This window comes from Tyto alba, unplaced genomic scaffold, assembly GCF_018691265.1.
Source record: "Tyto alba isolate M040663 unplaced genomic scaffold, T.alba_DEE_v4.0 Super-Scaffold_14, whole genome shotgun sequence".
In the NCBI taxonomy this organism is placed as follows: domain Eukaryota; kingdom Metazoa; phylum Chordata; class Aves; order Strigiformes; family Tytonidae; genus Tyto; species Tyto alba.
The window spans coordinates 41688132-41760220 of NW_024881276.1; positions in this window are offsets into that span (position 1 = coordinate 41688132).

The window sequence follows — 72089 nt, forward strand, 5'->3', positions numbered from 1 at the left end:
TGTCATCAGATGCAATTTTTTTCTTTGTTGAGAACAAAACAGGAAGTGGCTTTGTCAAATTATTGTAGCATTGAACTCCATTTACCTAGATATTGCCAACAATTAGTGTCTATCAATTTCTCTGCTGTACACCAAAACCAGAAATAAAGAAGTTTCCTAAGAAGAAATTGTATTTTTTTTTTCTGGAATGATTTGCAAAATGGTTTCCATTTTTGCAAATTTATTTCTAATAAAAATATGCAATAAAAGAGAAAGAAAGGGAACAATTGGTAAATTGGAATAGCACAGTTGTTAATATTATTTTAATGAGCTGTTAACTATGAATATTTATTATGTTGGACTAAAAAAGGTGCCAGCTTCAAAGAAAGAGAAAAATAATAAGATGTTGTTGGACATATTCATTGATGAATCTGCTAACTTATTTTCTAATTTTAAGTGTTGTAATTTTTGTCTGCAAAGCTTGATATATTTTGAATAATTCTTCTCAAAAGGGAAGAAACCCAAATATATAAACAGTTTTGAAAATTTTTAGCTATAGTACCTGCAAATACTTGCATGCATTCTGTAAGAACACTAACAAGGTTAAATATATATTTCTGTTTCACCTATGGTATCTTGATATTTTCTGGTATCATTTTTTATGCATTAGCAGACAATATTCTCATGACAGTACAGGTAAAATTTTTTCCCTCCCTTTACATTAATTTGAAATATCAATGTTTTGATGTTGTCCTCCAGGCCTGAGAATCAATAAGGATAAAAATATTTTCAAGTGAGAGCACTTTGGATTATCTTTTTCTGTTGGATAGAAAGGGGTTTTTCCCCAATTTTTTCTACAGTTAATAAATAAATAAATAAATAAATAAAATGCTTGACCTGAAAGGAGCCATTTAATTTATTTTTTTAAAGGAGTTTTTTATTGCCAACATGGACAAATTGTAGGAAAAGTATAAAATTAACTCACAAATTCATTTTGTACAGAAGGACTCTCCTTATAATAAGAAAAATATTTCCATGTAAACAGGAATCTTTTATCCATGTAGCAATAGCTGAGATTTATACGTCAAAACAAAGGTATTTCATATCAGTGATGATTCTTATTCCTTCCACAGAAATCCAGCTATGAAATATGTGATATAGGATGTATGTATGATCTAGGGAAAGAGGTCATTTGTGTGTATATATAAATATAAAAATGCCAATACACATAAATATATATATAGTTATATAAATATAGTTACACACAGTAAAGGGGGAAGTATTCCTGAGTCTTCTATAAGTTCATTTTGTAGCCTGAAGCCTTGCCAATAACCTTAGTTACAACACAGTAGGATGCAATGGCATTCTATGTGATGAGAAAATCATTAAATTCATACAGGTTTTATGGAGATACATGTTAAATCATTGGTGTAGTAGATTCACAAGAAAAGCAAACAGTGGTGTAGCAGAACATCTTTGTTATAACCTTTTTTAATAAAAGTTTTCAAGATTTCTAGTTAATTGATCTCTGGAGAATACACAGTAAATTATTTTATACTTACTATATATTTCAACTTAATCTAGTTGAGCATAAATTGAGAGAAAATACTTTTCCTCTCATATTCTGTCATTTGGTCTCAAAGGGCCACCACCACATATAAATGATCTTTAAATCTCTCTAACAGTTCATTGTTCTCAGGGCATCATCAAAACCTGTTCATAGGAATCTAATTTGTCTCAATTAATTAATTAATTCAATCTGCAACATATACTGCTGTCATCTCCTGTACTTTGTGAAGTTCACTGTCTCAACAGAACTCCGTGTATTCTATATTAAAGGGTATACATCTCATATAGGTGTTTAATCCATCTTTTAAAATATTAGTAGGACAGCTATAAGCCCAATTGCTTGAACAACACTATTATTAATACTCACAAGGATCGAGTTGCCTGAAAGGCTTAAGGACATGTACTGTTTAATTTAGAAATATATGAAACTACAATTCAGTAAACTCTTCTTACACCCTATTAGTAGATATGATATTATTTATCAGGGTTAGGGATTTGAGATGACAATTATTTAAAAGGAGTCTGAAGGTGTCAGATACGTATTCCCCAGCAAAATCTACAAATTACTGAGAAACTGATCTCTCTTGAATTTTTTTAAAAACCCACTCTTTACACTTGGAACAGCTCTGTATATTAGTTCAAGTGCTTTCTAGAATACCTGGGAACTTCTTTTCCCTGAAGTGTGAGTGTAATGAAGCTGGTGGTGTCCAAGGAGGTGTCAGTACAGAATATAGAAAGTACAATTAATATTTTGGATGTAGCTCTCTCTACTGTCAGTTCTTCTTTATTTATCTGTGGTCCTACACAAGCAAATGCTTTTTTTTTTTTTTTAATTATAAGGTAAGGAGTCATTCAGGCTTTGTTTTATTCATATGCACGGGTGCTCTCCTGAATAATTTTTACACCTGAATCTCGGCTCATGATAAATTGTTGCCTTTCATAATGTAATTTCTGTGAGATTTAAAGACATTTTATGGGTACAGATCCCTCAATATTATTAATTTAATTTCTTTAGGTTGCTGACCTTTTTATGACTAAAGTCAAGAAATATTTTAAAAGGTGGAGCTGAATGTTGAATTAATTGCAATTTATTTTAGTTTCTTTCTGATGAAACTGTTGTTTAAACTGAAAAAAAAAAAAAAAAAAAGTATATTTTTCTCTTTCCAGGAATTTTCTGATACATTTTTTAGTGTTTGAAAGAATTCAGGTATCATAGATTCAGGAAAAAAATATTCAGGAAAAAAAATCCTGTTTAGTATAATCTAGTGCCTTATGTCATAATAGATGTATGTTTGAACTCTTTCCTTTGACTCCATTTTTTTTTTTGTTATTTTTTTTTTCTTTTGCTTTTCTTTTTCCCTCTCATTATTCCCTAGTACTTTCAGCTCAGAATATAACCCTCATAAAATTTCACTCTAGATTTTAAGTTGATGTCTGGACTAATTCATCTGTAAAGGAACCAAACTTTCACAACTTTCATGTTAAGCTTTATAAAGGCTTCTTATTGACAGCATTATTAGGTATTAGGAAATAAACTTTATGTAAAGTTTTCTTCAGTGACACTCCTTGAAAAAAATCTTACCAAAAGTTTATTTCTTTACTTGCTTCACAGAAACATTTCTTATCATTGGATTCTGATTCAGGACATGCACTGAGCCCATTTCTTTGTTGTGCTATACAACCTCAGCTTTTAGGATACCAAAAAATCTCATCACATGAAAGAAAGGGAAATAGCATAATATGTTTTTTTCTTTAAATCTATCTAACTTCCCATTAATTATATATCACTCCAGTTTATTTGTTGTTGATGTTTTTTTCAATTAAGTAATTTCTAGATTCTAGTTTTCCCTTGCTGTGTGGGGAACATAGTTGTTATAAATGTGGACCCATGCTAGCCGGGAAAGAAAATAAAAAGGAAAGGGGGGTGATAAATGAACCCTCTGATAATGTCCAGACTAAGACGAAATGCAACATTTCCCATTCACAGAAAAATAAAATTAAAAAAAAAAAAAAAAAAAGTTGATGATTCTTTGCAAACATTCCCAACCCCTACAGTTTTCAGTAAAAGTGATGTCTTTGTCAGATTCATTGTTAAGAACACTGTCTATTTGCTCAGCTGTAGAAATCTGGAGTAAAAGATTGTAGGTTCAGTGAAATGGCATTTTCTGATTAAACTGTGTTTTGCTGGAAGTTCCCCAAGCTGTATCAAACGCTATGGTTATACATCCTATGCAAACTAGAGATTTGCATCATTTCTACATGACAGATTTTTGAATGCATAAGACTTGGGGGAACAAAGATTTGCAAGGTGAACATTACAAAATGCCCAGTGCTTTTTCTTTCTCCCAGAGGCTTTCCTGCAGGCACGGATAATAGCGACATTAGTTATTAAACTGGCACTGGGTCTTTCGTTATTTCTCTATCATTTTCAAACAGGCTAATTAAAGCACATTTATATGCCAGCTAAATATAAGCTAACTTGAGTCAGACGAAAATTCAGCACCCATTTGCTAATAGATACTCTTGAACTTATAAATGTCTTTCAATCACTTCCAATAATTGTCTTTTGGAAGGTGCAAATATCTACATGTTGTTTGTTTTTTTTTTTTTTTTTTTTTTTAAAAACAAAGCAAATAAGTAATAAAAATATATCTTTTTTGGGGGGGTGAGGCTTAGTTTTCAAATATTCTGTCTTATGATTGTAAAAAAGAACAAAATAAGTTATTTTATACAGTTATCATCCACAGGGAATAAAAAGGGGTTAAAGAAAACATCCTCCTGAGATTAAGAAGAAAATAACTGCTTATCATGTAGTTGCTGGGCTCATGCATACAAAGGCATGAGTATTGGGCACCTCAATCTACTTTTAGCCCAAGATGCAGTTAAATAAATAAAGCGTTTCATCCTCAGCCTCTCATTTTCTTTTCAGACAGATGTTCACATAATTGCAAGTACATCTTCTATATCCAGTTCTGCCAATGACAGAAAGCCCCAGGTACCACTGGTATGCAAAAAAACTTATCAGCCACAAGTACACAAAACTTTGTCATATCATTTTGTGCTGCTCAGGACTTAAAACCAAATGTTAGGGCTCACCCATATGGTCAAGTTACATTGCTGTCTCGTTTGGGTATGCTCTTGACCAATAGCTAAACAAGACAATATAGATTGGCTGAATCTTCTTTCACAGTTTCATGCTTGTAGATAACGTTTTCATGTGAAGATGTATGTAACTATTTAAAAGCATCAAGAATAAGGGGTACACTTATATTCAGAAGAATATTTAATTCTACAGATCTGGTGTTATAGATTTTCTTAGATTTTTCTTTTCCCTTTAATCTGGTAAACTCCATGAAACTCTGTCACTGATAAACCATAAATATGGTGTTTCTGTGAAGGTAATACCCAGAACTGGTTTATTCTATTGTATCCCAAAAGACTTTCATAGAATATTCTAGCATAAAACAACTTGGATCATATGCTACCATTGATTTTTAGTCAGAGTTCTTCATTTATTTCAGCGGGTAGTTCTCATTAAGTATCTCTGGCATAAAATGATCACTTGTATTAGATATTTTAGAAAAAAAAAAAAAAAAACGCAGTTGGCAAAAATGAGCAAAATAAGCATCAAGAACTTTGCTCCATATTGTAAACAATTTTGATAAAACAGTTATCTACCCTGCACCACAGAATAATTGCAGCATAAAAAAACAACATTTATTTTTTTGTTTAATAAACATCACTCCTCAGGAGCTAGTAGTAGACAGATTAAACCATATGATCTGGAATTACTTTCTGCAGAACTGAAAAATAAAATCTTCAGAGCCTGATGTTTCTCACCGTAGGAGCCATCTTGTGGAGGGAAATTATTTTCCCTATGGTAGCTTTAAAAGCAGATTTGCTCTCCTTGAATTGGAAAAATATTCACAGGATGTAAAAAGCGCACAGCCCTAAGTCTATCTCCCTTTCACAGACTTAAGAAAAAAAAAATATAGACAGAGATGAGTCAATATAAAGTTTGGGGCTTTTTTTATACTCATTACTGGATGCTCATTCCCTAAAGATTTCCATGCGTGATCCTAGATCCAGTGGATGGAAAATTTTAAATTCTGAGGTCAAGAAACACATTTCTTTTTTAGGAAAAATCATGATGTGCATTCTTTAGAATTTGGATATGAATGTCCCTTATACTGTAGTACAAAAAAACCCATGCAGTATATTTTATCACTTTTATCACTGTCCTATTTTCTTTACAGTTTATAATACTTAAAGGACATACTTACCCACATGCAGCAAGTTATTATCTGTCCCCATTTCCTAGATAACAAGGAGGATTAAAGTAGGGTATACAAGAAATTTGTGAAAGAGGATGAAGTCAAATTTGAGAAGTTTTCCCACTTCTCGTGCCATGAGTTTAAGCACTGAGATGTGCTTTTTGCCCATTAATAAGTACAAGGTTTACATAATTCCTCATTCTGTTATTCCCTACTCTAATTCAACAACTTAGTAATGCACCTGATCCAGCTGGCAGTTCTGGCTGCAGGACTTTACGAGCTCCTTTTCTCTTTCAGCAAGGCTTAGCGATGTTTCTTTTCTTAGTCAGTCAAGCATCATTGATAGGCAAATCATGTCAGTTCTGGATGCCTCTGCTCCAGCATACATTTGATCTGAACATCTTTTCTCTTGATCCTTCACTTTTGCTACTAAGTGTTTTGCTTCTGCAGCAAGCTTGTTCTAGCTCTGGTTTCCATTAGTCGTGTTGAGATCTGAGGTTGTTATTCAGTCTTCGTACTCTGGAATCCACTCCCCCAAAAGCACTAGCCTCATTGTCTCACTTCTGTGCTGCAGAGTTCATTTCTTTAATGATCTGCCCATTGTTCGCTTTCATTTCTGCCTTTGCAAACTGAACTGGAGACTCACTGCTGGCTGTTTGAGAAGAGAAAGATGGGCCTGCTGCTTCTCAATGGAATTGGGTGAGGACAGCAACTCTGTTAGGAAAACAGGTTTCACTTCCTGAAAGATTATTCTTTAGTCCTTGCTTTTATCCTGAGTGCATTTATCCCAGCTTTCCCGCCTTGCAGAGAAATGTTTTTCATGGGAATTGTTGCAGAAGAATGAAGAGGCATTGCTTTTAGCTAATCAGCTGTCTTTGACACCATCTTTCTAGAACACTCAAAAAACTAAATTTAAAGTCCCTTTATCCTCAAATTTTCTTCAGTATTTTTTATAAACTTAAACATTTAAAACGTAACAAAAAATATCAACATTCTTAAAATCCACCTGACTTCCTGTGGGACAACTGTATGCAGCACAGAGGAATATGCCAGACTACCTCAATCTTGAAGATTAGCAGCGAAACGAATCACAAGAAAGTTTTAGAAAGCTGTAAAGCAATATGAAAGACAACTTAAGTAATATTCCAAGGAACCAATTTTGGGATTTTTCAAAGCTTTTTGGCAAGTGTTTTGTGCTTGGTTCAACTTCTATTTTGTTTTTTTACATTATACCATCAGAGCAAGTCAGTTCTGCAGTATCTACTTTACTCCTTTTGTCTGCCTCTGATATTCTTATGTAGGGTCAGCTCTAAGAACTCAGAGCTTTCCCTACGGATAAATTTTTAAATTTTGTTCTAGGTTTGCTGACCCAGAAAAATTCTGGAAGAGCAAGCAGGCATTTAGACCATAGAAAAAAGTACAAGTCCCAAGACAGAAATGCAATCAAGGACAGAGGCATTACTAAGGAATAAGGAGAAAGGGATCATTGGAAAAAAGAATGTCAAAAATAGTTGAGGCCCGCAGATAAATCAGGAAGTGGAGTTAGGGAAGGGATATCTTTGGAAATATTTCTTCCCTGCACCCCCACCCTGTGTTATTCTTTAATGCAGCAAAATTGAATATATAAATAAAATATATATTAATCTTTCATAAAAAATATCTGTGACCAAACAGAAAAGTCTTTCAATAAGGTTTATGTTCTTGAGATATAGATACAGTATTAAAAATCTCTTCCTAAAACCCATAATTTCTGCTTCAGTGATAAAAGTGACACTGATGTCTTCAGTTTTTCTGTTAACATATTCAGGTAGTTTCAGACAGCTTTCTGCCCATTTGACTTCTTTCAAGTTACTTTTGATTTTCTTTAAACAGGCAACAAACCCCACCATTTCTTACAGATTTAGTTACAGAATATATAATACTTCATCATCTTAAGCAGGCTACTCAGCCTGGTTAAAGAAGGTTGTTGATTTTTCAGTGTTTATGCAGCTACATTAGATCTGACCTAAAACTCATTTAAATGAAAGACATCTATTGAATCCATGGGCTTTGGGGCATAAACCAGTCAGCCTTTCACTGACTCACTGAAATGCTGTAGTCAGATATAAGATTCATGTTTCCTTCCAATGCCTTGGACTTGAATGTGGTTATTCAAGGAGTTAGTAATCACAGGGTCAGTATTTTATAAGATATAAATGTTATAAGAATGCAGATATATCAGCTCAGTACTGTTCCTTCTGAACATAATGATTTTTCAACAGTGCAATTCAGCTTCAAAATGGAAATTAAAGAAACGAAAATCAAAAAGACTACACAAAAGCTATGTTACAGTTGAGGTCCAAAACTGGAACCTACAAGTATAAGCATTCACAATCATTGATATTAGGAAAACAAGACAGGTAGATAAGGTGTTAGTCTGCAACCACAGATTACAAAAAAGTTAAAGGGATTTAAATAGAAAGGAAATCTATGAATCAGGGGTTTTATTACATTGATATCATTGACATTGCTATTAGGCTTCACTAGAATCACTAGCTAAAGTTGTACAATGTGGCAGCAGATTTAGCAAATGTGGGTGTAGATTATTTTTAATAAGGTATAAAAATAAGGATATGTAGGAAATAAAAACCATAAAACATCAGAATTAAAATCCCAACTATATAAAAACCTCTCATTAATTTCAAGAAAGGACAACTGGATAATTTATCTAGTTATTACTGTATGAGGACAAATGAAAAAACACAGACATCTACTTGCCGATTACTGATTTGTCACTTTCTCTACCTCCAGTTTACTAGAAAGTAGAAGAGAAAAAGACATTCATATTTTTTTTCTAGTTAGTTTTCATTAATAATCTTTCATGTATTCATTAACTAAATTTAGTAAATCATGCAAACCCTAGCATAATAAGAAATATTTCCTCCATTTAATTAAGGGCAATATATTTTAGAATATTAATACATTTTTCAGCCTGAATCAGTGCTTATCAGGCACCACCCATGACTACCATTATCACAAAGTAGTTATTTAAGTAAGTGTCATTCAAGAGTTTTCTGTTAAACCAAATCCTAATGCTGAAAATGTTAGTTGAGTCTTATAATGTATGTGATAACAATTACCCTGAGAATTATTACAGGACCCACAAAGGTCCTTCCTCTTCTCCCTAGTTTTGAAGAATTTATGTGGAGTCCCCTTAACTTTGTAGTGAGAAAAGAAAGTTGGGTTGCAGCAGCAGATAAGGAGGCCTTCAAGTTTCTAGACCAGATTTCATTCCTTCCTTGCTAGACAGTTAATGCGAAGAATGATTGTCATCTATAAAGCCTCTAATCTACCCTACCAGGATAAATAAAATGGGGAGCAATCAAAATTTTCAGGATACCCTAAACACTGTATCATCCATGGTCAAATTACCTCTTTTCACCAGATTAAACTACACTTTAGTACATTTCTGAAAGGATGTAATAGAAAAAAACTGTATAGCCAAGATGCTAGGGACTGGTATTTTAGGCTTATATAAAGCAAATCTTTAATCTGACATTTTTTCTTAATCAGAAGGAAACGATGAACCAAGAAATCTGGGCCTGCAGTATGTCAGAAGATGATCCCAAGGGAGAGATGTATTAGTAAACAAAGACTATTTGCCTTAGTTTCTTAGATATATACAGGTAGCATTGCTAGCGGACAATTTCATGCCCCTGTGAAGAAACCCGAGTGGAAAATTCATGTCACAATTAGCAACAGAAATTCTGTGAATTCCTTTGTAACCACTGATAAAGTGCAATTGCTTGAGTTGCAGCAAAGGGAACTACACTTTTGTGCATCATCCTTCCTTGGGAAAAAAAAAAAAAAAAGGGTTTTATCATTCTCCTTTCCTTGGAAATGTGGCAAACAATTTTTCTACCCCACCCTGACTTTTCTAGGTTGTGTAACAGGATCATTTCCAGATATCCTTTGTTTCAAAGCTACTAAGGGATGACTAGACCTCTTGTGTCACTGACATGCAGTTGACAATCATTCTTATTTCTTATTTTTTAAGGAAATATCACCACTGCAGATCAAATCTATTTTTAGTGATATGTGTGTGTCACTGCATTTCCCTCATTCCTAATCACTCAGGTGGGTACTATTGGATCTATGCCCTTAAGCCCTGTACAGTCTTTGTGCCCAAACTTCCTTCTAGGGAAGGAAGAGAGAGCAGGAAGAAAGGGCTGGTGCATTCCCATATTTCACTTCAAGGAGTCAGGGTGTAGCTAGGGTATGGACTTGAACCTGAAGGTTTAGAAACATAAAGGTGGCCAATTTAGATATAGTCACACAGTCTGAAGGATAGTGACCTAAGCATTGTAAATTATTTCATTCTTAAAAATGTGATGTATTCCTTGTCTACTATATTGAAGGACTATAAATGCCCTTTCTGTCAATTCTGTATGCTCAGTACAACTGGAAATTACAAAATACTTCCCAATTTTTTAATTTAATGGAAAATGTGTGAAATCTACTATCATTGTTAATATAGTAGCATCTAAAGATTCAAAATGGTTTATTTTGTTATATATTTTCCTGCAAAAATGTGTAGTTTGAATAAAAGAAGATGAAAAATTATATACATATGTGTATATATATACATTGTGCATATTAAATGTCATTATTTCTTTTTTTTTTTTTTGATGAGGAACTGAAGAACAGAGAGAGGTGGTCACTAGCCAAAGTGTATATATAAAATTCAAAATATTAGCCTTCACAGTTCTAAGAGTCCAATGCCACCCTGTTGATTATCCCCAAAATATGCAAGAGCCTGTCACTGTCCCAGATGAATGACAATTTGGTGTTTTCCATGGGATCTCACTGCCAGATGTTGTGTCCTTCCTCCACCAGTCAGCATCTAGAAATCATAGTGCTTAGAGAGGCTAGCTATGTGAATCGAGCTTTAATAGTTTTCTGATGAGTTGTGTATTGTTTACCTGAAACGCAAGTCAGCACAGAGTGCTTCCACTAATGGCTCCTAGCTGAATATGTATATGCATACGTAGGAGAAATCCAAAGAACATCCTCAGTGGTAGCTCCCAACCCTTGAACTTGCTCCACTGATGACCTGCCATAGTGCTAAAGGCCAGCAGACTGTCTCTGACACACTCAAGTCTGAAGTCACCGATCATCACAAGGAGACATATGCCCTCGTTCTGAAGGAAAGGGATCAGAAAAGCTTTGTTTCAAGGGGAGAGAGGACTTTTTTAATAGACAGACAGATTTCTTATATCATTCAGTGTTGTTTTGTTATTCTGAAGCAAGGAGAGTTTCTATGCAGTAAAAATAACCTTAGACTAAAATGGCTGAAATGGTTTTATATGAGTAGGTATCTAGCAGCTTTGCTTTGTAATAAACTATGAAAAGAGTATGAAGGTTAGAGAAGAGGACAAAAAGCATATTAACAGGGAAATTAATAATTTTATGAGTTTTACTGAAGGGCTTGGGCTGTAATGATAATATGCACTACTTACTGAAAGTCATAGTTAATGGTTAAAAGTAGATAATATTTAGCATTTATATAGTGCTCCACAGCTTCAAAGAACTATGCAAACCTAAATTAATTAATCCTTGGGATTTTAAGATCTCTATTTAGATAGGTAGATTCCTCTTAGAAAGTTCTGTGTAACTTAGATGATTACATCTACTTACAAAATAGGACAAACAACAGCAATAATATCGCTGGCTTTGTGAATTAAACACCATTATCCCTCTTCTGCTGATGGAAAACCTGAGGTTTAACTGGCAAGAAATTTCTGTGAAGCATGTCAATGAGAGATCTGAAGTTAAATTTTAAGAATGGCCTGTGTTTTGACTCTTATTTTCTGTCTGCTAAGTAAATCTAAGGAACAATATGATTTAGTGATATGAGACAGACAAATGTGTTTAAATTAAAAAGTTCATAGTCATGATATTTCTGTTCTCATAACATTACCATCACCATAGCATAGTTTGGTGATATTTATTTGAAGCCTACTTCATAAGAAATGTAGGGGTATGAGAAAACACATGGGGAAAACATTCATCACAATATGGTCAGATTCTGACCACTGTCAAAGAAAAAGCCAATTTCACAGCACTTAATGTATCTGTTTGGTGGTTTTAAAAAACTTTTTCCATGTTATTCCTCTTCTCAGGTTTTCAAATATAGCTAACACATATGGCTGCAATAAAGTCTGACAAGATGCAAAGGTGTCCACCAGAGTCTGCAGAGATCCTGTAATAACATTGATCCCACTCAGAGGCCTGATGATAATTAAAAATGTCAACATCATTAAATATTTCATTTCTCAAATACGAATTAAGAGGTTGAGTCACATATTTGCATAATTTGCATAACTGCCTTCTAATTTTGGTGATTGAATTGATGACACCTGGGATGTCTAAGCTTTTGGGGTTTTTCTCTCTAATTCAGAGTCAGACACAGAGAACTTTTCAGATCTTATCAGTGTATTGAAGATCCACTATGGGCATTCAAATATAAAAGTCTGAGAGAATACAAACAATCTTATTGTGGTTATTCACATTCACATTGTTTTAAATATGATGGTAGTTGATATGGATGGAGCACTAAGAGCTTTTCTCTCTTTATTGTTCTCACCTGAATCCTGCTAGGAAGATAAATGACAATGTTGTCAGTCAAAAATATTTTAATATTTTCACTGTATCACAGATTTTCATCACCTATCTTATTACAACCTAGATTTTAAGAACAATAAAATGTGTTTTCAAAAATTAACTGGGTTCAACAGAAACAAACTATCATTTAAACAGTGCAAGCTGGTAACTTCCTGTTTTACTTTATTGCATCACTAATTTGCAAAAAAAATGTTCTAATTGTAAACCAAAATAGCCAAGGAGTAGAGCCAAGAAGACTCCTCATGGTGTAGGTAACTTAGTTAATTGAATTTTGAACCTTTTGTCACATAATTTCAAATGTAAATTTTACAAGATTTGCATTATAAATGTACTTCCTGTGTTGGCAGCTGTGGTTTGGGACAGGAGTCTGGTTTGAATTTTATTTTTGCTTGAACATTATAATGTATAGACCTAGAATTTTGTTATTATGTAGTAAATTACTTTGCTACAGTAGCTGTAAAAAAAAATTAAAAACTAAAATAGCCTAGAATAAAATCTTGACTCATGGGAAATTCAACTGTCATGGGACAAGAGGGGAGGTCTTCTTATGCATTAATAAATAGCTTAAATAGTAGGATTAAGTGATAAGCTTCAACAAAAGTAAAGGTTTAACAGTGGAGTCCCTCAGGGAGCTCTGCTGGGATATCTACTGTTCAACATAAATGATCTAGAAAAGGAAGTGAATAATGAGGTGATTAATTGTTCTGTTGATACAAAATTCTTCAAAATAATAATGATTAAAACTGTCTGCTAAGAGTTGCAGCAGATTTCAGGGTACCAAACAGCTACAGGACAAGGAGCAAACAAACATTACTGTTGGTAAATGTAAGGTAGTGTACACAGGGGGAAAAGCTCATTGTTAGAAATACACAGTGATGGGTCACTAAACAAGCTGTTATCATTCAGCAGAGATATTTAATTGTCATTGTCCATAATTCTAGGAAAACATTACTAACCCAATGCTCAGTAACAGTCAAAGGCTAAGTAGAATGATAAGAAAAAAAATCTAAGAAGAAAAACAGAAAGTAAAAGAGACCATCTTCATGGCATTGTGTACAGTCATGGCATAGTCACATCCTGAATTACTAACTCATTCCAGTCTCCTCAGCTGAAAAACAAGACTGCCAAAAAAGCGTGTGTAAAGAAAAACAAAGGTATGGGTTGCTTTCAATACTAAACAGACCCTGACACATTGTCTTGACAATGTTAATTCTTAGGTATTTAAAATCATGAACAGAGAACAAAGAATGACCATTTATGGTTTTTCATGACTGAATTAAGAAACAAGAGGTTAGCAGACAAGCATTAAAACAAATGTACATAATTTTTCAACACGCTATCTTGGAGTTCATTGCTTTACAATGCTTTGGATCTGAAATGGGTTTGAAATCAAACTAGCCTGCATCACGGAAAAGAGGTCCTGACAGACTCCTCTTACAATGCTAAATTATAGCGTCTAGCTCAGATGCAGAGTGAAGAAAGACAGAAGAAAGACCCAGAGAGGGTCTTTCTCATGTGTCAGAAGCAGGAAGTTTCTAGGCTAGACGAGAGTCTCAGTCAAAGTGCTTTTATGAACTTGGGCGGTTCATTTCTTATTATTGCACTCCTTCTCATCTATGAAATGGGGCTAAAAATACATACTACCCTGACTTTGGAAACATGTTATGATTTGAGATTTTCTGTGATGTCCTTAAGGATGTTTAAGGTACAAAGGTTGCAGGCTCTAGTTTTGATTGCAAAAATACTCTGACATTTGCTTATGATTAAATTATTTATAATGTCTTTTAAATAATGTGGAGACAGCTTCATCTAGCTATAGTGACTTACAAGGAGGAATGACATTGGGTGGAAATTGTATTGGCATGTTCATTATACACTTCAACATTTGCAGTTATTGAGAGGAAGGCTGTTAATATTCTCTTTGGGCCAGACTCTGGCTACATATACAGAAATCTATATCTCAATTCAACTGCACTTTATTATAAATAAAAGGCTAGAATTCTGCTATTCCCAGGATAATTTAACTCAAATGTTTTTCAGACTCCTGTTTCCCTGTCCTTAGCAGAGATGTAATTGTTCCTGATCACACAATCTCAAAGGAACTTTTTGCTGCTGGAGCTACTGTAGCATTTTCTACTGCCTCTTTTTACAGCAATTTCTCAAATACTAAGTCTGTCTTGAGTGCTCTTTTCTGACTTGCCTTCTAATGAAGGAGGTGGAGAAAGATACCATAGTGTCTATTACTTTGCATGCAAAAACCATTTTCAAGTGAGTGGTGTCTTCACCTGTGAGAGTAGGATGTCCATATTCCCTGTAAAAACTGACTGCTGCAATCTTGCCCATGTATTCATCTCTGTTAAACATTCTGATTGTTCTGGAATTTACTCTCTAGGCAGCTCGAAGGCCTCTGAACAAAGAGGTTTCCTAATATATCATAATTACACAAACACCTGTGCTGAGCAACCTTGTGCAGTGCTACTCAAAATTATTTCAAGGGTTCAACAATGCTCAGCATTCCTCAGCTGTGATTTGATGGCTGACCATAGGGTACAATGAAGTACAGATGGGAATTCTAGGTCAAAGACTTTCAAAGAAAAGTATCCAGATATACTTGTGGCATGTTACTGATTTTAGTGCAGTTGTACAACATGCTTTGCAACACAAAACTGTTTTTCTTCACTGGAAGGGCAAAACAAGAACTACACAGAGGGTTACTCACAGGTGTTCACTTCAGAAGAGATTATATAGAAAATGTAATGGATAATTTATTTGACTTGATATATAAATGCCACCTTGCACAGTACTGTGTATGAAGTGTGTTTTCAGAGATTTTATTTCATTTTCCGAATTGCTCAGCTGGCTTTTAGAACCTATAAAATCTTGCTTGAAGTCATATAAACTTTAGAGTCTCCAAATTACACAACAATTCTTTAGCAAACATGTTTCTAGTAGTACACACTTTTGTGAATTAATCACTGAAAATATAAATATCCAACATAGGATTTGATTGTTCATCACTGATTTTTCAGAATTTCTTGAATGATTCACTCTGTCTTCAGCCACTAAATAAGAGAAAATATTTACAGAGGCAGTAACTCTTTCCCCACTTCTGAACTTCTTTCTAAAACTTGCTAGGATTTTCAACACCTTAACTTAGCATATTCAATTTTTCTCATATCAATATCATCTTGTATCATCAGCATAGACAATTCAAACACTTTTTAAATATATGAATATGGGTGATCTCTTTCTGTTCACCCCAATTTACACCATCTTTTTTCAGTGTGGTTCAAACTACTTGAAAATCTAAGTCTTCTAAGGAGTTTATACATTAGAATTATTGAAAGAACTAGATCTTTCAGTTTAGTATCAATGTAATTTTTTTCAGAACCATCTTAGTACAGGAATTCAGAACCTTCAAAATTCTTACAACATTAAAACAATTTAAAACTAGTGTATTGATTTACAGTTGCTAACTTGAACTTGGGGTAGAATTGCAGAGATTCCACTTTCTTACAAATGTATAAAACACAATAGAAGTTATATTCCTACATTCAATCATGTTAAAATTTGTGTGAGAATATGTATAATTACAAGAGAAATCATAAGAATGGTCAAAGGATTCAGACCATCCTGCCCTGAATTTTCTCTACATCAGTGGCCACAAGTAGATTTCTCCAGAATAAAAGACCAGAAATTGAGTGATATTTTTCCACAGTACTCTTACAGCTTCCAATACTACAAAGAATTCCTAATGCTGAGGTGGTCCCTTTGTACTTCTCAGTTTTTATTTTATTTTTCTCTCCCAGATTTGTCCAGTTTCTTTTTTCAATCCATGTAAACATTTAACATTCATTTTTAGAAAAATATGTGTAATTACAAAGACCAGAGGTTTGGCTTCATTTTCTCTGTCTTGATTTTTAATCTGTTTAGTAAACAATCTGCCTACTATGAAGCATGGGGATAGAGAATATCATTACAAAAACCCAAGCTGTCAAACCATGAGCCTGACAAAGGGATTAATTCCTTAAAAAATTGCCTTAGGTTGCAAAGGATTTTAACAGTTGGGAATTAAAGAATGATGGAGTGGTTGCAGCTCAGCCATGACCTACTTAGCCCCAGGAAGTGACTGGTGCAGAACAAACAGCAGTCAGGGAAGTGGGATACTAAGCTAAAACAAAGGAGGTTTCCTTCTTTAAAAAGTTTTACAAAGTTTTCTTCTAGAGCTACAGATCTCATAGAAGGTCAACCTTTTAACTGAAGTCAGCAAAATATAAGCAAAATATTACCTTCACATACTCACTGTACTTAATAAAAACAGTTTATGTTCATTCGTGTGGAAGAAATGAACCACTTTTGTCCTCTTTGTCCAAAGTGTTTTCACAATTCCTTTTAGTACCCTCTCATGTATTCAATTCTACTATTATCTCTGTACTTTACTATTCATTGACGTATTCAGTGACTGTAATCTTTCATAACTCTCAAAAACATTCTACAAAATTGAAATTTTATTAGTAAAGCTGCTTAAAAGTTATCTGTTGACATTTTTTGAGTAAAAACATTGATAAAATGTTACTAAGGTATAGATTTTATCCTCAGTCACCACATATTTCCCACATGTTTCTGTTTTAAATTGCACACATAGTGCATTTCACATTTTTTCCTCTATGTGTGTATACACACACCTATTCAGACATAAAGTCTGAGATAAATAATATCAATCACAGTGGTATCCAACAAGAAGACTAAGCAATATTCAATATTGGAATTTGGTTTACAATATTTGAGTATACAAATATGCAACAAAAAGGGGTTAAATTTTCAAGTGTGGATACACAAAGCACAAAATTACTATGCACTATAAATTTTATGACATTGACCTACAAATTATATTATTTAAAAATATAGCAGTTACCAAATTTATCTGACATTTAATTTTTATGAAATGTGTTTTGTTTGTCTACTTTAATCTGATATTGGCTACTTGGCAGTGTTTACTGGTTATCTCTGAGGCAAAATAAGATTTTCTAGATGGTCATTGTGAAGCTTCCTCTTAGTTATACATTCTCAGAGCACCTTATGAGTATAAATTTTAAAATATTCTTAGACAATACTCTTTACATTCATAAATGCACACATACATATTCACATGTGTACTTGGAACTCCTGATTCATTTGAGATATAATCAGAGTCTGCAACTCTTCCTCTCTTAACATTTCACCAACTATGCTAGTGAGTTCTCCTTTATTTCTTAATAGTCCATGATCTTTCTTATTCAAAAACAACTTTAAAAACTAATTCAGTTGCTTATACACATTAGAATCTTCATTTATTTAATTTTAAAAATTCACTTATGGTTGTAGCTGCAATGTTTTTATAAGAGTTGGGGTTATATACAACCCCATGGTGAGCTTTCAATATATATATCTGTCTATATATAGTCAGCTTGAATATTACTTTTTTTTTTTTTTCCTACTCTTATCCTTTTCCTGAAAGACTTAATTGGCTCTGGAAATACTTGTAAAGTTTATTTCCCAACATGTGCATTTCCAGGACCCTCAAATCTCTGAGCAGTCTATCACAAAGCCAAATTGGCCATCTCTCCGAGTCATAGTATATAGCCCATCTTGGTTATCTTATACCAACACATACTCTAAAAGTTTTGAATAAAAACATAAGATGATTATACTTGGTAGAAACCAACAGGAATTTTACAGTCACATCTCTATTATTTATATAAATTAAGATCTTTTATTCTTCTTGGACATTAATATCCTAAAGAAATTTTCTAAGAATCATTTAAATGAATGGACCTAATTTGATTCCTCATTTAGTTTTTGTTCAATTTATGAGCTTCGATCACATGGAAAATACATTTTTCTTCTAGTAGAATTCTAATTCAGATACTCCATTTCCAGTTTCACATTACTCTGTAGTAAGATATCTACACCCAGGAACTGTCACTTCCATTAGTATATCTTTTTTCCTGTACATTTTAAACCTCTTTGAACATATTTCTCCTTGCAGATTTGTTCTTCCTCTCAGGTTGCTACTATGTGACTTTCAAACCAGGTAAGTGATGAAGTTTGAACAATCTGAACATGGTGCAAAAGACTTAATGAAAAGTAATTAATCCAGAATCATCTGTAGCACTCAGGAATGGAGATATTCTTCAATTGTATAACTTGAAGTGAGATATTTTCAATACCATTAAGCCTTTTTTTTTTTTTTATTTGACCTAGACTGTGAATTGATCTTATGTCAGTACCAGCAGTACATGCTTACATGGTACACTAAAGAGGTGACATTTCCTTATGATAGTAAAACTGTTTTGGTTTGGGGGGGGGTTGGAGGATATTGTTTGTTTATCTGTAAATGATGGCATAATTAACGAACTGAAATGAGAAATATCTGTTCAATTTTTGAAACTTCAGTTCATCAGCTTGGGCTTGACTAGAAGGCAATTATGGAGACAGATTTCCATCACTGAAAGATTGCCCACAAGCTAATTCACATGTAATCTATAATTAGACAATAAAATATGCAAGTTCTTCTTGTGCTCACATCAGTATTTTCTGAGTAAGAATTATTCACTTTGTCCCTTATAGCTGTCTATGTTTCTAGGGACATTCACTTTGTGTTGCTTATCTGTGGGAAAAAAATATAATGCCTTATTAAGGATATTGTCAGACTTAACTAATGCTTATGACACTCTGAAATTTTCAGGTGGAAGGAGATACAAAAAATGAACAATATTATAGACATAGAAGTGCTGGTGGACATTGTTTCTTTTTTGATTTTAAATAACCTTTCTAACCTGACTGAAGGAAGGTGATGAAGATATTAACAGCAGATGAGAAGAGACAGACAAGAGTATGTAGATGTAGCACAGTTTGTGCTGCGTGCTTGCAGTACAGCTAGTTTCACAACACTGGGGGCAAATAGATCTCTGCTACGTCTAAAAGCTCTTCAGCCCTTTTGTTGCACTGTGCCAGCTCTCCAAGAAAAAGAGATTGCCTATAAAGAAATATGCTGAGGTGTGGGGGAAGCAGACACAAGTCAAAGAAAGATGAGGAGGACATCTGGACTTAACTCTTCTGTAGTGAGAATGTCCCAAAGACACCAGCAAATTACTCTCTGGTAATTTGTACTTATATATTTTGCCAAAACAAAACATTCATGGCCTCCTTGAAAACAGCACAAAGTTGAAAATGAATACAAACTCAAGTACAGGGATAGAAAACTGGAGAAGTCGGTGAAAAAGAAGAGTGTATCACAAGTTTTTTGACCATAAAAATATCCTTTGACCATCATTATCTTCTGAATCCCAAACACAGGCTTATATTTATCAATTTTTGCAAACTTATACTTAAACATCTCAATTTTCATATCAACAGAACTTGACTAATAAAAATTAAAGTACTCTAGGAAACAAACAGCATGCACCTTAGAGTGTTGTGTAACTTGGCAGACATTTGTGTAAATCAGATATATTGAACACAAACTTAGGCTCATTTCTCATGAGGACATATACACAAAATTAAATAATTGATCTCGTTCAAAGCATTATGCCACAATAAAAATATATAGCCACTTCACATTTCAAAAGGTACTAAAAATCTTTCTTACACTCTGCTCTGAAACTAAAAGAATTACAGCAACTTAAATTTTATCTAAATATCCTTGTTGAATCACCGTTAAAACGTTACTGACTCTCATTCAAGGGTTCAGACATATTCTGACTTTAACATGTGTTCTTCACCACACCACTTCAGATCACGATGCCTTGATTTACTCCATTTCTGTAAGCAATGTTTAGGCAAGTAGAAGGAAAACTAAGAGAATTCTTCCTGTCATAAGATGAATTTGAGTAAATTGAAGAACTGGAACAAATTGCATGCATGACTATCTAGGAAAAACAGGAAAATTGTTTCTTCTACACAAAATTTTAACCAATGAACTCTTCACCACTTTGGTATAAGTCATTTGAAACAAATACATGCTTAAGTGACTAAGGTAAATCTGCCTGCAGATATGGCAAATGGAAAGCTATACAAACCGGAAATTATGATGAATGGGCTCCTAAGCAATGGCATTTAAATCTTTTATGAGTGAATGGTATCTTTTTCAGTTACTAAGAGTTAGATCCTAGAGACAGACTTCTAGCAATATGTAAAACTTAATGAAAAAAGTTATTCATGTGCCTTGTATCCCTATATTTAGGTATCACCGTAAAAATAAATTTATGTTTAAAATTCTTTACTAAATGACCTATACATAGCACCATTCAGTGTACTCTACTTCTATGATGAAGGTGAAAAATTGTTAAAAACTGAGTTATAATAAAGCAACTAGAATTATCTTTCCTTGTAATTGTAAGCACAATAAAAGCCATTATCTTCCTTCATTAACACATTAATATTATTTACTATTTCCATGTATCACTACACAAAAATATTAGTTGTTTTATATTGTTTTGTTAGTGCAATGTTTATTCCCTATATCTTGAGTTACCGTATCTAAATGTATTTTGGCAGTATATTGTATTTCATCTATGCAGTAAAGGCATTTTATTGAAAGCATATATAAACTTTATTTCTTTTGTTGGTTATGGCTTTAGAAATAGTTGAAACAAAACTTGGAACCTGAATTTTAGTTGTGCATGTATAGTCCTTCCATTACTTTTCTTTCTATTTAAACATTTTCACATGTTCAATTGGCTACAGGAGACAGGTAGGATGAGACAATGCTGAGGTAAAAAGAAAAGAAGAAAATTGAAATTAAGTAACAGTTCATTGTCTGTTAAGTAACCACAAATGGTCATATCTTATTTCTAAGCAAATTTTTAATTTATTTGCAAACAGTTACCATCTACCATATCTTGGGCTACATCAAGAGAAGAGTGGCCAGCAGGTTGAGGGAGGCGATTCTCCCCTTCTGCTCCACTCTCATGAGACCACCTGCAGTACTGTATCCAGCTCTTGGGCCTCCAGCATAAGAGGGACATGGACCTGCTCGTGTGGGTCCAAGGGAGGCTATGAAGATGATCATGGGGCTGGAGCACCTCCCCTGTGAGGACAGGCTGAGAGAGTTGGGGTTGTTCAGCCTGGAGAAGAAAAGGCTCCAGGGAGACCTTATAGTGGCCTGCCAGTGCTTAAAGGGGGCTACAGGGAAGCTGGGGAGGGACTCTTTACCAGGGACTGCTGTGATAGCACAAAAGGTAACAGTTTTGAACAGAAAGAGAGTAGATTTAGGTTATATGTAAGGAAGAAATTCTTCATTATGAGCATGGTGAGACACAGGTTGCCCTGAGAAGTTGTGGGACCCCTCTCCCTGGAAGTGTTCAAAGCCAGGTTGGAGAGGGCTTTGAGCAACCTGGTCTAGTGAAAGATGTCCCTGCCCATAGCAGTGGGGTTTGGACTACATGATATGTAGGGTCCTTCTAACCCAAATTGTTCTATAGTTGGAAGTTAACAGAGGAGGAATCTAGATGCAGTTTAACCTATGAAGACTTAAACTATTTATACTGCCAAACATATCCGTGTTTACAGTCAACACTTCTAAAATTCTCTTGCTGAAATTCATAACAAATCAGAGTGAAAATGTAAACCCTCAGGTGTGTCACAGATCTTGTAAATAATGCTGTAATGTCAGATTGCATTTTCAAACTAAGTCAGTTTGTTTACTCTGTACAATTTAAACCTGCGAGAGCTGTGTAATTTCATAGAAGTAAAATACATGAGAAATTTTCAGTTAGGCAATTTGATTTATACAGTAGTATTTACTTCCACTGAAATTTATTGACCCTCTTTACTTTAGCTTCTTTAGTATTTTTGCTCATTCAGGAATCAGCTATTACACAATTTATCAGTCATGATTAAGATTTTTCAATGCTGCTGAGGAGATTTAGTCACACACAGTTCCCTTCCATTGAGAAGGTGAATGTGTGAAGGTCCCTAAATAACATTAAAAAAACCCCACCAACACTTCATTTATATATGGAGCAGTCCAAACAAAAAAATGCAACTAGAGGCAGACTACCAGTCACATATGCATTTTCATGCATAAGTGTACGTATATTTGTACACATACATTCTTCCTCTATACAACTGTGTATTTTATGATATAAAGGATTACTTACTATCTAATATAATTTAGTTATACATTCCTGAATAGTTGGGTTATCTTTCAATGGTATGCACAAAGAGCAAACAAATGATTACAGTATTATTTGTAGAGAATTTCATCCTAAATTAGCTTCAATTTTAGTATATGCACCAAAAATATAGGTAGCAATGACATTCACCTACCCTACCTTTAACCATCAAAACGTGTAATTTAAGTTACTTGGCCAGACTTCTGGTTTTTAGCAGAAAGACACTGTGTTTGCACAATTCTCTCCACCCTTCAGATTTGTAGAACTAACTCTCTCTCCCAGTTAATAAAGGAACCCAAATTAAACCATTTCACTTCTTAAAAAGGCTTTATGTCTTCAGATTTCTTTTTTATGTTTTCCCTCATCATTAATTTCAGGGACAATCCTCAAATTTTAATTATTGTAAATTTTATTTTTTTGGTCATTGAAAATACTGGCTCTGGAAAAGTTGCTTCTGAACCTTTCAGATAAGCCAGAGAGATCAATGATTCTTACTGTAAGTATGGACTGTGTTACTGGATCTTCAGTTTTATACATATCTTCAATTTTCATTTTCTGTGTTTTCATTAATGAGCCAAGAGTTGTCATGTTAGCCAGAATATTAAGTTACTTCACATGCACCATTTTAAAATATCTGGAAGTACAATCATAGACTGGTGTTATATAGAAACTTAGAGAATTATATCTGCCTGTTTCTTGAGACCATCCCTTCATCCCAGTTTAGTTTCAGTTTCCAAGTATTACTGTTTATATAGTATATATGACATTTTCTGGGTGCCAGAACCAGCATAGAAATAAAACACCTTCCATTTTTTTTTTCTTTAATAGTTCTTCAGACATTTTTTCTTTTTCCTAAATTAGTTGAAGATACAACTATGGGATGAAATGAACATGGGTGTGCAAAACTATGTTTCAAGATAGCAATAAAAGTGAACCTGCAATAATAATCTTACAACACTACCAGGCTGGATAGGGCTTTGAGTAACCTAGTGTAGTGGAAGGTGTCCCTACCCATGGCAGGAGGGTTGGAGCTAGATGATCTTAAAAGTCCCTTGTAACCCAAACCATTCTATGTTTCTATGAACAAATTTCCAATCAATAAACCATTTTTCTTCCAAGTAAGCATTAGCATTGAACTTGAAGAACCTCTATAGTGTTTTTAATATAATTATAACCCTTTCAACTAAAACTTATTATTTGTTCTCAGTTGACCATTTGTTCATCCATGTCAGTGGACAAAATATTTTAATGTGACCAGAAAGTATTTCACATACAACAAATATTGAATAAGATAAGTTTTAGATGCAGCTTTGTTTCATCTCAAAATACTCAGCTTTTCAGTGGAACAGATTCACTGGTATATTTATTAGGAAAAAAAAAAGGTTATCTGGTCACTGGATTATAGGTCAAAGTTGTAGCTGCAAGTTTTTAATTTCTCATTGTGATAGGTTAAAGGAATCACATATAGCAGTACTTTTAGGAAACTCATTTGCTTCAGTCTTCATTTGTCACAAGAATTATGAAGTTTTACACACAGAAAGTAAGGAGAACTTCTACCCTGAAAATTTATCAAGACAACTTGTACAGGTAGTAACTGCTGTGAAAATATTTGTTTAACAGCATGTTCATGGTCAGCATATGCAAATATAATTTAAGGAACCCTCCTTGTAGATTAAAACATATTTCAACTATACCATAAATGGAGGAGGGGAATATGTGACTGCAAAGAAAATGTGGTTTGAGTGAATTTAACCACATGCAGAACTAACGCATGTGAATGCAAAATAATCAGATAAAAAGGGGGGGAAACAGTAACGGCAAAGAGTAGAACAAAACAGTCGAGGTGGAAGAGACCTACAATGATCATCTAGTCCAGCTGCCTGACCACTTCAGGATGACCAAAAGTTAAAGAATGTTATTAATGGCATTGTCCAAATACCTCTCACACTGACAGGTTTGGGTCATTGATCACCTCTCTAGGAAGCCTGTTGCAGCATTTGACCACCCTTTCAGGAAAGCAATGCTTCCTAACATCCAGCCTGAACCTCCCCCGGTGCAGCTTTGAACCATTCTCACATGTTCTATCATTGGATACAAGGGAGAAGAGACCAGTACCTGCCTCTCCACTTCCCCTCCTCAGGAAGCTTCAGAGAGCAACAAGGTCACCCCTCAGTATCATTTTCTCCAAACTAGACAAACCCAGTGTGTGACAAATCCTACCTAAGTCTTCTGATACAGGATATACTCTATACCATATTACACTGAAATCAGGTTTTTGGTTTTTTTGTTTTTGTTTTTTTTTTTTTTTTTTTTATGTGTGGTTAATTGAATATCAACAGGGTTTTGGGGGAGTGTGGGGGACTTTGTTTTTCTCTTTGTTTTTAAAGCTGGTCATTAACAAAATTGTAGCGCAAATTTACTTGACCTGGAATAAATGTGAAGGGATAACACTTTTGTGAACAAATCTTTTAGCTGATTCAAAACCAGATCTTAATATTTAACTTTGAACATGTGTTCAGTTAAATAGAAAGTAGAGGGTGGAAAATAATGTGTCCTTGATATCATTCAATAACATTATTACTGGATTGTAGTACATGAAGATAAAAAAAAAAAGCAAACAAAACCAAGAAACATGGCAGCCTTTTTCATGATAGTGTTCTTTTTTCCTCTGTGGGCCAATTGCCCTTTCTTCCCCTCTCTGTCCTTCCCCTAAAAGCACACTGTGAAAAAGATTATGATACTATAATTTCATTCCAAGTATGCTTTTTTTTGTTAGCACTTTGTGCGAGTAGCCTAAAGGGTGTTTTCACACATGCCATGAAAGGCAAATACTACAAGGACAATAACAAAAATACTGTTATTTTTTAGGATTTCATTTCCTTCATCTTGAAAGACAAATCTCTTGCCCAAAACCAGTTCACCTATCCATGACTTGAATTCATGTGGATCCTTACATCATTCTGCAAAGTCCCTCAAAATTAATCTGAAAAATCCAGTAATGCTGTTAGGCTGATAGCAGTGCAGTTCTTTGACATATCATTTGCATCACCCAATCACTTACAAGGAATAGAAAGAAAACAAAAAGACATCAAAAGTCTTAAGCTATCTACATGTTAAGACTGCATATTTTTTTCATAAAAATGTAAATGGATGCGTATTTTATTACCCTATGTTACAGCAAATGTAATTTTACATATGTAACTCTGCTTCTGTTTTTCTTGCTTAAAAATAGAAAAGATATATTTATTTCCTCTAAGTTACTGTTTTTAACAAGAAATACTATAGCTGTTAATCTGAATATCTGTCTACCTATCCAGTTATTTACTTATGAAAGAATTCAGCCATGTCATTACTTCCTTCTCTAACTGGATTTATAATTTATTTACAAATTTTTATTTTGTGGTAGAAGCAAGGAAACACTTAGAAGAAAGCTAAATAGCAATAATTATGTATTCCACAACTATCAAGTTGTCAAAATTTGTAAAACTAGATCTTAAAAAGTGTCCACTTTTTACTGTCAAAATCACCAGAATGCATTCTGTTTTCAATCATATTTTATTTTGTCAGTTTGTGTTGTTTGTTTTGTGTTTTTGTGTTTTTTTTTGTTGTTGTTGGTAGTTTTGGGGGTTTTTTTGGTGTCTTTGTTTTGTTGGGTTTTTGGTTTTTTTTTTTTTTTTTTTTGTTTGTTTGTTTGTTTTTCTGTTGTTATCTTTTTTTGGTTTTTTTTTTGTTTGTTTGTTTTTCTGTTGTTATCTTTTTTTGTTTTTTTTTTTTTTTGTTGTTGTTTGTTTGTTTTTAAATTTATGCATAACTTTTCTCCTTTGAAGATTTAGCTCATTTTCAAAAAAAAAAAAAATAGTGGCATGGCTGGTGTAGAAAAGAGGCTCTCTCTGAATTCAGGTTCACTTGAAATGAAGGAATAACACTAGATATAGAAACATCCTTATTTTTCCTGAACTTCAGCCCAAAAGTTCTATAGCAGCATAACTACATATGTTTTTCATGACTGAACTTGTTTTCAATGAGGTACATACTGAAATACTCTCACATTACTCTAGTGAAAGAAGAATCAGCATTTCAGGATGTGCCTGGAATTCAGAATGCTTACCTTCTTGGAGATAAGGAAATCAATCCATGACAAAAATAAAAGAAAGCCTGATATTATGACTAATCACATATTATGTAACTTTGGTAAGTTTTATACAGGAGATGTACATGTTGATGAAACTAAGCTTCCCATTCATTATCCAATACATTATGGCTTTAGACTTATGGGGCAGCATTAAGAAGGAAGTCAATACTGCTATTTCTGGTGTAGGGGAAACACACTGAATGACACTGTTCCCTGTAGAAAGCACGACAGAACACAAAAACTTATATCTGGGAGAATATTAGTAGATTTGTCCAGGTTAATTGTTGGCAAATGGGATTACTTTTATGCTTCCTTTCATGCAACAGCTTGATTGCATGCCTCCAGCAGATACGGAAGCTGTCAGAGAGAATTGTGTAAATGAGTGGCTAAAGCAGGAGGTAAATGCCCAAGTTTATAAAGCAATGAAAACTTTGAACCACATGATTTACTACTTCAAATGATCTATGACTCATTTTAGCATTTGTATTAAGGTTGGAGGAGGCTTGTTCAACAATTAGGAACAGAAAGTTGGGGTATATCTGTCAACTAGTAAAAATAATATGGGTGAGAGTTTTTCAGAATTCCTTATAGATGAAAATAAAATCTGCATTATAGAATTCCAAAACTGATAAAACAGTGAAGGTCAAAGAAGGCGGTCTTTCTCTTCCAAACTATCAGACAAATTTCACAAAAACAGGAGAGCCCTCGTGATATTTAAAGATTATTAAAAGACTATTCTATCAGTGTTAAACTTTGGAAGACTTTGGAATATATATTTTTTTATAACACTTGCCATTGAGAAGAAAGTGCTGCCAACAGTCTAGAAGAACAAGCCTGTTGGAAGTGACACAAGCTCCTGGACTGTATAATCTTATATATAAATATATAAACTATAACGAGTTCCAGAAAAGCAAAACTTGAGGGAATTGCTACAGAGAAGGAAAAAACAGACAAAATAACACAATGGGAAAACACTTTCTATAACTAACACCACCTATTTTTCGAGTTAATAAGAATGCAGAAGCCTTGAGCTTAGATGCACTACTCTTAAAACATGCTTTTAAGAACTTTCATGTTCAACAAAGATCAGGATCCATTCACAGTAACTGCTAGCCTGTTCTTATGTACTCATTTTAGTCACTGTAAAGAACTTACTACAAAGGAACAGAGTAGGTATAAACTCCCCATTAATTCCATACCTCAAAGCTGTAAACAGATTTATGCTAATCTTCTCCCTCTTCTTTCCATTGAGCAGAAAGGCAAATTACAGTAGCCACCCTCCTAGATTATTTTTTTGTTGGACTGTCTGCACAAAATCTCTTAAAATACTATAGTACTGAAGTCCTTTGCTATCTCTTGCCATGTACTCCAATAAACAAGATTCCTTTCTTAAAACCTGCTGTTGTAGCCATACTCTGACCTTAGAAATTATATTAATAAAACACTCATTAAAAAACAAGCTTCCTATAGGTAACATTCATTTCTACAGTAATCTTGCTGTAATATTGGAGCTGTCAGTTTCCTGACTTCATATTCCAAGACCTGTTAATGCCTCACTTCTTGTAAACAAATATAAAACAATATTATAAATGAAAGAATATTTGTAATATAGACTTAATGTTGGCATTGCATTTCCATTAGGAATAGTCTTCAAAACATATCCCTTTTTAGAAAAACTAGCATATAAAAAGGATAAAACATTAAGACCTTTTTTTTAAGTCAAACTGCTATCAAACTGGAAAGATAGCTCCTATAATGAATTCCCATCTAAATCCATGCTGACATTTTTTAAATTGAATGCCACAATTTCACCTAAAAAAAAAAAAAAATGTATTATTCATTAACCTAGGTATCAACAAGCAATAACTTTAGAAAAAAATTAGCAGCTTCGGTAGAACTTCTGTCAGTATTTGAGCTATCAGTAATCCTTGTAATAGAGGGGGGGCAGGGGGGAAATTGAAAGACGTTCTGGCTAACCATGAAGCAATTTTATCTAATATAGAAGTGCTTGGGCACAACTGAAGAACAATTCCATTCATCCTACTAATAGAAACAGACTAGATTTTCATCCATATCTGTGGTAAGGGCATGAAATAGATGAAAAAGTCTTAGAGAAGGTCATAGTCATGAACAGAGAATGAAGCAAAACCACTGCCTTCAGAGAGTTGAGGATTTCTGTAATAATGAAAAACTGGCAACTGGACTTGTGCTATGAGAGACAAAAGGTTTTGTGTGGGCAGGAAATGAAAGTGGAGAATAAAGGCCTGAAGACAAAAGTTTGCTGAATACTGATTTAACAGAAATCGATCATTTCCACTGTTACCTCAAGGCTGTCATCTACTTGCAAAATATATAGTATTTACCTGTGTGAGAACGCTTACCACAGAACCCATTAATTCAGAAACTCAGGAAAACAGCAATCCAGTGACCAGCTGTCAAGGTGTGTCTGGAAAATATTTGTACCTTTCTCATATGAAATAAGAGGAGCTTCTACTACTGTCTAGATAATTTCCTGACTAATTTCATGGTGGCTAAGTCCTCTTGAGAAAATGTGAGGTATCCCACTGGTCAGTAAGAAAAAATGGTAACAGAATCTAAACTAACACAGGAAAAATTCAGAGTGAGTTTTGGATTATAGGGATCAATGGATGATACATCGAAAGGAGAAAAACAAATGGAAGTGGGTAAGAACAAAGTGAGATAATGCAGAATTGGGCTATAGAAAAGAGAAAAGTGAATAGAACATACTTATTTTGTTGAAAGGAAACTAAAGACATTTTATCCACAATGAGTAAACAAGATGCAGGAGGAGGCTATAAAGAGAACATGGAATTCCTGGATGAGGAAATAAAACTAAAGTTGTGAAAAAGTCTTTTCACCTCTCATTTCTTGTGAACATTTTTATACTGCCAGTTTACATCTTCTGTTGCATATTTTTTCCCACAAATGCAAAGCCCTGAAATAAAGAATAATACTATTTCAACACTAAAATTATTCATAATAGTGGTGAAGAGAGAGCAAGTACAGTAGGTTTGGGCTATATTTTGATTGAGAGATAATAAAAAGAACACAAAAAGAAACAGCTTTGATTCAGTAAAGCTGGTAGACAGGTATTTATTGAATTCCCTCAGAATCCAAGAAAACTCTTCCATATTTATTTATAATTGCTGTATTATTTCCATATGCTAGCACAAGTTCCTAGAAGGTCAGAATGGAGTTTCAATTCCTGAATGATGTAGTCACTTAAAAAAAACATCTGATGTGTTTGACATTTCTAGGTTTTTAATGATGTCTATAAGAATTAGAGAAATGAGAGAAATCTTAGAAGCATAATTATGAGGAAATGAAGGGAGTTTCATTTGGCCTGTGCAACATGAACAGAAGTGCCAACTTTGCCACTGTTTATAATGTATAACTAACCAATATTTAAATAATGACATTATAATATCATGTTTCCAATCCATGATTCCACTTAAGCCTTTGGTACCTTGAACACCTGCTGGAGCAATGTTACACAATTTGACCCTTACCTGATATCTGAAGAAAACATATGTGGAGGATAACTGAGTAAGAGAAGGAAAACAAAAGGTACAGTAAGCATACTACAAGCTCAGTCATTTGACAAAAATGACCATATTAAGTCCTTGGAATAAATCACTTCAGAAGACAATCCACACCTACACATTGGATTCCAAAAATCTGAATTTGCAAACAAGTCTAGAATATTTGATGTCAAGTGCTCTTAAAGATGACAACAGCATCCAGTGAATGGCACAGGAGACTGATGGCAATTCTAAATTGCCAATAGAATTTTCTGTTCTAAATAATGCATAGAATAAGATGTCTTGCACAAGCTGCCTAGTAACTGTTAGGAATGATAATTTGATTACTTTTTAATAGCGCCAGTATTGATTCTTACCATTTTGTTTCACTTTGAATGAGTCTGATTTGCAACAATAAAATGTATTTCTCATAGAGGTTGAGCTGATGACAATGTTTTATAAAATACCAGATAGAACAGGGACAGCCTATAAACTTATGTAGCCCATCTATGAGGGGGACTGGCTACTCAAGTACACATCAAAACTAGTAATCAGGAGAACAAGTATCAGCTACTGTCAAGAAACCACCAATCCTCAACCAGTCTCTATTAAACATGCCAGGTCAAAGTTTAGAGCTGGTAAAAGAGTTTTAATCAGAAAAAAGGGCATTCACTATTAACTTACTTTTCAATAAATAAAGACTTGCAGAGCTCAGTAATATATGAAGGTTTATGAAAATTAGGGTTGGGACATGGTAATGTCATGGCATTGAATTTCATGCACAGAACATATGTCATATTCTTACCAATGTATACCCTCTCCAAATCTGGAAACTGGAGACATGAGAATCAAGCATAAAGAGTGCGGATTTTTTTCCCCTTCCAATTTATAAATATGTTAATACTTCTGCCTCAAAAGAAACTGAATAGAAAGGATTAGGTGAGCTAAAAGGTTAGGAAAAAAAAAAAAAACAACAAACCTAAGGAGATGCCTATGGTAGATATCAAATCTAAAACATGTAGGTAAATCATGAACTTAGAAATAAACCCAAGCTCGATATTATTTGACAAGTTATCTGTCCAAGACAGCCTTGAATTAGTTTGGCCCAGACTTAGGAAAAACCTTCATAACTGTTTTAGGACCATATCTACATCTTACAACCTGGAGTCTTGTCTACAATTGGTTCAAACAAACCTTTATGACATTTTATTGAGTATTAATTTGCTATACTTGGTCAACTGTACTGAGGGATTTTTCTCTGTATTCACAAAAGTTGGAATAAATCCATTAAACGTGTCAAGCTAAAGTGCATAACTTCAGCATATTAAATCCCTAGGTGGAAGCTTTAACTAGAAAATAATTTAGTTCATGATGTGAGTGTTTGTTCATTTCTCTTAACTTTTCCACATGTTTCAGACTCTGCTCCTTATTGAAAAGGAGAAAAAAGTAATAATCTATTATCATAAATGGAGTTTTAAGGTAGAGTAGTCCAAAGAAGGAAAAACCTTTTCCTTCTTAATGAAGAAAGAAAAAAGGTAAATATTAACATTTGTAAATTTACTTTGTGGAATATATATAATGATTTGTGTCATATACCTGTTGTTTTCATCACCAGTTATGACTGTTCATGTTTCATGGTGACAGGTGCTAGCAGGTATTCTATCTCTAAACCAGCGATTATTTTTATCCAAAGTTCATACTTGTTTTCCTAGTTAGATTCTAAAAACAGGGCAAAAAAAGATAAATTAACCAGAAACATTTTAACCAAGATCTTCCATAAGTTTAATAAATTCAATATATAACCTGTTCATAGACAACAAAAACAGAAAATCAGTTTCTCAACTGTTAAATACTAATCAAAAAAACTTCTATCTGAGAGAATTATTTCAGAGTTTGGTAGTACATGAAGTATGAACCCAAATTAAAGTATGTTTGTCTTGATTCACAAGTACTTAAAGCAACCAAAGTAAGCATAGTAACCACTACGTTTTTATTCCTGTAACTATCTTTATTACTGCACCATGTATCAGCTATGTCTAGTGCATTGCATTTTTAAGCAGATAAAAATATATCCCAATCTATTACTCCTCACTCATTCCATGCAAGCTTTACTATGCATTTAACTAGTATCCTCTCAAACTAGTTCTTAAAAGTTGAAGTCTATGCAATATTGAAAATTAAAGTGTTAATGAAAATATTATGTGATATTTGTTAAGCCTCTCTAGGGTTTTTCACATTTCAAAATCTGCTTTTAAGATTAAATTTATGATATATGTTCCAGGATTTCAATAAATATGGGAACTGTGAAACTGAAATCACCACATTTGATGTTATTACCAGAATAACAGTCTTGAAACTGTTATCTTAAACTGATTTTTTTTTTTTAAATCTGATTTCTGAACATTTTGTCCTTGTAAGGCAACAAAACATGGTTTGGAAGATAAAATAAACTAAATATCTCCTCCTTCCCACACCCTTCCTTGTATTATTTTTTTTTTTTTTTTTTTTTTGAGGAAACCTACTGGAAACTTAAACCTTCACATTGTTTCACTCTTTATAAAGACCGCTTATTTCAGACTGAATCTGCATATTAGTTTAAAAATGAAGTGTCATAGCTAAGGATAAAGGTCATTATGCAGTTTTCAGCAATGTGGTCTTTATGTTGGAAGTATGTTATTCTCTTAGAGAAATTCTTTCAGACTTTTACAGAAGCTCACCCATTTTCCAGACACTGTCAAATAAGCCTAGAATAAGAAATTAGAAAATCAAAAGCCTACATTTCACATGGAAAAAAATGCAAGAGTGGAGGGGGAGATGGTGGTATGGAAATCCTCCTTAATTCTTCATGTTATATTTGTGAAAGATGCTGATGCAATAAGTACTTTACAAAATAAAAGGAAAGGAGAAAAGGGAAAGGAAAAGAAAGAAGGAAAGTAAAATTCATTGAAGTTCTAATGTTTAAAGGCCATAAATCAGTTCCAGAAATCCATTGATTCTATACAGAACTGATCACATGCCTCTCCACCTCTCTGGTGCACTGATTTAAGAGTTAGCTAACAGCTCAATATTTCCTTCTACCAGTGTAGATTCTTAGGTTGTAAAAATTCTTAGCTTCCTTAAAGTCATCAGATTTATCATGTTTAAAACCCACTGGAAACCCATGTATTAGTCTTCCCTATAAAAGTTCCAACAGGTGATAGAGAATTCATGTCACTTCAATCGTAAGGGAAAATGCACCATAGGTCACTCGTCCCTTCATGTTTGTCCACAGTATTAATAGATCGAACAATGTTGTACTAACTAATCAAACAAAAATTTTAAATTGTATGAGCAAAGGTCACATCATCTATTTTGAGTGCTAACACTTCCTCATTTTGAGTCTTAAGCCAGTGAAGAGCAGACAAGCAAGACCTAATAAATTGCAAGTCTTGCAATATGTGTTCCTTATTTTTAAACCATTTTTTAAAGATCTAATTACTTCCAGAATTAACTCTTTACTCAAAATGTCTTATCTCCTCTATGGCAGTAGCTTACTGTTGACTCAGTACATGTGAGTGATTACTGGACATCAGGGAAGACATCCACCCTCTCAGTTCCATTAGAAGTCAAACAAGAAATTGAGGAGCATGTGTCAAACCCTAGCTTTTCAAAACTGACATTTTCCAAGTTCTTTACAGAGTCATGAGTGTAAAATAAAGACTGAAGATTACAAGTCAAATTTTTGCTACAGTACATTAAGCAGGACAGTCAGACTACCAAGCAAGACCTACAGCTACTAAGGTATGAGTGTCATGGCATTGAGTCTGATTAAAGGAATGAAACATTTTATACAACTAACACATACAGGTGTTTGGAACTGTAAAGTGGGTATATGTAGCAAATTGTCCTTGTTCTGTAATGTTGTGAACATATTCAGGGTGTGCAGTAACATTAAAACATATTTGTGTTTTTCTTCTTGCAAAAGAGATCAGTGGCAACAGCTTCTGAAAACTCTAAGAAAAGTATCTTCTGTAGTAAATAATCCCATATTGTCCAAGAGATACAGTAAACTAGACTTACAAATTGGTACAAAAGGGGAATTTTGTACAAGCAAAAATATTTTGATAACTGGAGTGTAAAATGTAAACTAATTGTGTTCAGAATACACATTCTGTTCCATTATTTAGTTACACTAAAAAAAAACAACCTTGAACACAAACTTGAGTGTCAGACACCACCTTCATGTATCTGTTATCCTTTCCTGACAATACAAATAAAAACATAATATATTTACATTTCTTTTTTTGTCTAAATGTGCTTCTGAAGACTAGATGTACATTTAAGCAAAAAAACAAATGCAGAAAAAAATCATCATTGGAAACACTGCTGGGAAAAAACAAAGTGAAGAGATTATAACACTTTGCTTAAAGAAGGTTCTGCCTTTGCATTTTAAAGCTGGATTCAGAATGACTTAACTTTAGTCTTTCTAGAGTGATATTGACAGGGCTTACTGAAAATGATACCTTGAAGAAAAAAAAAAAACTGTGCTATAGTATCAATAAGTAGGATTTCCTTAAACTGTTTTGAATAATGTTAAATACCAGACATGAGCAATTGTTGGTTTAGATTCCTTACATCAAGGTCCATTTTATTTATTAGAAAAAATTTATTAGAAGAAATGGTTTGTGGTCAATCATGTTTTTGGTGAGAAAGAGAAAGAAAGCATTCTTTTTCTGTCACAAGAATTCTGCTTTCTTCCCTGATAGTTTATATATAAAATACCTCAACTGCTGCTGCACATGAGCCGAGTTAGATCAAGCGTTTGGCTAACTTAGGCAAACGGTGTTAGGGCTGACATAGATCTGAACTGGTTTACTTCCTTTGAAGGAATGGTAGTGTGTCTTGATTTATAGCAAGAAATCTCTAGGGGTTGCTCAAATATACACATAAATAATATGCTGATGTTCATGTTTTATTGTTAAACTATAGTGAAGCACTGAAATCCCCACATCAAAGATACTCCAGAAATGCAAATGAGTAAATGTATCAGCATTTATATATTCACATAAATAATTAATAGTTTTATACGTTTCAAATACAATACACTTCACTGTTTATTAGAACATTTTCACTTCTAACCAATATACATTCTACATGGCCTTCAGTACTTTTATTTTTCTATTATTAGACCTTTTGTCATCAAAACAATGATTCCTCATAGCCTTCAAGCACAAAGGCAGATTAATTGTACTAATCAGTGTTTCAAAATGGACTCATGCTTAATTAGAAAATACCTTTACTTTTAAGTTTGTGTTCCCATACAGATACAACCTCTGGGTATTTCAGTGGAAGTGCTAAGTATCTCACATGCTAGATAGCCAGCCAGTCCAATTTTCTATTGTACTGCAGTATAAAGAAATTCACACTGCCAGGATACACTTCATTGTAAGTCACTACATTTTTTTTTTTCTTTTTTTAGAACCTTTTCCCTAAATGTTTTATGCATGTAGTATTTGTGAAGAATGATGGTCTGCCAGATGAGACCCATATTACTTACCAAGCCATAAAGTCTCAATTGTGGCAGTACTGGTCCCCCAGCCACCAAACCCACTATTGTACCTCAGTCAAGGTGGCCTGAAGAATTAGGGTCATCTTCAAAATCTGTTCAGTTTTTCCTGATATTGCCATGTCTAGACCTGTACAGTGTCCTCTGTGCTGTTGAAAAATTTGTACACTGACATTGCCTAGAACTATGGCAAGTTTATTCTGAAGTACAAACAATAATGCTTATGATTTCTGATAGACCTTGTTACTTACTATTTTGTGCTTAATCATACCTGAATCAACCTCAGTATAGACCACACTGTATGGACTCTGCATATGCACACCAGTGAAAGACCACCCGTCATCAAAACCTGACATTTTCCACAAAGTAGACAAGCAACATGAAGACATATATGCAATGAATATGAACTTGAAATCAAGTCCACAGAAGATATCACTGAGCTCACAGAGACTAAAACATTCACATCTGGCATTTAACTTTTTATGAATATTGACAATTCTAGCTGTGACTACAGTACAGGCACCACCTGAGTTCTGTCTACATGCATCAGGTAAATACATCAAAGGTCACAAAATGGAATTACATGGTAAGTGCTGGGAGAGCTGATACTTAAATTCAAAACTCCAAGATTATTTAATTAACACAGTATTTTTTCAGGTTTCTCTTTAGGAACAGCAGTTTTAATATCACCTTTCCCTGGTATTTTAGCCAGCAGAGATAGAAGTACTGTCTGTAAGACAGCTCAGAATTCCAATATTACACCAGTCAGTTTGTCTGTCATTAATTTCACCAAACTCAACCATATGGACAGAAACTTCATACACTAATGTGAGCTTCAGACTATATTTTCAGAAAATGTAATTAAGAAGTTTGGTAGTTTCTCAGAAAAGAAACCAAGTCCTTTTGCTTGTGTTAAATAATTCAGACTGCTCATTTTCCCCCTAAATTCAGTGGGAAGTTAAAACATTTCCATACTGGAGAGACAGACACTATAGTTTAAAGCAATATAAAGGAATACTATGGTTTGCACCAAGTCCATCCACTTAAACATTTTACCAGAACAAGAGAACATTTCTGAAGCATATCTCCCAATCATCCACATACTGTGCCTGTGTCACTCCATGGAGAGGTGTAAGACTGAACAAAATGGATTCCTTTCCAGACAAAAACAAATCTGAAAATGTGCTCCAGGAATACATGAAATATGATCCAAATGCTAATGGAATCTCAGTTCACTATCCTAGCTAGAGCTGGCTTGAAGCTCTGAAATGTATATACTCTTGAAATGTATATAGTATAGTCATTAGGTACAACTTCCCAACAAATCTGCTATCACTGCTCTGTGCTACTTGCAATCAAGTGTTTTCTTGTAGTATTCACAGACTTGTTTCTAGGTTATCAACATAAGCTAGCTGAGGATAGAGTCTGAAGACAGCTGGAGACAGTAAGAGAGTGTAGAGAAGAAAAGGGACAAGTAGCAACGAATAATATCATGAGGTGGGTTTTTTTATTCTTTACAGATCTGGCAAAACAAAATACATAACTTCACAATGACAGCAGGGATGTACCCTCTTTCCTCTTCTCCATGATGTGCCAACGATGCTCAGAAGGTAGGAATGAACAATCCTAACTTTAGTCAGGCCCACCACAGCAACAAAGGAGAAACCATTCTTTACTTTGAAATCCTGCAGGAAGTTTTATGACTCTACAAAGAAGCTGCCTCTTTTTGAATATGGCAAAATGCAACAAAACATACAGTAACAAAAAGTTGTTATTGCCCTAATTGTAAACCTTTGCTTCTTTGCTTTGTTTATATTTAAACACAGACTGTTTTAACCAAAAGGGTATTTACATGTCTGCTGCATAGGCATCACAGGCTAAACCATGAGAACAAAAAGTAAAATTTAGTCAGGGCTGTCCAACCAGCCTACTAACTGAACTGAGGATTCTGCAGAGGGAATGGGATCCTAGAAGGATATTGCCGCTGAAAAACTACATTCAAAGTTAATATGAATCAGAAAAGCAAATTTTGACTATGTAATATTGGCTTGTAATATTTCATGAAAGTTTCAGGTAGACATTTCTCTAAATTGATCTGGTCTGTCCACAGAAAACCCCTTGTTGGCTTCTCAGAAGTCTTTCTGGACAATTGCTTTTTTCCTTATCATGAAAAACTGTAGAACAATCCTTTTCTCAGATACTTTGAGATTTTAGACTCTGTTACACCTTCTTTTAAAATGGGATTAAAATATTGCCAGATATTTCTTAGTATTGTTTTTTCATTTGCACAGTTGTAAAGATCTTTACAACATTCAACATTTCTCAGTACAGAGACTGTACTGAGGCCAGTTGAACTTGGTACCCAACAATTAACCTTACTAAAAACTTGCTCTACTTTTACACTACACCAAAATCAAGTAGTTCATGAATGCTTAGCTTATCTTGGCAGTGTCAGCAATTAGTCTCTCCATTTTTTATTTTTTTAACAGTCAAATGAAATTATATATTACCATATTTCTGAATTTGTGCTACATTTTCTTCTCCTCCTCTCTTTAATATCAGCTTGTTCCCTAAGAAAATGGGAGTAAAGGAGTAAATTAAAACCCCACAGTGGGGAAAAATACATCCATGACAAGAATCAACCAGATTTTCACATCTGTCAGAAAAGTTGACAAGACTTTTAACACATTTGTTTATTATGAACAGGAAACCACTTTTACCACCCCCCAAAAAAAAGGAAAGGGGGGGGGGGGGAAACACCTATAAGCTGTTTCTGACAGTCAGACTATGAATACTATGAAGTAATAAAAAATTTGAGAAGTGATAAGATTGTTTAGCAACAAAACTAAGCAGAACAGTTTAAAGAAATTTTACATAAATTTTTAAATTTGCAAAAAAAAAAGAAGTTATTTATTACTTGAAATGGAAAAAGGAAAATAAAACCACCAAAACCTATTTTCTAATTCTTTCCATAAACCTTGAAACTATCACAGAAATAGTCACTGAAACAAAATTATTTAAGTATTACAGATACAACAGTTCTATCTATGATGAGAGAAAAGATCATCTTCTTTTATCATATTCATGTACTAATAAAGCATAGTCATCTAAATTAATGATTAGGTAACTGTTCTAAACACCTACCAGTTTAAAAATCAAGAAACATTCAAGTTCTCCACATTTCAAAGGTCTCTACTTTTTACCTTACTGCATATCTAAAAGAACAGCTGTAAATTATCATCTCTGAGTTTGTTACAACTTGAAGCATCACATGCTCTGGCTTAATCTGAATAAATTGCACACAGGTGTGACAAATTAACCTCAGGACAAAGGGAACCTCATAATCCGAAGATAAAAAATGTCATGTCTCAGTTTCTTCCCTATCCTACTGACATTTTTATTCCTTCTCTTCTTATTTTTAATAAAGATGAAGTTGTTTTTTTTTTTTTTTTCCACAGTTTATACATCTAAGACTGGAGTTGTTTATAGGAAGAGTACATATTTGTATACATTTATATATTTTGTATGCATATCTATAATATATGCATATATTTTTTATACACAAGAATACCTGTGTAATATATTAAGTATATAATATCTAAATTCTGTTGGTGTGTGGAAAAAACAGGTAGATGTTCTCTTGTGATGTCTTAAGGCATTCAGGAGGTTTTCTCATAGTAGAGTTGTCATATATTTTGATCTCATATTACATAAAGTCAAGGTTTGTAGGGTCATAAGGTTTTTCTGAAAAGACCAATTAATATATTTAGTAAAAAAGTAAACAAGCTTATAGCTGTAATATTTTTTTACTCTTTTTCTAATTGTAACATATAAGGAAGAAACTTCAAAATATGAACAAATTTGAACTATTACTCTAAAATTACTTTTATTTTGTTACTCTAAGAAGATTTTTATCCCCTGTAGGAAAAAGAGACAGAAAATTGTCAACTTTAGGATCCCTAAACAGTTAGTCAGAGCTGGGTTTGCTAAAGTATGTCATGAATTTAATAAGGGGATTATGATTTTTAATATTTGATAGAATTAGATGGTTTAGCACAGAAGAGGTTTTCAGTGTGTTATTTACCAAAACAAGTTGAAGGAAGAGGAACTTAAAATAGAATGGTTTCACATGAAGTGGGCTTTAATTTTTAATATCATTCTTAAAAAGTAAATAAACACTACCTTCTAAAGCCATATGATAATTTTAAAAAAATGTAGTTTTAAAAGAGATTATAAGTTTTTATGATATACTTTGTTTGATTAAAAAATTGTGAACAAAATGAAAGTTCATCTCTCAGAAGCCAAGATTCACTACCTATTATTCATTACCAGTTAAAAGTTTCAGTCAAGAAAATATCCATATAGTTGTTATTTATGATTTGAAACAATCAGATTCAGCTAGGCATCTCAACTTGATTTTGTAGTTCCTCAGAGACTTAAACTTGTGAAGAGTCTTGACCAAACTAAATAATCAGGTCAATTCATAGCCTGTTGAAGGTCTCATTAGACTTTCTTCTATTTGGGATATATTTTAGAGTTACTGGGTAAAATGAATAATCAGGTCTTGATAAAACCACAGGAGTTGATCTTTTCCACTCAAACAACTGTCTTTATGACCAACATGAAGGGCCTTTCTTCTTTTGTGCTCTTTGTTCAACCCCTTGAATCCTGTGGTGTTTATTTTTAAGTAAAAAACTTAAAAGGTAGGAAGGATGGAAAGTATGTCCTCTGTTGAGCTCCCAAATACTTTATCACTTGTCTAGTGTTTTCTCTTCAGTAGAGAATAAATAAACCATATGAGCCAAGCTACTCAATGTCTCTTTGTATCTCATTGTGGGACCAGGTGAAAAATAAAATTGCCTAAATAGTTGTTCTTTGGCTTTTTGGTTTTGTTTTGTGGTTTTGGGTGTGTTTTTTTTTTTTGGTTTTTTTTTTTTTTTTTAATTTATTATTTTTATTTTCATTTTTCAAGGACTGAACTGGGTCTCTAATTACGCACACCAGAAAAACATTTAAAACAAAAGAGTTCATGTAAAAACTTACTACCTTTCTTCTACTTCTATTTTTCCCTTTTAATAATGCTTCTAATGCACCTGCTCTATAGAGTTCATTTTCCATTTACTTTTGAATTCTCAGTCTGCCTGTACTGTACTTGTAGAACTAGCACTATGACCTCAACTAGTCTTATGACTGAAAGACTTACACATAACCTCAGATGACCATTTTTAACCACACCGGAAGAAACTATCAATATTATTTACTCTAAGATGATATATCAGTGACCAACTGAATCCCAAACACAGAAGATTAAGTGAAATACTTTTTAATTGGATGATGGTAAATTCCTGGGAGGTGCTAATCCTTCTGCTGATTCTAATGGGGTGCAGAGAAAAGGAAATGAGAAATATCTGCTGCTGTAGCCATTACACTTGTCAGCAGTACTACTATTGCCTCCATACACCATTTGTAGCTTATATTCCAACTCATCATTCTCATTCTCAGAACAGCTGCTGTTTTTATCCTGGGGTTTGATCTATTTAACAGCGATATACCTTATAAGATTTTTGTCATTTTTACTGTGTTCCTATTGCACCTAATTCCAGTTGGCCTACTTCTCCTTCCATTTAGTAGTCAGGCAGGCTTACTTTCTCCTTTGTAATCTTTTCTGAGAAACTTAATGAATTACAGTTCTTTCAAACCCTTTCAAATGTCTTTGACATTTGTCTTGCAACATTTGACCTTGAAGTAGTGAATACTTTATTTCTACTGACAAAAACAGTCTTTTGCGTGTTGCAAGGATGGGTATAACCAGGTGATGTTTGATTGCTTGGTTTAATCTTTTTTTCTAATAAGGAATGAAAATGGGAAGACATCTCACACAACCTAAACAGCCAAAGAAAAGCAACAATGTGTCAAAACTACAGTGAAAAAGACCTAAGAAAGCAGGTGATGTCTTATCAAAGCCAAAGCCAACCACAACACAGGCCTCCAGTAAATCCTTTTATCAGTAAAATGGAGTGAATCACACCTGTAAATGACTACTCACAGTGATCTTAGGACACTTACATGGAACTTTTTGTAGACAGAATGACAAAGAAGATTTTGTAGAGTTTGCTGATTGTGATTTAAGACCAGAGGGCAACTGAGCACCACCCAGATGCTCCTTCTCTCCTTCCCCCTCAGGGATGGGAAGGAGAAAATAAAAAAAAAAAAAAAGCTTAGGGATGGAGACAAGGACAGGGAGGGATGACTCAGCCATTATGGTCACCAGCAAAAGACAGACTCAGTTGGGGAAGAAAAAAAAAGAACATTGGTTTAACTTGAATACCACTAAAGCCACCACTAATTGACCAATCAAATGGACTAGGACAGTGAGAAATACAACCGCTTCTTAAAAACACCCTTCCCCCACTCATCCCTTCTTCCCAGGGCCATCTTTGCTCCCAATTTCTTTACCTTCTCTCCCACAGCAGCGGCGCAGGGAAGGGGGGTTGTGATCAGTCTACCAACCATTTTTTTCTGCCACTCCCTCCTCAGGAGGAGGACTCCTCTCACTCTTGTCCTGCTCCAGCCAGGGGTCTCTCACATGAAAGACAGTCCTCCATGAACTTTCTCCAACATGAGTCTTTCCCATGGGCTGCAGCTCTTCACCAACTGCTCCAGCATGGGTCCCTGGCATGGGCTGCCATTCTCACAGCAACAGACTGCTCCCGTAGATGTTTCCCTCAACATCCCAGGCTTCTTAGGGCACAGTTACCTGCTCTGGTGTGGGGTCCTCCATGGGCTGAAGGTGAGCATCTGCTTCACCATGGACCTCCGTGGGTGGCAGAGGGAGAGTCTGGGACTGCAGGAGAATCTTAGCTCTGCTGCACATCCTCTTCCTTCCTTCAACTGACCTTAATGCTTGCATAGGTATTTTCCTCACAATTCCTCTTCCTCAACTCAGGTTCCCCTTATTAAATACATTCTCACAGAGGTGCAGCCACTGTTGCTAATTGGCCAGAGGTGGGTTTGACTTGGAACAGGTGGAGCTTCAAGATTATCACAGGAGCTGATCCTGTAGCCTCCTCCCCTGTTATGAAAACCCTGACACACACAACCCCAACACTCTGATGTTTATGAAGATAGTCTGTCACGCTTGAGGGGCATCATGAGAAATGTTAAGAAAGTATTTGTTTGGAGGCTTATCAGGGAACCAGTGTCAACTACTATAATTTACCAGCTGGGAGCAAAATGTGATTTCTCACAACTGGAAAACGAGTTTATAGGAAGACTTAAAGTCTTAAAGAGTCTTGAAAATATAATCAAAACACAATATCTAACATGTTAAAAAGGGGGAGGTAGTGGAAAGATATGAAGGTTCTCAAAACTAATCCAATCAAAATGACAAGGCAGGAAAGCGATCCTTGCTGCAGAAGTCAGGATGAAGGTGAGCAAGGCAAGAGCACCGTTTACAAGGTCAAAAAGAATACAATTACTAAATACCAGGATCATTTACATTGGTTTAGTGTATACTTCTGTCACTGTGTAAGCAGTAGCTGTTGCCTGAATAGAAAATTCACTTTTATAAAAGTGTATGTAAACTGAGAGTTTAAAGTCAATGGCAAAAAAAAAAAAAAAAATAATCCCCAGCTTCTGTGCTCGGCTTCATCCCATTTGCATAACAGACACAGCTCTCTGCCTGTCACTGCATACGCCTCCACACACTCATGCTTTAATACAAGTGCATTAAACTCTCAGAGCTGATGTACTGTAAAGTTATCTTTTGTTACTCACATATCTACCCACTCCTCAGCCTTCTGCCTTCTTGGGTGGCATGGACAAATAAGTCATTCTCTCAGCAATTAGGATCATGCAGTCTTCAGTTTTCATTGGTTGCTATTTTTCACTTATACTCTAAAAAAGGTATTAGCCTTTTTTTAAACAAGGGTAGTTTGATTTATGTTTATGCATGAGTTTGTACATACATATGTTGAGCTAAAAAAGTTAACTCGCTAGTTGTCATTTCCTAATTGAAGTATAGCAAGTATCGCCAAAATCGTGACATCAGAAAACAGAATGTATCTTAAATAAATATGTGTATATAAATAGAGACAAAAATAGAGGCAGAGAGGCAGGAGGGCAATAGCTCTCCCACTCTATGAAATTACTCAAGACTTGTGATTTTTTTTCCTGTAACACAAATATTTGAAACTTCTAACACTTTTTCTAAAATTTTGAGGGGATGGAGAGGTCTATTGCCCACTCCACAATTGCCAAGAAGTATAAAATGTTTATTGGTGAGGTGGAAGACCTTTCTTCAGTCCATTTCCTGACTCACTGGAGAAAAGTCAATGCTTACCTTTCATACTAGCAAATTCAATGCTTAACTTTCATAGTAGCATTGAGGTCATTAAAAAAAAAAAAAAAAAAGGTGAATTAAGGGAGGGGAAAAAAATGTTCTCAGTAACCTTATGCATGTTATGGAATCCATATGAAATGTATGAAATTGAGGTTTAGTTCCAGTTTTGAATCAGAATTAAGAATTTGTTATTTCTTGTCAAATTTTATAACAGTGCATGGAATTTATGCTTTGGAATTTGTCCAGATCAATCAATATTTACTTAGAAAGTTGTACAGGCCATAGACAAAGAATTCAGGTAGTTCTTCTCTAGAAAACCTCTTATCCTGGGCAGTTTAATGTTTGCCTGAACTTTCAAGGACTGTCACTATCCCAAACTCTGGCTCAGTTCTACAATACATCTGTCTCTGCTTCTCTCCTGTTCTAAGCAGAAATTCAATATTTAATGTGAGAAACCCCCACAACTCTCATTTCAGCAGTACTAATATTTTTCTACAAAGGAAGCTTTTCATTCATTAAATAGCATTTTCCTATAAGAAGGAAAAAAAAAAAAAAAAAAAAACAAAAAAAAAAAAACAACATTGGAAGGTAAAAATCAAGTCTTTGTGTAAAATAATTCTAGGTGGACTGAGAAAATAGGAAGTGTGCCTGTAAGGCAGATCTGACTTTTTAAACAATGGTTATTTGTGTGCTTTTTCCTTACATAAAATTCACAACACTCATTCTTTAATCCTTTTAATGTATAATAGCAAATTACATGTTTTATATATTAGGGGAATCACTAGAAATGTAAGGTAATGTGTGCGCTGTGAAATGAATTATAACCATTATGTCATACTACAATGACTTTTACTGGCACCTTTCTATACCATATTTAAAAAAACAAAACAAAACAAAACAAAACAAAACACTTTATACCAATATCTTTGGTAAAAGTATTTTAGTGAATCAAGTCTTTCATGTTTATCCACATGGAAAACATTTAGGGTTTAGATTTAGGGATTAGTTTTGTAACAGGACTTAGGAGGTTTAACACATACGATTTCAACTTGCAACTGCTATGTCCATATCAGTTATCAAGATAATTGACTAACTCCTAGCACTATTCTAGCTATTAGGAAGAAAAATTAGCTCTATCTTAGCTGAAACTAGGACGTGTTTGTATCCAAAGAGACATTATATCCAATCGTCCTTATGGTTTCAATTTTATAATTGCCCAAGAACTAAAAACATGTGGTTTTGGTTCTGGACTGCTCTGGAGTGTAGAACAGAACTCCAGACGGATGGTGCCTTCCTGTTCTCCTCACACACAATACTTAAGCCAGCAGTTGTTCTCAGAGCCTGCCCCAAAAATCAGTCCCTGCTCCAAGAACAACTCTTATTTCCCCACCCCCATCCCAGACCTCCTTACCCATTCTCTCATTAATTTCCTCTGTCATTTTATCTCTGAAATTTGAAATTATTTTCTGGACAGTGAAGCAGTTTCAAGGAAGGGCTGTGAAAGCATATCCCCACATGCAAAGCTTGTCAGCAACATGGTGATTAGCACAGTCCATGGTAAGAGATTTAAGTGGGCAAACGTTCATGAAAAGAATGAAAGAGCATCCACTAATCCCATTGGTATTAAGGATGAAGGAAAAAGGTTGGAAACAAGTATCACGTATTCTTCTAGCCATGTTTTTCAATAAACATGACAGCTGCCATGCTGTTTTGTGAGAGCTGTGCCCTTGTTGTGGTATGTTTTACATGCTCTGAGTACACCTACAGGATTAAGTCCCTCGGGGGAATCTCATGAAGGAAATGTAGCATTGTTGATTCTCGTGATGCTTGAGTGTGAGACAGCAGTCTGTTTCAGCTGGGTTTTTGGTTCCCTAGCCTCAGATATTTCTGAGATACTATCTTCACATCTTATGCAAAAAGAATAGTAGGAGCTTGTGCCACCTTACAGGTTAAAGCCCAAAGCACTTAACTTCCCCTTCTGAGTATATCAATCTAGATACACAAATGTGCCTTTATAAGTTAGGTGCAGAAACTAAGAATATGGATTTAATACAGCTGATGACTGTATGACAAAAGGTAAATGGCACCCTGCTTGGAAGACAAAAAGAAGAGTGGAGCTGTGTAGGGGATGTTTGTTTAAAGCACTGCTCTGCTCTGACTTCTCCAGGGCAACATAGAGGAAGTTGAGTTTGGCAGAAGTGGGTCAGGGGACTGTAATCTTCACCAGGAGCGCACGGGAAGGTACGGCTGCACCCTCTGGGAGCCAGGGGGAGGAATGGGAAAGGGTATGATGGAGACTTCTGTTTTTCTTGTCTCCTTTATTCCCCTTTACTTTCTGTTTAATGGCAATATAGCTGTGTAGTGCCACCTTTGTATCATGGCTGTCATCATGCGATAATGTTTCCTGAATGAGAAATATATTTCCAGGTCCTTTTTGAAAATCCGGGCATTTCAGTAATCTGTGTTTAAATGATATAACACAAAGAAAATTATTTGCAGTCTCTTCTTCACCCAACATATACACACCCTGTAAATAGAAACCACAGACTGCTTATGTGTTCTGGGAAATTGGAACAAAAAGTTTTTCCACTGGACTCATTACTTTTTTTTTTCCCCTCTCTTTTAAGATATAAATCTTCCAGCAAAAAAATCACTTTTGTATCAGATACTCAGCCATTTCTCAGCGCTTAACAATCCATATAAAAAGGTAGGAATTGAGGTTTGAGTATTGGACTAAAAATCTGTAGATGCTGGAAGAGAGAGCATTTCACAGTCAAAACTTTGTTTTCATTGTGAGGGCTAGCCACACCAAGAATTTTTCATTAAGACACACTATGAAACTAGAAATCTCATTCTAGAGTCAAGCATTAAACCAAAAAAGCAAAAAACTATCCCCTTGACAGCCGTCAATTCATCACAGAGTTTTCTAAGCAGTGAAATCAAGGTATCTCCTGGTTTGGTCATTGTCATAGTTATTCATATATTGCATCTCTCCTTGAAGAAGATTAATAGAAAAAATTCCCTAGCTGTATCATATTCTACTTCCTCATTGGTCAGCTGGAGAAGCAGGCTGGTGATTTAGCAGCTCCCAGACCACCAACATGAATATTTACCCCATTTTGCTCATACAAACTGTGAGGAATATGCATTTCTCAGTTGGCAAACCAAAGCAGAACTGCTGCTAAACAAGGTAGCATTCCCAGAGGAGCTTAATCAATTTTCTTATGTCTCAGCACAAAATGTCAAAAGCATTCCTATGAAATATTACTGCATAAGCTAATGTAAATATGTGATGCAAGAGAAAAGGGAAAATTGTTGGGGGGGAGGACATTGTATACTGCTAGATGAGTTATTTGAGGAACAGATATTACAAACATGCAAGACATCATAGTTTTAAGTGTTTCAGTGACTGTACATTTTTGGTTTATCATTTGAGATGGAATATTTAAAATGTAGGAAATAAAATCCTGAGGTTCTCTGTGCACTATCCACAAACAACATTTCACACAAGAATAGGAATGCCCACTGCTAAAGCTGGCCTGAGTGATGACACTTGAAATGCTTGGGTTTTTTCCTAAAACTTAAGCCACACAGGTCAAATAAGTAAGAAATAACAAGTCATTATTTTTCTATAAAATCATGCATTTCTAACATACCGGTTCAACAAATTTCTTCATTACGCAAGAAGTGAAATACCTCTTCATATATTTTGGTGTCATCATATTCTATTTTATTGCTGGCAGATTTGTACTGTACCACAATAAAATCAATAGATGAAACAATAAAATCATGCATCACCATCTGTGTGTTCAAAACAATTTTATAGTAGATTTACTGCCTGGATGCCATTTTGAGGAATTTCTCTGAAATATCTGACAATTAAATAGAGGTATTATTATGCATTATTATTATGCTGATAGACATATGTATTTTATACATTAATTACATACTATATATTGTATTATACATTAATTATACATTATACATTATATATAATAAATATATGCTTCAGTCTTTTTTTTATATCTATAAAGACAGAAACATTTTTTCTTTGTCTTCTTGATATATTTTCAAGAATCAATAAATTATTCTATTGAGGATTTAAGGTTTGTCTGTATGCTCAGCAGGTAGGCCTTATCCATTAAGAAAACTGTATACCACTTGTATACATTTGTATAATGAACCAGTATAAAAATACCAGTTAACAAGGTATTTTAATACGGTCATTAAAGAGATGGCTACAAAATAAAACATTGGTAGGGAAAAGTACTTATTTTCTACATTTTTGTGCATTAAATTTTGTCTTGCAACGCTAAAAGAAAATAGCTTATCAGATTCAGCTTAGTGTACTTCAGTTAAAAAAAATCTTAACTGAAATGTATTTTAATTAGAATATAATTTCCTGCCAATGTCGGATCTCATACAAAATAGATCTATATAGATTAACAAATTCAGAAAATAGAATTGCTTTGAGGTTGGGACATTGTGAACTCAGCCACTTTTCCTTTCCAGATCCTGAAGTGACCTTACCATTCATTGACATTATTTAAATTCAGAAGCATTATCATTTACTCTTTTCATGATCCAAAATGGAAATTTTGTGCATATATTTTCAAAATTACTAGTTAAATGCCTACTATATTTATATTTTTAGTGTCCTGGGACATAAGAAGTTGATTTTTAGTTAAAAAATAGTCATATGTCATGCCTTTATTATATTTGGATAAAATGGAAATGCATACCACAGCTGAGGCACTGCTCATGCTGTGAGGTGCTCACTCTTATGTGGCCTTTGCTCTGGTATCAAGTGAATTGGTATGTCTCCAAATGCGGAAAGGGGAGTCGTGTACTGCCATATCCCCTTTTAGCTTGGCTTGAGAGATTTTATGCTTGGTATGCTACATAAGAAGCAGCCACTATTTGAATGTAAGCAGTGCTGATATAATAACCGGAATGGTACATTTCAGACTTAATTGGAGAAACTACATAGCACATGTTTAAATTCTACCTAATTAAACAGAAATTCAATTCCTGGGGTGAGAAAATTATATACATTTACTGGATAGGACAAATAATATTAGGATTATAACCTCTTCAGAAACATGATCAGGTATAACAGACTCATTACCAATTCACAGTACATACACATGATCGAGCAGGTAAAACATTTAAAATTAAATGTAATCTTAATATCCTTAGATTTATTATCAATATATCAATTATCATTATATAAAATATTTTCTCTAACTATGCACTCCAAATTTTATCCAGAAAATATTTTAATGACTATCATGAATAAGCCTTAATCAGCACTTTAACATCAAGCTATTACAAATTTTATTGTATGTTTACCTGATGTTAAGAAGTGATCACAATCAATTTTCTATCTAAGATAGCTACTGAGGAAAAAACACAGTCTTATCTTTTGAAGGGATTATTAATTGGAGTCATCAAGATACTTATGGTAACTTAGGACATACTTATTTTCAACCTGGAAGGTTTCAATCATTTTAAAGAGACATAAACTCCCTTTGGGTATTAAATTGTATTTCATTTGATGTTTACAAAGGAAATAAAAGACACTATCTAGCCTTTATTGCATTATAACATCATATAACATATTGCATGTTGTGTTTTGCAAGACACATTTAAATACTGATCACATTAATTTTATGAATATTTGACAAGCAATCTTTAAATTAAAATGGTAAATAGCATAAATAATAACATGTAATCCTAAAAGCCTTCTCTCAAAAAGGAGAGAGATCACTGAGGTTATCTTTTGTAAAACTATAAAAAAGCGCAAAATTTTTCTATTGCCTTTATTCAGTAGTTCTATTTCAAACAGGAGTCTTGTGAAAATTCAAGCAGGTTTTATTATGGATAAATCAGAGAAAAATAATATTTGGGGAATATGTTACCAAAAGCCATACAGACTTGTAAAAGCAAGGGATTTTCCCTTATATTTCAAGTAAAAAAAATATTTTATATTAAAACAAGCATGTGAATAATTATATCACGGAGAATATCTTATTTTATAGATTATAATAAGCTAACGTTAAGGGATTTTTTTATATTTGGAAGATATTTTGATTATTGCAAATTCATGTTTTCCTTTAGTAGCAAAATAAAAGCAAATATTTAAATATTCAAAGATAGCATAAACCTCTTGAGTGTTACTCTTAGAAACATTTTTTATGTAAATTTATATAACTAGTAATAACATCTTAATATCAGTGCTATGAAAACAATAAAATAATTTAGATTCTGGTATGTAGGAGAGTGGTTGTATTACAACTGGTTATGAGTCTAAAGCTGCTGTTTGAGTATAAAGCATTTATCTTAATTATGGAGCAAATTAGGTATTTAGAAATATGTAAGCAGTTCAGTGCCAAAGCAAAAAGAAGACAATGATCTAAAAATCGTTAAGAAAAAAAACAAGCTTCCTGAATGACTACGTACAGTTTATAATTTGTTTTATAAATTAATTTCAAAAATACTATTTTTAGATAAGGTAAACTTTTTAAATTTAAAAACTTCTTTTGAATTCTAACAAAAATTAAAGACTTGCCTCAGCAAATGTGCCTAACAAGGTAATAAATCAAACTATAAATATTAAAGATGTTTCTACAGTCCCATCCACAAAAGAAAAGAGAATAGTAACTGTTTGCCTATTCACAAGCTAAGTATGCTTGTAATACTATATCACAGAATTACTGAGCCAATAAAAGCATTACAGCTGCTCATACTTGAGCCTAAGATTATAGAATGAAACAAAAAAAAAACAAAACCAAAAACAAAAAAAACCAAGCAAACAAAAATCCTCTGCAAAACTGACAAACCAGGAGGAGACCCTCCCTTACCGCTCAGCCAATGCAGGCTGACATATAAGTGGCAGCAAGGCACCAGCAGTGTTTCACTCAGCATTGCTCTGCATTGGTCTTCTCTTAGAAGGTAAGAATGAGCAAGATGGCTGGGGTAGTGTCAGGTATTTATTATTCAGGAGCACTGATGGTTTACAACGTATTACAAACAAGAAAAATGTTTTGGATATTAGAACAGCTTACAGCACTATCAGTGCCACTGAGGAAGTGCAAAGAGGATGTTTAGGTACTTTTATTGCAAACAACAATTTCTGTAAATCATACCCCACACTTGCACTTTCTTCAACACATTTTCCATTTCCTTTTTTGTTTTTTGTTTTTATTTGTTTCTTCCCTTATACTTTTCTCCTTTCAAAACTATTCTGAAGTAATTTCCTTAGTGGCCCTTGGGAAGTACATATTAAACAAGTGTTTATATTTTCATTTATTTATTTTTTTCTTGGTCTGCATTGTTGAGTTTGGTGAGGAGAGAGGAGAATTGGTGGTCTTCTGGACTAAAACAGTGCCCTTTTATGAAAAACGAATATGCTTCCCACCTAATAACCCTAGCACTGTACACAGTAACAGAAGCTCAAGGGCTCAATGGCAGCAACCTTTAAATCTGTTGCAAAGTTTCTAAGAACCTTATTAAGGATCATATCAAAGTTATACAAGAGAAAGTTACAAATACTGAAGAAAAGCACATAACTTGCATAATTCATTACATGAAGTCAATATTTTAAAAATTAAAATGCCTCTGATGTGCAACATTAGTAACTTATAGATTCAGCATAAGCTTTGTTCATACTGAAAAAATAAGATTCAGATTTCACTTTCCAACAGTAATAAAATCACTATATCTACAACATCCACTGGTGAAACAAAAATGATTAAAGCTGTCCTGGGTTGAGTGAGTGGTGGAGTTTTTTGGTGGCAGGGGAGGGGGCTATCGGGGCAGCCCCCTGTGAGAAGCTTCTCAAAGCTCCCCCAGCTCCATGTCAGTTCCACTTCTGTTTGGGAAATTGAGCCAATCAGCTGCACCTTTGCGATAACGTATTTAAGAAGGGACGTGGTGACGGGCAGTGGGACTTGTGAGGAGGAGTTGCTGCAGCTGCGTGAACACCAAGGTCAGTGGAGGAACGGAGGAAGAAAGGGGGGGGGGAGGTGTGCCAGAGCAGAGACTCCCCTGTATCCTGTGGTGAGACGGCAGGGTGGCCCCCCATACCGCCACCCATGAAGATCTACGGTGGAGCAGACATTGATTTGTGGCCTGTTGTTCCTGCTCGGATAATCAAGGTTCTGTGCCCGAAGAAGGCCGGGGTCTCATGGGAAAAGGTAGCCCCGCTGCTGTAATTCAGCGCTGGGAGGATTGCAGCATGCAGGGGTGTCCCACGCCGGAGCAGCTTGGGAAGGGCTGCAGCCGTGGGAGAGAATCCAGTCAGAGGAAGTTAGTGACCCATGACGGAGCAGTGTGGGGAATGCTGCTGCCCATGGGAGGAATTCAAGTCAGAGAAAGTTTGTGGAGGACTGTCTCCTGTGAGAGGGGGACCACGATGGAGCAGGAGGAACAAGTTTTGGACACTCCCCTCACCGAACATGAAGGAAGTGGCAGCGCTGACTGCACCCCCCATTCCCTGCCCCTGCGCCACTGGGGGAGGAGGTAGAGATATTGGGAGCAGAGCTGAGCCTGGGAAGAAGGGAGGGGTGGGGGGAAGGTGTTCTCAAGATGTGGCAATGCTTCTCACTGTCTTACTCTGTTATGTGTTGTTAGTGTCTGTAATAAATGTATGTTCTTTTTTTTCTTCCCCTAACAAGTCTGCCTTTTGCTCGTGGTCATAAAAGGGGGATTTTCCCCCATCCCAGTCCTATCTTGAACCCCAAGCCTGGCTCTCTGTCCCTTCTCATTGCCGGAGGGGAAGGGAGAGAGAGGTGCTGCATTATGGTTGGCTGCCAATCAGGCCTAAACCACAACAAAAGCATAGCTAAAGAAGTGGGATTTAATTTATTCTTATAATAAATTTAATGGAAAATTTAAATTATAGAATCATAGAATAGTCTGGGTCAGAAGGGACCTTAAAGATCATTTGATTCCAACCCCCCTGTCATGGGCAGGGCCACCTTCCACTAGACCAGGTTGTCCCACTTGACCCCGTCCAACCTGGCCTTAAACATTTCCAGGGAGCTTCTCTGGGCAATCTGCTCCATTGTCTCACCACCGTCTGTGTGGTTACGCACGAAAGAATGGCAAGGACATATGCGATAGAGGTCAATAGAGCCATTTCCCAGTTTCTTTATAATAAATCCCTTTATACTTTATTAAGGCAGTGGAGATCTCTATTTCACATTGTAGCATATTTTTGCTTATGCTGTCTTTGGCTGAGTGTCCCCATCACACACCTTCCCTGTACGTGTCCTCCTACAAGGTTACCCACTAGCCATCGTGACACGTAGATTTACTGTGCACACACATTCTCACAAAACAGCCTAATGAGCCCACACTCATTGCTCCTCACCATGGACCATCACTCTGTGGTGCTTTGGACCTCCCCACTTGCTGTTTACCTCTCTCAAGTAATTGTTGGGGAACCCCATATGACACATCAAGGTAATAAAAGCCTTTTGATCACCTTTGCTTGTATTATGTTTGTGCATCCAACCCTGCTTGGGTCTGGTAAGGTGTCACCACTGGCGGAGGCCAGTCCAGTGTCACTACCTCAATTTGACACCCACAGAGTAAAGAATTTCTTCCCTATTTCTAATTTAAATCTTCCCAATTTCAGTTTAAAACCTTTACCCCTTGTCCTGTCACTACACTCCCTGACAAAGAGTTCCTCCCCATCTTTCCTGTAGCCCCCTTTAAGTACTGGAAGGCCGCTATAAGTTCTCCCCAGATCCTTCTCTTCTCAGGCTGAACAAACCCAACTCCCTCGGCCTGTCTTCGTAGGGGAGGTGCTCCAGCCCCCTGACTATCTTTGTGGCCTCTTTTGGACTCATCATATCCTTCTTATGTTGGGGCCCCCAGAGCTGGGCACAGCACTGCAGGTAGGATCTCACAAGAGCAGAGCAGAGCGGGACAATCAGCTCCCTCGACCTGCTGGCCATGCTTCTCTTGATGCAGCCCAGGGTGTGGTTGGCTTTCTGGGCTGCAAGCACACATTGCTGGGTCACGTTGAGCTTCTTGTCAACCAACACTCCCCCAAGTCCTTCTCCCCAGGGTTGCCCTCAATCTGTTCAACACCCAGCCTGTATTTGTGCTTGGGACTACCCTGACCCATGTGCAGGACCTTGCACTTGGCCTTGTTGAACTTCATGAGGTTTGCATGGGCCCACCTCTCAAGCCTGTCCAGGTCCCTTTGGATGACATCCCTTCCCTCTAGCATGTCTCCTGCACCACCCACCTCAGTGTCATTAGCAAACTTGCTGAGGGTAAGCTCAGTCCCACTGTCCATGTTGTTGACAAAGATGTTAAACAACATTGGTCCCAATACCAACCGCCAAGGAACACAGTTCTATTATATTTAGAAATTTAAGACAATAATGTGTCTTAAGATACAGTATCAAATTACAAATCTTTAACTTACATTATGTTGGCAGGAGACATAAATTTATCTTTTGGCAAACAGAGAGAAATAGTTGAACTTAATTACATTTTAAGGCTATTTTCTATTCAATAATTGCTTTTTGCAGGTATACAACTTTAATGACATCTTTTAATTAACAGGTCTAAATACTTTATTTGGTTACAGCAGATTTTATAATATTTCTCACTTGCCCACCTGTACATTTTCTACTTTACTCATTATAAAGTGAAGAGAACTCTCCAACCATTAAACAAAGCCCTTTTGCCCATAAATAATTTGCACTAAATTGTCTAAGGCATAAGAAAATAAGATGCATTGATTTCTGAGAACAATATTCTTTAAATTTAATTTACTTACAGAGGAGATACTTGACTCAATGTATCATTGCCTTTAAAGATGATATAACCATGTTGATAAAGAAACATGCAGTTAGGTGAAGAAATGAGCATTTATTCCTTGTGCTCCCTATTGCTCTCATTTTTTCATCTTTTATTGGAAGTCATTACAGCTGTTTTGCTTGTCTTCAACTAGATTGTTCCCTAAGACAGGGAACATTAATCTAATGTGAATAAAATACCAAGAGTCATCCTTTGTGTGACTAAAGGACACTATTGTTAAGACTTGCCCTGTCTATTTCCTGATTCTTTAGGACTGTGTATGTTAGTAATGTCAGAGCAAATCCTTTAAAAAAACACTTTCTGTAATAGATTTGACAATATATCCATTACCTCTTTGCAACTTATTCTTCAGTGTTCTTATTTTTATTACAGCAGCACAATGCATGAATACTCCAATATTTTGTTCAGATTTCAAAGAGGAATCCTTCAAACAGATTCGGTGAATTTCATATAATGTGCAGGCAGTAGTATGGCTATTGGAAGAGACCAATGTATTAGCAGCCATTACAAACAGCATATAAGGAAGAGTTTTATGAGCTCTTTCTACATAACAAGTGTCAAATCTACATTCTGAGAAACTGGATTATATTGTGCTCTGTTGTCACGGCTCACACAGGAGGATCCTATAGGAGGCAGTTTTTCACAGGGATGTTGATTTTTTGTAATAAAAGCTTATTGCTCTATCTTTGTTAACCTTTTGCTGATGAGGATATGTAAAATCTCTTCTGCTGAATAAATTGCATATCATGGTGGTTAATTGAATTAGTATTTCTGAGTACATTTTACTTTTAATACCTCAATAATTGCATAGCTGGAATATCATTTCACTTATTTTATCAAGTATGTCCCAATATAACTAATGTTGAACAAAGGTCTAGGCCTTGGTCCCCTGAAAAGAATGAAGTCCTCAGCTCCTTCAGTTTTGTCAATATGGATTGCACTGGGTCTGGGTCAACCCATCTCATGAATCTTATCTGAAATATTTGCGTTAACCTTTCCCTGCTATCTGTTTCAATTTCCAAGTTTTCTTCATCTTAATTTTATAGATGTCAGCCTGTACTCTCTATACTGCAAAGTATATATTACCAAAAAAACTGACGTAGGAAATATCAGAATTTTCTCAGCAAAATGTACTGATATTTCTTGTGCATAGAATCACGTAAAGAACGCCCCTGTAAAATATGTAAGGGATATCAGAAAATTAGTGTTCAACCCGCATCAAGATTCCCCACTTGAGAATCTCATCTTCAAAAGCCGTACCTATATCTTAAAAAAAAAAAAAAAAAAAAAAAACCAAAACAGACATTAACCTCAAAAATGAGAAGACAATAGCTTAAAGTCATGAGCTTACATATTTATCCTGACCAACCAAATGGGATATTTGTATTGTTACCTACAGAAACAAACTGCAAAAAAAGTCTAGCCAAAAAAATAGTTAAGAAAAGATGGAAAAGGTGCTCTTATGTAAAGCTAGAAAAACATGTTGTCTGAGCCAAATATCAGGAGAGATGTTCCAAAACAACCAAGCCAAGACCTAACCCAGACACAATGCTCCGCTAAACACTGCTACCTATATTTACTTGTCACAGCAGTATCATTCGTTTGTTATCAGAATTGATCCAGGGCACTACATACAATCTCTACCTGATTATCGCCAAACCTTGATTTTTCTTTCTTTGAAATGAATAAAAAAATTGTGTCAAAATACCCAAGGATTTAGAAAGACAAGAAGTGGGCATTTTGCTGTTAGCTGACACACAATCATAAGTAGTCCTTCCTTCAAAGAAAGTGGAATTCATACAGCAGCTGCCCAAAGCACTCAATATTTTGTGGGACGTGTTCCAAGAAGGTGGCTCATGCCCACCATTTTGATAAGCAAAAAGCCAAAAAAAAAAAACAACAAAAAAAAAATTAAATACTGACAAGTTTCAGATTAAGAATTTTCCTCATGCTTGTTCCCTTAATACTTACATGTATCTGGCTTGGTAGGCGAGTTCTTAAAAAGTACAGATCAGAATTAGTTTTTCATATTTTAAAACAGTCTTCATGCTTGAAACATCATATCCCAAATATTTTGCCTGAATTACGAACAAAATAAAAGAGAACAGAGCATAGTCATTTATTATAATTACAATGTAGCAAGATACAAATGTGTGACAAATGGTGGTGACAATCAATACCTTAAAATTTGACCCTACTACTATTTTAACTCAGCACAAACATAAGAAATTCACTATGTGTGAAAACTAAAATGAGTTTCAAAACCATATTTGATTCTTTTAACATTAAGTTTACCAATGGTTGGGGGATTTGTGTGATCTTAAAGTCACAACTGAAAACAATTTTTTAAAAAGAAGCAAATAAAAATTGTAAGTGAGCAGGAGTTGGCAAAACATTTGCCACAAAACACTGTTTAAAGACTTGAAGGTTCAAAGGCAAAAAAAAATTGTACTGAAAATGGCTAAAATTAAATACACCCAAGGTAACTAAAAAATAAAACCTAAAGTAAATACATAACATCAACTTAGTTTTATGATAAAGATTAAAAAATAAAACCAGCAACAAATAGAAGAACCTGTTGGAAACAGAGAGAAATAAATCATCCTTAGGAAACATTCTGAAGCAAGAGAGCTACTAGAAAATATGGTAAATAATGGGCAAAATTCTCAATACTTTTAAAGCAACAAAAGTTGAACTGCTTGTATTTAATTTCATGTTTAAACAATAACACAATCTAGAAAAAAACATCTTTTTGCAGTCACTCATTTTTTTTTATGCCAATTCTTGTCTTAATCATCTCTTTGAAACAATCTTTTCACCCTCTGCTTACAAAGAAGTGTTAATAGATTTCTAATAACCTATTAGTGAATAATCTTTATTTTAGACATAAAGAAATCAGAAATTAATACAACATCATGTCTACATGCCATGAGTGGACGATAAAAGTATAACATTAATTGTTATTTTTCCATGCCCTGTCTTAAAAGCATTATGATGTTCTCATATGTTTATTTTGATTTATATCATCACCATACATCAACAAGAGTTTTTTGCTGAACTGAATGCAATGATTCCCTTATCTGTTTGTTGGGCTTTTTTTATCCCCCAGTGGCCTTAAACTATTTTTTAATACAAAAACATGTACAAGTAGACCAAATTATTCATACCGTTAGGTATTTTCTTGCATTTATCAAAACCAGAGGGGTTTTTTCAGTTAATATTTCAGTTATGTTTGTCAGCGATTCTTCTGACACTACTCAAAATTTCTTCTAGTTTCACTTATCTAAAATTTTATAACATTTTCTTTTCATTACATTCAAGATCTTGTAAAATATATTGAATTACATAAAATTTTAAGTACTGAGTCATCTTCTATCATCCTTGTGCCATATTTAAAAAAAAAAAAAAAAACAAACAAAAAACTGAAACCACTTCAGATTGTGTATTACAGTAGTTTCCTAGCACTGAAACACATATTGCCTCTTATTTAAAAATATGGGCCTGATGTCACACCTACTTAATTTAATGCTTATTAATGTCAAAGTGACATATTCACAGTATAGAACTTTTAAAACATCCTTTGAAGGATAAGAAGCTAAGTTTCCATAATAACCTTTTGTGATGTATTTTGCCAGAGTTTTTCATCCATGAGTTACTATTAATACCTTTTAATATACCAATTAACTTTTCTATTGATATAATCACAATATTGTAGTATGTTGGGGGTACTTTTTCATTTTTAGAAAGGAAAAATGATTAATTCTTATAAAATTGTTCTAGATCAATTTCAACCAATTTTCTTTTACCAGTAAGTAATTCTATGCCTCATTTAGGGATAAATAGCCTGAAGTTACATAAGCATGGTAATTAATTACAAATAGTCACTATATAGCCATATTCTTTGTATCTGAGTGAAGTCCTTCATTGTGATATGCAGTTTTGAAAAGTCTGCTTGAAAGGGTGACCTTTTTGCATGGACAAGACTTAGCACTGTGAGCTCTGCGGTGTGTGGTAGTGATAACATACACATCTGTGTGCAAAGGAGTTTTCATAGTATTGAATAAGAGCATTTACGTCTGTATTTACAATGACATAAGAGCAAGCATTTTGCCTACTTTTATGGTTTTGTTTAGGTGTTTCACCTGTTCCAAACACACCTTATTCACTTTGATACGGTCAGATAGACAATTACTGATCCAGACTAAGGATGCAGTTTGCTAGCCAATTTAGCAGCCAGCTGCCACTGAGAGAAAATGTGTCATCCAAAAATCTACACAAAGATATTTTGGGAAAAAAAAAAAAAAAAAAATTATTTTCTCCTGGTTTACTATCTTGACATCAAGCTCTGAAGCCTGATGCTGTCAGAGCACAGGAAGGGGTACAATTGCATGGCCAGAGGTGAGGAGTGAAGAGCAGGATCACTCCTGGCAGCTGTTAGCAGCAAGCTTATATGTGACATCAAAGCACACCAGAAATTAATTCCAATAATGAATAATTTTGCCTTTCAGATTGATTTGCTATCGCTTCCATCTGGAAAACCTCTTTATTTTATGCAAAACAGGTGTTAAATGCTACCAAATTTAATCATACTTGTACTTGTGCTGTTACACTCACTCTGAAATGGAATAAGCACCTACAGGATGAAAGGAAGTAGGGATTTAAATTCAGTCATAAATGTAAGTGAACAGAACCTATCTTGCATTCATGTCTGCAGTTCATCTTTACAAAACGTCAAACTCTCTCAAATGTGCCAAAGTTCAATTATTTTTTTCACTCGTATGTAAACCTCTTCTAAAGTAAAGCTCGTTTTATAAAATGCAAGCAGTTCTTAAGTATTTACTGCAACGTACTGTCATATTTGGGAATCCCAACTTTTTCTGCTATTATCCAGCTCTTGATATTGACTACTGCTTCAGTACTACCTTGCTGCAATTATTGTGGATGACAGCTGTGTAAGGATTGTTTAGACTGAAGGCACCGGACTAGACACCTCCATTGTTTTGGTATGTTACCTTGGAAGAAAAAGAGACATACATTGCTTTCTTACTGAAATTAAGAACTATTGCACTAAATAGTTCATTAACATTTCAACCTCATTCATTGCATTTTATTGTGGACTCTTCTGCCTCATATTTCCTACAATAGTTATATTCCATATCAGAGTAAATAATAATGAGCCAAAAAAAAAAAAAAAAAAAAAGTTGGGGAATTAAATGATAACAAGGAATAGCTAAGTATTTGTGTTAAATCACTAAAGGCTTAGAAAAATTATGATGTTTTTTCTGTTGACATTCTTTAATTAAATGATTATTTGGTTTCATATGAAACTGAATTTTTCTTAATTCATGGACAATTGACTACTGTAGCTCCCACCTGTGGAGCATATAACTGGTTGAGTCCCTCATTTACATCCAAAGATGTTTAGATTGTGTCCTGGTTGGGGCTGGACTAGAGCTCCCGTTGGTCTGGCAGCGGGAGGAGCTGCAGCACCCTGAGACCCCAGGGGCTCCCCAGGTCCCAGTGCCCTCACCTGTGTGCGGGGGCGGGGGGAGCACAGCTGGAGAGCTGGGCCCCGATTGGCTGATATGCCATGTCATGTGACATTGTGCTCACTATATAAAGGCAGGAGTGGGTCAGGAGGGGGTCTTGCTTTCAGGAGTGTGGCTGTGGGGCCTTTGTGTTGGGGATCGCCAGCTGGGAGTAGGCGGGTGTTGGTCGGTGGGAGATGAGCAGCTGTATTGTACGTTATCTGCTGATACTGCTGTCAGTGTATTGTTCTGTTACTGTGATTAAACTGTTTTTATCTCAACCTGCGGGTCTCCCTTTGCCCCTCCGATTCCCTCCCCATTCCCAAGTCGGGGGAGGGTGGGTGAGCGGCTGCGTGGCGTTTAGCTGCTGAGTAGGCTCAAATAAAGACAGATTCATCTTTCTTTGACAATATCAGAATTCAGTTAGGATACGCTGTTGAGCTTATGACTCTCTAACATATTTTCCCCAAAAAAATTATTTGAACATACTTAGTTACATTCTTGTTTATTTTACTGTTTTTACTTTATTTGGATATCTTTGTAAACTACAATAGCACAAACATGCACTACAACAGGAAATTAAAAAGAAATAGTGCAGAATATATTAAAGAATGCTTTTTTTTTTTTTTTTTCTAATTTATAGTAGAGGTGCATTATCTAAGTATTATATTCTATACCAAACTAAATATTTTGTAGGCAGTATGGCTGAATGACACTTTTTTTTTTTTTTTTTTAAAAAAAAGAAAATTAAAACACCCTACAGATATTACTCAGTGCAGCATTGTGAATTGTAAATATACTTGTAAAAGAAACCCACGTTATTTTGATTATCTGTAATTTGCAAATTGAATAAAATATGGAATTTGCAAAAATAGAAAAGTTGTATGCATTGTTATCTCAATTCTGATTGCAATTTGGCAGCAAAATTAGATTAAAAATTGATTGGTCTGTAAAAAAAGCCATAATTTCATACTGTGTTCACTTCAGGGTTTCTTCTTTTGCAATGTAAATCTTATCTGTCAGTTCCATACAAATATGCAGTGCTATAGGATGTAGTTACCATCATAAATATGACAGATACAGTGATGGAGAGAAACCTATGCACATAGAAACAAGCCAGGAAGTGCATACATGAACTGATATCTCTGATTAGACATACACAAAGATGGAAAACTACTACATACAAGCACAAAATTCAAGTTATAGATGTTTGATACTGATATGTGAGAACTATTAGAAAATTCTATAGTAACCTTCTTCTGCCACCACTTTCCAGAAGAGGAGTTGCTCTTGGTGTGAAGTACCCACTTGCACAGGCATAACCACTAATTCTATGCAGTCAATCCAATCTCATTTAATCCAGATGACATTTAGATCTGCAAGACAGAGCTCTGGTGTCATAACAAGCTTACATTAAGGACACATTTAACCCTTGTTTATGGAAAGTCTCCAAGGAACATGATGCTATTTTCAATATACTTTCAAACACTGTTATAAAGCTTGTTGATTTTCCTGTTCCATGTAGCATATAATAAAGGATGTCTTTCAAAATAGACTTGTCTCTCTGGTAGTTGAGCTGTTATCTGTCATAACAAGGCTTAACTACAAGACTAGGAAAACTGGATATGACACACTTTTCTCCTCCAGCATTACACAAAAGAACACTCAAGGTACATACATAACCATCTGTGGTTGATTACAGACCAGATGTCCTGATTCTTCTTGGGTATACTGCTATAGTTTTTCCCATCTGCAATTGCTCAGAAGTTCATTACATGAAGTGAATGGAAGTAGTAGCAGTGACTAGATCAAATTTTAGTATAACGACTGAACTGCCAAATGCATTTCCACTTCCATAACATTGTCTAAAGACAAGGACACATCTGATAATATTATTAAGCTCCAAAAAAGAACCAGAGAAGAGATTGAGTTAATCCTCAGTTATCTTCTTAAAATAACTGTTAGGGGAAATTATTTTCCAAAACATCAGTACGAGAAATATGTGAAGGAACATTATACATTTCTAAGATCTTACAGATTATAGCATTCCATGGCAGATACATTGTACCTAGCAGCAATTAGTTTTGACTGTGAATTAGCTTGTATGATGAATCTAGTCAAGAAAGGGTATATTCTGTAAACCAGGCACTTGGAAAATGGTTTAGATTTTAAAAGTTCAACACAATTTTACAACTTAAAAATTTACAATAAAATATGTTTGGTAAAATAATAATAATAAAAAAAAAAAGTAATACAATCTTTTAATGCACAAACAGTTGAATGGTAAATAGAATTATTCTAAAAATTTTCTCTTCATAAGTAATGGTGGTGAAGGTGACAATGAAAGATTATGTCCAGTTGCACCTGCCCAGATTTCAAAATGGACATTGAAAACAAAGGATGCATGCCACACAAATGACAAGTGAAAAAAATTTACTAGAAAGCTGTCTTATAAATTTGTGTGATGACAATATTGAAAGACTGGTGATTAGTCATAAATACTTCCTGAGGGAAAATGATAGAAAACGATGAGCTTTTTACTCTGGTGAAGAGTCATGCCAAGAAGCTGTGGTAGGATACTAGAGTTAGGCACTTTTAAATAAGGATTTAGGCACATACAATTGATGGTGAAATAGTAATGTATTGGCACAAATTACTGTGCAAAATTACGGGGTTTTCTTGTCATGATAATTTCCAATCAAGTCTAAAAGCCCTTCTGGAAAATCTGGTTTTGCTTTGTACAAGTTATTGAACCTAATATTTGAGCAATTACATAAAAACAGATGGCTTTATCATGCAGAATGTCACATTAAATAATCTAATAAATCTATATAGCCTTCATTTTTATAGATTCAAAACAAAAAGAACAAAGGGACCAAACAATGTTGTATCAGGGAATACTGTCATCAACACTGAGAAATCAGTGCTATCTGGTTACATTATAATTAAAATTCCTTCTCTTGCTAATTGCTTTCTGTAACATAAGAGTTAGATAAGGAAAAGTCAGAGTAAGATAAGGAAAAGTCCAGTTCCAAAGAAACAGCAGCCTTGAAGACAAAGAACATGGAGGCAGTACTTGAATTTCTCAAGTGTTTGAGGGGAAATTGTTTCTTTGGTAGTCAGGTTTCCTAAAGGAATAGATATTTCTAAAATGAAAATGAATACACCAAGTCACTGAAGGAAGTGAAACAACTTAAAAGGTCAAGATAGGCCCAGGCTGAAGCAGAAAACAGCTACTACCAAGTCTTATATACTCAAGGGGTATAGAAGGCAGCAAAAACAATAGCATAAGGTAGCCTGAGCTTCCTGGTTTTTCACAGATGGAGAGGAAAGAATTAGATACATGTGCTACCTTATAAAAAGTTCAGTACCTATTGCCCTTATATTTATTCTTTGCTTAAGTAACACTGGACATGTACTGGATGTGTATATTTACCTATCTCTTTTGATAAACCTGCTTTCAGGTGTGAATGCTGCAAAATAGTTAATGCCCCCACATATCAGCCATAATTATCAGTGGCAATTAATAACAACACCAAGACACACTGGAACAAACAAAAGGATTTGAGGAAAAGTAGAAAACATGACTGAGATGGAGAGGGCTTTTAAAATACAGACAGAGAACAGTGTAATTTCATAAATATATAAGTATCAGAACAGAGAAACAGAAAAAGGAATAAAGCAAATAAACATTTAAAATGCCATGTAAGGTAGTACACTGTATATATTATATATATTATTTCTAATAGGAGATCATGAAAAAATTAAAAAAAAAAAAAAAAGGATTAATTTCCTTCTGAAATTAGTTCAGAAAGAACAGCAAGAGGAAAAAAAACCCTCACAGAGATGTTTTAATTAGTCAACAAAGGCATTTACTTAATTGCTTTCAGTATAGTTAGTAGAAGACAATATCCCACTTTATGGATTCTGGTAATCATATCACATTTTGAACTCTTTTTATATCATGTCCTGCATTGTTCAGCTTAAAAAAAAAAAGTGCAACTGGTGAGTTACATTTCCTAGTTTAAATTTATCTTCAATTGATTTGTGCACGAATGTAGTATAAACTAATACAAGAAAAAGAGCTTAAAACTAAAACTACTATCTCCCTAGCTCTGTATTACATCTGAAATCATATGCTTTAGTAACTTGCTCAAAAAGGTCTTATCCAGCTCTATGTGGTTGTTTCAGACAGGCTATGTATTTTTCACAGACTAAAATAACTGATGTTCTTGTGAAAACTTCTGCCTTCTAAATCATTAATTCTTTCTGCATTCTAACACTTTAAAAATCAGAGATTGCTCACAGTACTTCTTTTAATAAAGGGGATATAACAGCTAACTAAAAAAGTATACTTCAGTCCTCTATTGAAAATATGACTCTTACGATCTCTTCTGACAACATGTATCATAACTCTGCTAAAGCCCAGTATGATTTACACTGAGTTTCTTGCATTAAACTTGTCATTGGCTTAATTTCTAAACCTATATCTTTTGCCAGTCACCACAATTTAAATTGATCAGTTAGATCTTCTTTTTTATGGGAGCAGGATAGGAAGGTTAATGACACATGGAGTTTTATTCTTTCAGGTATTAGGCTAGGTACTGAGCCTGAATTCTGAAAGCTCATAAGCATATGCTTGAATCCACTCCTATGCAGAACATTAAGCAAATGCTTTAAGAGTTGTTCAGAATGGGGATACTTTCACATATCAGTGATTAGGCCATATATTGTACAGGAAAGGGTGTTATATGCAAGGAAAAATCTTAGACATGTCATATTGACTCAAAAATACAGTATGTCTGGAAAGAAGCCTCCCAATGTTCTGCAACCAACAGCTAAAGATGATAAAGAACTTCCAAAGAGTAAAGAATCCCAAACCACATACTTTTTACTGTTGTTATCAGATATGTCCTATGCTACTAAATTATTTATCTGAATGTGTATAAAAAGATAAACAGATTTTGTTTTAGTTGAATTACATACCTTGAATTATACTTAAACTCTTTTAATTTAAGGACTAGCAAAATCCATTACTATGGCTCTTATCTCTTAACCTTTCTGTTCTCCTAAAAGTCAAAGGGAATTTCAGCAATACTAATTAAGTCTAAAGTCAGAAACTCTCCTAATGCCTAGGACACAAGTTACAACTCTGCTTATACTACTTATTTTCAAATTAAAATACTAGTTCTCTGTGCTCACTGCTCCTGGGAGTGGACTATCAGAATACTCCACTAGGGCCACACTGGAGCAAAGGAGTTGGTTTTCAGAAGCTATTTATGGGGAACAACTTGCAAAGTAATAGACTGTATTACAGTTATGAAGCTGTATATATAGTAGTTTATTTTGCAATCAGCAGAAAAGTACTTGTCACTTTTTATTTCAATAAATATTAGAAGATTACTGTGCAGGCTAAATTTCAACTTTACTATGTCATTCTATTAGGCATTGTGATTTAACATTATAGTACGTTTAACAAGAAGATATATACAGCTTTAGAAATAGATCTTATTTTAAAATTAATATTGCTTTAAGTAGGCTAAATAATTTATAATGTGTTTACAATCTGGTAAAGATACTTGCAAACTGTATTTTAAAATAATTATCAAGATCTAGATTCACTGATACTCTGAGACTTTATGTGTAAAGACTTTAAAAATTTGTTATAAAGTTGTGGAGTTCATCTACATCACATTTACTAGTCCTTAAAACTTAGAATTTTGTTAATGCTAGCCAGAGACACTTGGTTTTCATTTCTTAATTCATTGATATTCCCTTGCATCTTTACGTTAGTTATCATACAATACTTTTTCTCCACTATGGATACCAGATATCTGGTCTTCTATAATCTCTGGAATCATGGCAATTCAAAATTACCCAGATGTTCTAGTATCACCTTCATTCTTTTGGTCAGATGGGAAGATTTGTACTTTGTTCTTCCTACAACCTGCAGTACTTCTGAGAAAGACAAATCTTTCATTTGACTGTATAAACACTCAATTCAAAAGAAATCTGACATGCATGCTCCAATTCACCCTGTTCAGGACAGTATTCATTTACATATTATCCAATTTCAGTGCTTTCTGACTTGATAGACGCATAAATGTTCATTAATTTCTTGAGGGCTAGAGTTAGAACCAGGACTTTTATGTGGCGCTATTCTTAAAAATCATGCTGTGCTACTTAAGAAAATGAAAAACAACATTAATTTTGATAGTGAAAGACTGATTCCAGTTTTCAGTGTCTAAACTCATTGACTGCATGGGTGTAAATTTGTACAGCAGTATATTAGAAATGTCTGTGTAGGAATCCTGTTATTACTTAACACCCACATATCTTGTAAACGAATAATGGGATTTGTGTTGAGTCTTCTGTACACTGTTCAGAAAATTTACCCTACGTCCTCCACTTTACCCTTTAAAAATTTAATCAAGCATCTGTCAGATCATATCCTTCTCAAACCCCTTTATTTTTCTGCAAAGAGTCCAGATTATGCCATGATTATTAGGAAGAACATGTTGCATCCCAGATTAGTTTGCCACAGTATGAATAATCTCTCAGATAACATCTGAAAATAAAATAAATGCACCATGCGTGCACATATATATGTTTATGGGGGCAGGTGAAAAGAAGGAGAGAAGGGAAAGAGATCAACAAAGGAAATCTTTTTTTCTGTGACTCCTTATAGTTTTCTCCATGTGTATGTATAAGCATCATCAGAACCTGGATTAATTTTTTTTTTTTCCTAGGGAGCCAGTCTGGAAATATGTGATAATATGACTAAACAGAGGTGACTTTCTTGGGTAGTCCAGGGGTTCTTCATGCTTCCCTTCCAAAATACTCTGCAACTTTTCACATGGCAAGCATGTCTGCGTTCACGTGGCTGCATAGCCTCTCCTTCCTGTTGTGCTGGATGTAGCCATGACAGGTTTAGCTATGAATCCTCTCCATGTAAATTTCCAGTGTTCTCAAAACACGGGCCATGTAAGAAAGGGCTTCTACTTTTTGACACACTATGCAGAGAATACAGGAAAATTATCTACTGAAAACCATGATGATAATTTAGAAGTCAATGAGACTTAAGTAGAAGCAGCTGTATTACTGTGGTGGGTGACACGATCCAGGGAGATGAACAAACACCTGCTACCCACCTTGCAGCATACTGTTAGGCTTAATTTGTCAATGTTGAAAAGCACTTTAAAATCCACTGAAAAAAAGGGCAAGTATTATTAATTTTTATTATAATTATCATAATTATCTCTATTATTGTTATGTGAGATGCACTGTGTGAGAAGGCAAAAGATTGCAACAATGAGTGCTGTTGCTAGAAGATGCAAATATTAATTTATTTTTTATATTCTCAAAATTATAGCCATGTCTACACTGTCAATTTGACTAATGTCTCGTTTCAGTCTTTGGTCCCATTTCTCTGATATTCCACACTGCATGCATGCTAGTTTACTCCTGCACTGTCATTTGGAAGGAGTCTTTACCTCTTCCTGAAAAGAAACCTTACCAAGACCGAAGTTACCTCATGTTTTGTTCCATGTGGACAAGGTATATAAGACCATTACAGTAAATGAATCTTATACTCTGGGACAATCCTTCAAAAGCAGCACTACAATTCAGTTCAGTTGCAGACGCCCATACCCCTCCCTAGGTCACATACCTTATGCATTCATTGTACTGTGTTACAAAACCACCTACTGCAACCAGCAGCCATTATTTCAGGTCAACTAGTTCACTAAAAAAGGGAGAAAAAAAATGTGTTACCATCACAGAGGGGATACCTGAAGCCCGAAGAGACCTGGACAATAAAGTCCATTTATGTGGGGAAAGTGGAGGCCTCAGGAGCTTTATGTTTGGAAGCATCAAACCTCTGCTTCACAGGAAGTGGCCGGACTAGCTGATGTTGTAGGTTAGGAACACGTTGCCAGCCATGTCAATTCAAACATCAAAGCTCTCTGAAGACTAGGTTGTTAATGATGATTGTCAGCTAGAGTTCTAGTGCGGTTTGGCATGCATGACCAGAGCAAGACCTTTGGGACCATCACAAGAAAACAGCTGTGGCAAATGCCCAGCTTTCCTTTTGTCTGGCTGAGAACAGAAAGCAAGAAGGAAAGGGGGCAGGAGATACTGGTTGTGTTTGGGGGCAGATGAAGTATGACAGGGAGCAGGCTAAACAAGCAGGGCACGGGATACGTAGGGGAACAACAGCTTCTGTACCTGGCAGCCTCCCATCACCAGCTCACCTGACTATACATTTGGAGAACAGGTCTGCCTGACAAAAAGCTTCATCACAGCTTAGGCTTTTGCTGGCCAAGAACACAAAGTGAGACTGATCAACTACAGCCGTACACATTTATGACCATCAAGACCAGACAAATATCCACAAAAGGTGCACAAACGTAAGCTGTTATGCATTGTCTCTGAAAGGGTCAGAGAACAAGTACTAATATCACAGTGGCACTCTGCTCCTCAGCTGGAAAAAACAAGCATTCGCTTTCACTGAATTTTGAAACAAGGGCTGCAGCTATCGTAGACAATGTTTACTGGCTTTCCAGAACACCATTCTGATGAAGAAGCAACCACAACCATTCCACCTGCCACACACGTCCTTTATTCTCTCCCTATTTTTCCCCCGGATGACACATCCACTATCGGCTTATCCAGGTGTCACTTCCTGACACCTCTTCTCTGTCCCACCAGCCTAGAAAGCATCTACTTGAGATGAAGCTACAGCCCTGTGGCTATCTCACACTGTGGGGTTTTTCCCCTCAGAATTTGAGAATGATTGATATAGTCACAGGAGAAGAATCTCCAATTTGCCAGGATGGTAAAAAATAGGATTTTGAAAGAGACAGGGATCAAATATGGAGCCAGGGCAGCTGTTTGTTCCATCCATGACTCTTCTATAACAATCTCTAAAGTCTTTCTTAATATAATGGGAGACCTTGTAGCCAGAGTGTTTGATCTGTTTATAGAAGATGTTACATGGGAACGTGAATTTCATTGATGACCACAGCTCTCAAAAGCCCTAAAAGGCATCTGGAGAAATTGTTGAATTGTTGGTGTTGTAGGCCAACAAGCTGGTCAAGCCTTTCAGTTCTCAACTGTGAGCAGACCTGTGGAGGAATGATTTCACAGTAGCCAGTAAAAGCTGTGCCTGACAAGCCTCAGAGGTTCAGCACTGGTGCTTTTTCAGCTGGTATAGAAGCCCAGAGAAGGGTATGCTCAATCTTGCTTTTGATGCTGCTACTGGCAGAGTACCTTAAATGTGATTCTCTGCATTTAAAAGGTGCATGCACAACCTATTTCCCCCTAGGGGCTATCATCCTCAAGATGTCTATGTTCCAGTGTTTTTCAAGCAGGATTTCCTCTCATTTTGGTCTATAGAGCAGATTAAACAGTACACCCCGCTGTGTGGTCAAGATGATACCCTGTCCACTTAAGCAAAAGCAGGAAAAAACAAGTAGAGAGGCAGCAGAGAGTAACGTGTGAACACAGCACTCAAAACAGGTTTAGGAAGGTTACAGACTTCTGTTATAGATCCTGATAATACAGTGGGAGGAAGAAGAGAATGTCCAAGACGGTGTGTGTGTTAGCCTACACAGGTGTGCCCCTAGTTAGCTGCAAAGGGTTGCGAAGTAGGTGTCGAGCCAACTAGGATTAAACAGTGGAGGTAAGGCCAACCTGTCACAGGATTTGTCTGTTTTGAGGAGTGTAAATACAAGTTGTTTCAGATCTACTAGTGCAGGAAGGGAAATCTGTCTTATATAAATCCCTGTGGCTGAATCCCCTTAAATGTCACTGGTTTTCTCCTTCTCTAATGTCTTTCTTCTCTAAAATTTTAATAGTATTTGATAATGTCATCAAATAATCAAAATTTTCCAATTGGTTATCAGATCATTCCTGTCATTTCATGATTCATGCATTACATTTCCTAGAAATCATAAATGACAGTATTTCAGAAAAGATTCCATTCATTTTCTTAAAATGCCAGAAAAATACCTCTTCTCTGTGTTTGTTACTGGGCTAGTTAATGAACAGCAATATATATGCACTATATATACATACATACACACACACACACACATTGTGGGAGGATATGCCAGAGATATATCAAAGGAAATGTTATGTACCCACTGTACCTAAATGGAGTGACTGTTAAAGCCTATCTGTCATTTTCTCTCCCAGCTTGAATAAATAATATCAGATGCATCTGGGAAGTTCTCCAAACTACTATTTTTTAAAATGTGTTTTACTGGCTTTCATTATATATGAAGTATTCCCAAATCTCAGATCATGTGGATGATTACAATTCAACTATTATTTAAAATTATGTTAAAACAAATATTTCAAGATTTTTTGGTTATTCTTTAAACAAGTAACTAGTCAAATTTACTAGTCTGACTAGCAGGCTTATCAGCAAGTTAGTCCTTACTAGCTAAGGCTAATCCTTACTAGCAGGCTTTGCACACATAATCTCATTCTCCTTAGACACTACGTGTCAATATTCCAAGGTCTTACAGTAGGAATTCCTCCTATTTTACAAGGTCTTGATTTTTTGTCCCGGTCTAAAGACTGATTATAAAATTACAAAAATTTACTTAGAAGTCAAACAATGGCATAATATTTGAGAGTGAAATATATAGATTCAAAATTCACTGTTGGAATAAGCTGGGAAAGTAAATAGAAGTGTATTACCGTCATTATACAAAGTCATTTGTGGTCTTTGCTAATAGTGATGCAAAATGTATTGGGGATGCTTTTCAAGTATGAGCTTTCAGGTGGACAACTCAGCAAGCGAAAAGCAACAGGAATTTCTTTTACCACTCAGAACCAATCTAACTACTATTTTAAAACTGAAAATAGAAAATGTCATTAGCATCTGTAGATTTGAAATAAGGAGATACACCTTTTTAAATAAAATATCCAGGAAGCATGAAGTAACTTATCCTAATGTGATGAATCTTTTCCATATTCCAAGTTGAGACAGTTAGGCAGAGCTACCAAGAAAGGACATCTGTGGCTGAACTTGGTCAGATTAAAGGTCCATTTAGTCTAGGATACTGTCTCTGAAAATTACTGATGATGATAATTTGACTAATAAAGATTATTGGAATAGAGAATAAAACCAGTATAGAGTGATATTTCTTAGATTAGCAGTCTCTCACCACATCTACCTGAGGCATAGGGGTGTTTTTTTGGAGCTAAAAGAACATGTTCACCATGTGTTTGAATTTTTAAAAATATTTTATTTTATTACTCAGATTCATCATTTTTAAAATGTACTTTGACATACATAAGCCATTCTGGGGCAAAATATTATGTAATTTAATCATACATTATGCAAAAAATGTATTTCAATTCTGTTTTAATAAAATGAGACAAATTAGAAAGAACTATGTTTTCTCAAGACTTGGAGTCAGGTAAGAATGTCTAATGTCTAAGCCCAGAGTAAAGTATATAATGCAATAGTTCAAAATTACATACCAGATCTTGTCCAGACCATTC